The sequence below is a fragment of the Hirundo rustica genome, chromosome 3, assembly GCF_015227805.2.
Source record: "Hirundo rustica isolate bHirRus1 chromosome 3, bHirRus1.pri.v3, whole genome shotgun sequence".
Taxonomy (NCBI): Eukaryota; Metazoa; Chordata; class Aves; order Passeriformes; family Hirundinidae; genus Hirundo; species Hirundo rustica.
The window spans coordinates 107,303,718-107,375,806 of NC_053452.1; the positions used below are offsets into that span (position 1 = coordinate 107,303,718).

General features: G+C 43.9%; 1 protein-coding gene across 1 annotated transcript; it reads right to left on the reverse strand.

Annotated features, from left to right (window-relative positions):
* Positions 1 to 775: 775 nt before the first annotated feature.
* LOC120750056 (protein LYRIC-like) lies at positions 776 to 32,488 on the reverse strand. The gene is made up of 13 exons (XM_040058181.2): positions 32,389 to 32,488; positions 31,779 to 32,281; positions 31,605 to 31,697; positions 21,443 to 21,502; positions 20,183 to 20,273; positions 17,732 to 17,800; positions 15,757 to 15,972; positions 14,743 to 14,817; positions 12,383 to 12,481; positions 5,845 to 5,948; positions 5,025 to 5,144; positions 3,407 to 3,536; positions 776 to 2,938 (listed from the first exon to the last, which is right to left on the reverse strand). The coding sequence occupies exons 1-13, from the start codon at positions 32,486 to 32,488 to the stop codon at positions 2,883 to 2,885; spliced, it is 1,716 nt and encodes a 571-aa protein (XP_039914115.1). The 3' UTR covers positions 776 to 2,882.
* Between the last annotated feature and the right edge of the window lie 39,601 nt (positions 32,489 to 72,089).

Genomic DNA, 72,089 nt, shown 5'->3' on the forward strand with positions numbered 1-72,089 from the left:
AGTTGCTTAGAGCTTTGTGTTCTGGTTTTGTTTTTGTAAATTCAGTTCCCTCACTGAAGAACACTTGCACATCCCTGGGGGCCTGTGCAGCAGTTCTGCTGGGAGACGTGGTACAGGAAGGCTCCAGGCACTGCCACAGCCATATCAAACAGGCAACAACCAACATACCCTTCCCTAACTGCTGACAAAACAGATGAATCACACAAGCATGCTGTACATTGCCACCCCATTTACCCTTTTCAATTTTTTAGGAAAGCCTATGATCAAGAATATTTAGTTGTAGAAGTATATATTTTTTTTTTTGCCTACCTTATAGTGTGGTATTAAATAATACACTGTAAATAAGATATGAACTGTTGAGCCCATCTGTATTACTGTGATGACTTCCCAGAGGTGAAACAGGGAAACCAGAAGGAAAATGCAGATCCCAGACACCACTGAAGTCAGGAAAAAGGGTACTGAAAAATTTGACAGAAAAACAGTAATATAATTTGCTGCTGCTTGTCAGCAGCACCTCAGTCAGCTTGTCAGCGTTACAAGTCTGGATTGTTCTTTCATCCCAACAACAAAAGGATGTCATGAGGATTTCCTAAATATAGAAGAGTTCAGATGAAGGAAACTCTTAAAAAAAATTATAGTACCCTGAAAAAGCTTGAAAATGGAGTGGTTCTAGCAAAAAACATACACTCTTACTCACACACAAATTAAATAAAACAGCTCATGATTATTGGGCTTTGGACAAAAGTTTTAATTTTTAATTATAAAAACAGTGACATTTGAAATACTGAAAAATGTTGAAATAAAGCATAATTACAAAGACACCAAAAAGTTTACAAGCAAATATAGTGATAAAAGCAGAAGAAATCTGTAGTCCAATACAGATCTTACCAACCTTGTGAGCTTCTCTTTATCTCTTTTTTTTTTTTTTCTTTCTTTTTTGGATGACAGAGGTTATCTTCAATGGTAAGCAAAGGCCATGGGCAACATCCTGGCCATAATGAGGTCAATGAATGTTTTCCATTGGCTTCAGAGATAGCAGAACTTTGTTCATTACCCACATACTCATTAGCACATCTTCTAAATCCTTGAACTTGCTGTACCTGTTCCTCCAGCGAGGCCATGTATTTTCTTGTTATGTGTCTATTCCAAACCAGTTACTTTCCTGATAAAAGCTCTTTAGTCTGTTCAGCCCATTCACAAACTGCCAATATTTCGCCTACACTGAGACACAAACACCAAGATGTGCACATCTTAGGCAGTGGGCTGCTAAATGGCATCAATTAAGATTACCTCTCCCCTGCCTGTCTGAAACAAGCCTACTGTGCTAAATTTTAGGGCACACGGTACAGCTAACTACCCCAAAAATCACAGCACAAGAGAACTGCCCTTGAATATATAGTAGCTAAACTCTAAACACAAATACATTGCTGCAGTTAACTGCTTCTCTGAAGGGTACAGCTGATTAAACAGCTGTGCAAAAGATGAAGGCCATCAGGGAAAAGTGCTGAGCTGCAGGTAAAGCTTAGACAAGCTGGGATCAGGGATCAGGGATGCAATGGCAGAAGCACAGAGCTCTCCTCTGGCTCCGTGATGCAAACAGGAGTACAGCTGTGGCAGTGTAAAGCCACGGACATCCCTGGTTATTCACTGTCCTAGTGGAAAGAGTTTCACAGCATCAGCCCAAAGCCTACGAATGTGCACACATTTAACATGCATTAGTAACTGTGCCCCACCATCTCCAAAGGCATAGAGTCAAATGCAGATGGAGATTTGTGAAACACTATCTCATCCTTCGAGGCAGCATTTCTGAGATTGGTCAGGCACAGTCTCAGGACCACCTGAAGCCCTCCCCCCCCAGCTACCACCAAAGCTGCAGCTTCTCTGGGGATAGAGGGCTTCTGCTTTTAGTGGTGTCAGTTCAGCATTGTTTATAAACCACAGTATTCTATTGTAACACATTTCTCTCCTCCATACTATGAGCCCTCTGACAAGGAGAAATACACACCCTTCAATAAATACTAAACTGACTTAAAAACTTCATTCACAAATTTACTTTATATTAGAATATTCAAGTGACAAAATGGTAAAAAACTTCCAAACATCAGATTAAGAAAAATGATTTTTAAAAGTCAGCCTACTATAAGTACAAATGCAACATGCTTTGGACATACAGACTTTAAACTTTAGCCCACCATGAAATCCAGGGAGAAAAATGCATTTAGACCATCATTCCAAACATGTTAAAAACCTCCTTTAGAAATGTTCTTTGAGGGGCAAACTACTCTGATGCAGGGTAAAAAGTATAAAAATGGCAAGGTAAGAGTCAAAAGTCTGACAATAGCAGCCACCAAGGATTTAAAAGAGTTAGGAGGTTGGAGAATGATCCATGTTATTCTCCTTTTGCTTCTGAACATCTGTACATTACTAGCCTGTCAATGAGCACCTCTGCAAAAATTCCAGAGGAGACCAGACTAGCTGGTGGATCCTCCATGGGACCAAAGCATAGTCACAGTCAGGTACAGCCCGACTACTTCTACAATGGCATAGAACACTACAAGTTGACGAACAACATGACAGCAAAAAAACTGAAAGGACTTAACGCAACCAGTCAAACCCCATTCAACAGCTTTTGATCTAGGGCAGCAGCTTGCAATGAACAGCCACTCTGTTTCAAAACCTCCTTCTGTGCACAGCCTGCTCCCTCTGCTCTCTCACACACTCACGCTCTCTGGCTCACTGCTCCTCTTCTCTTCCTCTCGCTGGGAGGTCTCCTGGAGCCTCTCTTTGCCTGGGGCTCAGCGGCATCGCAGAAAGCAGAATCCTTGCAGCTCGTTGGCATGTCTGCCCCATCGGGTTGGCACTCTGGCAGCTACACAGCTCCCTCAAGTCTCTTTCTTCATTTTCTTCCTCTTCCTCTTCTCCTTTTTTCCAGGTACGCCTACCATACAAACAACAGGGACAGTGCACAAACCTTCCACATGTAATTGCATCCCTGAGAACTGTTGGCTTTTTGCCTGATGAAGAGGATTTAAGGGTTCTTAGATGTGTTTTACAAGGGCCACCTACTTTCAAGGGTAATTCAAAGTCATGGGGAGGACTCAATGTTTTTAGTGGGCTCTGACTCACTTATATTTGCATCTGTTTCATGTTGAAAAGAGCTGTGCAAAAATCACTGTCACTAAATGCAATAGTAGCTTTAATTTTTTTTGCTCAGTAACTCTGAAAGAAGCAGGAACAGGTATTTGTCACAGAAAAGCCTCTGAGTAATACAGAGCCTCTCAAAGAATTAAAATATGCAGCTAAAGGAGAAACATTTCACATATTCACTTAAAAATGCATTTGTGAACACTTCTTAGATTACACGTTACTCTGAAAATTAATCAGGTGTGCAAATATAATCACTTACTGTTATTGGGTGAATTATTAACAATGTCCAAGGATTTTTCGAAGGAAGCACCAACTGCATCACTGCTATGTTTTGTAGATATCAAGTCCCTGGGGCCTTCTTCCATTCTTGTCTGCAAACCTTGCTGGGGCTTAATTGAAACAAGATGCTTCACTAAGCATATGAGTTAAACGAAGCATATGCAAGTACAAAATATGAGAGAAAATGCCATTATTGTGGGGTATTTAAAGAAACTGCAGGACAAACTAATTCATTTTTACATGATTAGAATAGTTTGCCATGCTATCTACCTACCTCTTATTTATTTGTTTTAGAGGGGATTAAAGTGTTGAAATTGCCTTTCAGTGTTATTTTTCCCCTTGCTTCCCCCAGTGAAGAGAAGAGCAGCAAGAAATAGTGATATGTAAGTACTGGCATTGTGTAGTGACACTGAAGAGTAAGATGTGCCCAGTGACTGCTAGATGACTTGAGTCCACAGAAACACTGGAGGTAGCACAAGGAGTGTGATGAGCAACTTTGTGGATCTGGCTTCATATGTAATTTCACTTTTTATGTCCACCTGAAGGCTGAGCTTTCACAGCAGCATTTGAGGCACCAGACACTAACAATTGGGGCTGACATGCAACACCAGCCTCTTCTGGCCCATCATACACATGTCAGAAGAAGCAAGGCTGTCCTGAGGAGTGTGAACAGCACTGTCAAGATTATTCATGAAGGTACATACAAAGCTAAGCCAATTAATTGGATGTGCAAGAGAGAGAGTGGTACGGCAGCACTCTGAGAACTGAAAGGATATCCTAATGATTATGTGGATTGTAGTCAGTGAGCTAGTTAAAACTTTTCCCTTAAAATGGGAGCAGCAGGAGATCTGGGAGCAAAATCATCTCAAGGATCGTGAGGGACCACAGTGGGTGTGAGGGGAAGACAAATGATTAAAAAAAAAAAAAAATCAAAAACAGTTGTACATGTCCAGAAAAACATATTCTGTGACAAGTGAATGAAATCCAATTTGGACATTTTGGGCATTCCCCCCCGCAATTTCTCATTTCACTGAGCACCAATCATAGGCAAGGATTGGTCCAAAAGCCAGTCAACAGTCTGTTCCTTTGCACTTCCCATTCCAAATGAACTGACATTCTCCACAGCCTTTCTCTGTTGCACTCTGAGACATTTTTCTCTCAATAAGCTTTTTAGTGATATAACAGTGGCCTTGTTTTATCTTCCCTGACTTTTGGGAACCACCTTTTCATTATTGTTGATATCTCTGGATGACCTTCAGCTACAGATGAAACCCAGGCCAATTGTACACTAAATTTGGAGTGCATCTGGTTTTAATCATAGATGGAAAAATGTTTAGGCAGATGCATTCCAAGTTTAGTGCACAACATTCTGTACTGCAAAATCAAAGTGTTTTGAAAATATGTTAGAGAATACTATGTTGCAAAACTCCACTATCCACTGTGCTCATAACTTCTTTTATGGGGAGACAGGGAGAAAAGAGAAGAGAAAGCCAGAAGACAGAGAGGAAGAAAAGTTTCCCTTAGGTCATCCTAACAGCAAAGAATCCCCCTCTGCTCATAGAAAACCAAACACTACTCTTGGAATACAAAATACTCACATGCCTCAGTCCAGCTCCACCCCTTGCTTCCTTCACTTCCATTTTCTTCTTCTTCCGTTGCGTTTTGCTTTCGGGTCCAGAAAGACAGAAACTAATGCCTGCTTTGCCTTTTGGCAAATCCTGAAAGTGTCAGAGATTTTGTAAGAGGATCTGTGGGACAGCTAATTTTGGGTTTTTTTCAGGAAAACTGATTACCTCTAGGAGTGTGTGCTGACAGTGTACAAGCAGGGCTGTCTCTCTGAACAGGGTGCTCACATCAGCTTAACACATCTCTTTGTAGAAAGCTCAGCGCGCTCTTCCCACTGCTGCCCAAAGGGAACATTTCCCTGGGCTTCTAGAAATCATTTAAATAGCAAGACTTCTGCTTCTACATCTCCACCCAAGATACCACTGTATCACTGTCACCAAACCCTCTTATCAGCTAATTTAAATAAATATGTTTTGTGTGCGCGAGATGCTGAGAAGGCTGTGTCAGCTCTGGACTCCACACCTCTTTTAAGGCCTGGGCATTTGAGAAGGTCAGCAGCAGCAGGGTGCAAACACCCAGGGTTTGCTGCTTAGGACAGCAATATGGAGGATGATGAACTCCCAGAACCAGCCAACTCCCCACAGACCATCTCATGCCTCCTGCAAGTGTGTTCCCCAGCTCCAGCTATCTCAGACAGATCAGGCAGGGACCATGCTGAGCACTTCCTCCCAGCATGAGAAATCCCTCACAACCAAAGGAGCCTGGCTCCAGGGCTGGACTGGAGACCCCAGCATGGATGAGACTGACCCCAGAGGACCAGGTCTCCCTTGGCCATCCACAGCACTGCCTCACCTTCTTCTCATCCCTTGTCTGATGCTCCTCATCTCCAGTCCAGTTTCCCCACTCCTCTGTGGGAGCCTTCCAGTCAGAGTCCAGGTCAATCACTGAAGGGTCACCTATTAGGGCAAGCATACCAAAGAGTTATGTTCAAATCCGTACCCCTGCCCAGCCTCCCATGAGCCGCACAACTGCTGCAAAAATACCTGATGTCTTCTTGCTTGCCCTTGTGGTATTTGGATGTGCATGTATGCATGTCTTGGATGTGTTAAAACATTTGCAAATTTATTTTAAAAATGTATTAAGACATATACATTGGCTGCCAATTCACAATTAGTGATAGCACTCTTCAGGACGGAGAAGGGCAGAAAAGCACATACAAAAACAAAAGCCCTTCCAGCCTGCACTTCAAGAAAACAAGCTTTACAAAACTAATAGCGTGGCTTGTCAAATATTTCTTTTTAATTTTATGAAGAAGGATTGAGGCATATCTAGAAACTCTGGCAGACACAACAGGCTCTTCCATTCACTGCAACACACCATCCTCTGGGCAATTATTCATGTAGAAGAGTAATATTAACAAAGGATTTATGCATTCATTATTGCTCTCATTGCTATTTTCTTTCTTACAAAAAATAGAACAAAGTGCATTCTCAACTTCTTCTTCCTTTTCATTTTCTTTTCTTGAATGTAAACCAGAGAAGCACCATCCCAGCACTGATTTCCAAACCTCCTTAAGATACAACTCTAAATAGGCACAAAATAGATAACATCTACGCTGCAACAATTCTGATCATTTCATGGGAACTGGGCAAAAAAACTTTTCAAAATCTTTTCTCTATCTTTCAGCATCTGGTACCTTTGAAAATCTGGCTGCAAGCCCTCAGCTGCCTCTCCACAAAGCACTGGCAAACTATCCTCAGTCAAGAAGGCAAACCAAACCAGTTTAATTCCTTCACCCAAACTGAATGAGGTGCAAAAAACCAGATAAATCAGAAAATATGTTGAAAGGACTACTTGATTATTTTTTAACAATTTGAATGTAACAATCTAAGTCTTATCCTAACAGGAAGAACAACTTAATAACACAACATACAACGATAACTCTTAGCTGATTACTTCTCTTAAAAAAAAAAAAAAAAAAAAATCCCAAGCTGGATGGAAAAACTTCTACTTGAAGCAGGGCCAAAACCAAAAGCATGCTGGGAATGATAAAAGAAAACTGTTTCCAAAAAGTTGTTCTGACCAGTTTGCTGCCAAATGTTACAAACATGATTATAAACATTGTTCAGGTTTCTTTAGTTTAAAACCCATGCCCTCTATATAGACAATATGTCTTTCCTTCTTCAAAAGGGAAGGGAACAGCTAATTTTGAATGCATTCCCCAATAAAATTCCAGTCCAAAGTAGAATTTAGTCTCCTGAGCTGCAAGGCAGAGGCTCTGCTGATGGATGCTCTCATGGGTGTGCAAGCAAAACATAACACATGGAAAGCCACAACTGTTGTATTCACCTTTTTAGCTTCTGATATCTCAAAAAGTGTATGTATACTTCTAAACATGAAAATAGTTTTGATGGCAAAGTGCCTGCAATGGAGTTACGTTTATGCTTTGCCCTTGTCACATGTGGGCATGAAACTTGGCCAGACAGTGGGAACTCTGCCTCGTCTCAGAATTGCTCTTCCCAAAGTATTGTGTCCCTGGGGTGTTTAAAATCAACTCAGACTAAAATTAAGGGCAATATAAGATTCTTTACAATTTGCTGGATTTGATGGGGAAATCGGATTAAATGTACTTATCCCAAAGCTCTGATTAAGCGTACTTATCCCAAAGCTCTGACTTAAAATCTCTTCTGTTGTGTAGCATATTTTCCTTCTACAGTGACATCTCCCACAGTGTCTTTAAACTTCAAATACTCTTCAGTATTTTTAAATCTGATTCTCCTTGGGCCATCAATTCTCTTGCAGGCTAAAACTGATCAGTAATTCCTGGGAACATAAACACTAAAAGGAATGTGCCATGCAGCAGGATGTCCTCCTGCTCCCCATGTGGGTTTAGCCCTGACAGAGGTGATATCTCTCTCAGCACCAACACAGATCAACATCTTGACAATTCCTGCTGTTTATTTTTAAAAAGCAATGCTGTTAAATGTCATTTTCCAACTAAGTTCTTGCTTGCAATCCACCCCAGTCCTCCAGCAAACTCTACCAAGACAAAGCTGTACTTCTCTGTTGGCAGCAAATGTTTGCAGAGTGCATCTCAAGGCCAAGGTGGTTTCCATGTACCCCATGCAATGAAAACACTTTAGATCCTGAAAGACACAACATTGAAGGTGTCTTCAGAAATCAGGGAGGTTGAAATTTTTTTTCTCAGCACCTCTGCAGGCAGAAAGTCCATCCCAGCACCAACTACCTGAATGCCCTTGGTCTCCAGTCTCTCTCCTGTATAAGGAGGAGCAGACAGGGAGCAGATGGCTGCGCCCTGAGGGGTGTTGGGGGGCAAACAGCAGCAGGATCTGGTCAAAGGAAACAGTCAGCAGGTTCTCTGTGCCTGCTGATAGATAGGGTGGAGTACAGTACTGTACAGGCTGAACCTAATTATCTGGCCTGGAAAATGAAACTGGAAAGTACTGCAGCAAAACTCAGTCTGTGTCACCAAGAAGGGAATTTAAAAATTTCTGATCTGGAGTTGTACATTTGGATTCTAATCTACCATCATCTCTCCTGGCATGCTGTCCCAAAATATGGGCAGCAGAAACTTAAGGGAGGTTCATCTGGCAGGGCAAACCCCTCGGTAGGCTGCATATTGTCCATGGCACTGAGCTTTACTGTGGCTGCTGTAGAAAGCCCATCCCTTTGCAAAGGGCAGTTTACTGTGTCATGAACGCAGTCCTAACCCAAATCCTTGCCAAGGCATCGCTTGTAGACTAAGTGCAATGCATTCAGTTGAAATGGGTAGATAATTTCCAGTCTAAAGCTTGAATTTCTGTTTTACACGTCAATAGCTGGGTGGAGGAATCCCTTATTTGGCACCTTCCTTCAGCATAATTCATCAAGGCAAAATATCAAATAAACCTCAGACTGAAGATTTCTTTTAGTGGAAAAAAGCTACTGATTCCCATAAAACAAAGGAATTAAAGTTGATTTTAACTCTGGAACAGAAGGAAGGTTGGAAGTCAGGAGACATAGGGTCAGGAGATGAGGGAGTTTTCTTAAGGTTATGGGGAAAATTAGCTTTGGCAATCAAGAAAGATTCATTGGGAGGGTGCCAAGACACAGATAAAAAGTGACTCTCATGGTCATGAGACATTGCATTTGCAAAGCAGAATGTGAATTTTCTGAGATTGCACTGCTCTGTTGGCAAAGCACAGGTCCGCTGCACTTGGAAGCAGATGCATGGATAAAATTAGTATTCCCTTGCCTTGGAACCAGACACAAGTGCTCTAAAACAGCCCAGCAGGCCACACTGTGTGGGTTACATGTTTTATAACAGCAAAACCAGCCACAGCTTGTGATGCGTTCTGTGGGACAGCAAAATTGGAGTACATAAATGCCACCAAAGGGGCAGTGGCGGATGCGTGACATCGGTACACAAAGGGAGTATTAGGAGACACATGCAAGTAAAGCTTCCAAGGCAGAGGCAGGAGGATCAAGAACAATGCTGCAGAAGAAGCAAGAAAGGCACCTGGCTAAAGCAGAGCACTTCCCGGGCTCAAAAATGAAGTGAATTATGTCAGGACCTGAAGTGGTTCAGCCCCCTTTCTTTCTTTGTGACAGGAATGGAAACTATGCAAACACTAATGATGAGCAGGGAAAAATGATGAACAAAGCTTCCCACTTTGGGGCCCCTCTTCCCTCATGGCAGAGTCCTGGCCGCCTCAGCCTGCTGGTGGGACTGCAGCCATCAGTGCTGACCATGTGGCTTCAAGCCCAAGACACTGAATCTCCCCAGCTACCAAAGGCTTAGATTGCTAAGGACTAATTTTTTGAATATGCGGAGACAATGACTGATGACAGAATGAGAATTTCAGAATCAATGAGGTTGGAATTGGCCTCTAGAGATTGTCTAGTCATGGCTCACAGAGGCCTCGCCTACAGCAGGTTTCTCAGGAATACAGAAGAGTTTTGAATATTTTGAGGGGTGGAAAGTCTGCAACCTCTCTGAGCAAACTTTTGTTGCCTGACCACTCTTACCATAAAAAAAAGGTTTTGCTTATGAATAAGAGGAAGTTCACTTCTTACCCAGGCCAGCCATAGGCTATGACCCCATCAGGTGCTCATACACAGGCATGGCTGGACCTTCTCCCATATATCCCTGACTGTCTTGTACTGGGGAGCCCAGAAATGGACACTGGGCTCCAGATATGACAATAATTAAGAATTAACCACCAGCAGCGTGTATCATTAATGAATGTCAACACAGGTGTGTGTTGTTTGGAAACCAGCCTGATTGAGATCCTTAAATATTCCAAAAATGACTGCTCAGTTCCCTTTTCCACTAACTCCCTCTCTCCCTCTATGTATATATACTTTCAATTGTGCCAACACTTAGACCTCAAGCCTTTTGTAAGTGAGGGTGCTATTATTGCTGGTACTTCACAAAAAGACAACCCGATGTGGAGCAGGGAGCAGGCCAAGGCAGCTCCACCAGCCGGGCCAGAGGCAGGAGTCCAGCATCCAGCTCCTTTGGCTGTACCAGCCCGGCACAGAACAAAGAGACTCATTACATGTACTGCTTTGGATTTGATAAAATGACCCCAGCTCATATTTAGGCTATGAATGGCATTTTTTTTAGTTCCTAAGCCTGCAAGAGCTAACAGGCCATGTTTAACCGTCTAAGAGCTCATTTTGCCTGCAGCGCCGACCTTAATGCCAACCATTACCTCATCTAAATTCAGGGAATACATATTCTTGATGCACCCCTCCCCTGCATCAATATCAAGGCTGATGAGTCAAAGGAAAAAAAGAGTACCAGGACAAAAAAGCAAGCTGTAAGACAGACAGAATCCTTCAAACACTTCTGCTCTGATGTTTGCAGAAGTGAGCTGCTGAATTTGTTCCTATCGTTCTACTCTCAGGCAGATATGGATCTCCAAAAGCAGAGCTCTGCTTGGCTTTGCAAGTGCAGATCAAGCCCAGAGTGTGCCAAATCTGACTTGTGCTAAATGTAGTGCCAGGGAACGCTGCTGAAGAGCTGCCCACACTGCCTCCCTCCATCCCGCGTGGGTGTGACGGGCTCCAAAGTTGGAAAGGGCCAGGCACGCTTTGCAGCAATGCAGGGGTAAAGAAACACAGCACCAAAGGAAGGGAAGGCTCAGGGTTGGGGATTTTGTTTTTATTATTTTTAAAGCAAACTGTGCTATTTATAAAATCACGACCAAAATGATGCATCTGCTGCAGATCTTCAGTTACCACTGGGCAGAGAAGCAAGACAACCACAGTCTTTTCTCCTTAATGCATTCCACCCCTCTGGGTTCTCCTGCAGTTAAGCACTCAGAGCAGCTAGAGCACAAAGTGGTTTGCTCAGCTCATCAGCCATCATTCCTGCAAGAGCAGGGAAAAGCCTCCCAACAACAGGGGTATGTATAAATACTTCACTCGATCCTGACCAAAAGGTCAAGAGAAAGGGCCATCTAATGCCCACACTGTTCATGCCAAATTATTCCAGCCAACCAGGACACATGCTTGTCCTTCTTTCAAAACTAAAAAAACCACCCATTACCAGTCATAAAAAGACTGCAATCCTGATTGCTACAGTGCACTGGAGTTGTATTCTGCATCTGGGTTCAGGGCATTTCCAAGGAAATTTAAAATTCTGGCAAAGGTACACGGAGCTTGAAAAGCACCCTGTCCTCCCACGGCTCTCCCTCAGCCACCCCACTGAGCCTGGGCCGCAGCCGCCTGGAAAAGGCTCACTCAGCTCCACCTTCCCGCACAACGATGGGAGGGAGGGAAACACAATGCTTCAGTTATGAGAACCAAACACAGCTTTGAACTCGTTTCACAAATTCACTAATCTGAGTTGACTGGTAACACGTGGGGCTTTTTGAAACACAGAGCCCATCCTGCTGCCCCTGGCTCAGGAAGTCCCTGACCCCCTCTCTGCAGGGTGTGGGGAGGGATCGCCCTGTGCTTGCCCTGTTCCTGTGCTTATCTGCCCGCAGCTGATAGCAGTGCAACTGCTGGAGAGAGGACACGGGAGCCTGCAGACAGCCCCCTACAGCTGGTGCTGCTGCCCAGGAGCTCTAATCACATTTGCACCGGTGTGTACGCACAAAAGTAGACTGTATCTACTGCATTGTTTGTTTTTCTTCTGAGGGAAAATAAAATGCACTTTCTTGCCCTTCTCAAGGGTTCCATGTGGACAACTGCTGCTCTGAGCTCACAGCAGCTCTGGGCACCTGCTCAAAACCAGACCCACAAGGGATTTCTCCCTGACCAGCAAATGAGCCACATGGGAAGTGGACTCTGATGGCTGAGACTTGGGGAATGGACTGAAGAGAGTTCCTGCATTGGTGCACTTGTTTGTCTACAGAAGAAGGGCATAGAGACGTACCCTGCCCCTGCCACGCGTCGTCTGCTGGGAGGAAAGTCGAGCTGCCATGCCAACAGCATCTGGAAGGACTGTCCTCAGATGATTTACCCTTCACGTTATCTGCACATAGGAAAGCATCTTCATTAAAAAATTAAACCAAAAAAAGCCCAAATCTCAAGCCTAAAAGATAATCACATAGGTATATTCACATTATTAAAATCAATTAATCATGCCTCTGTCTGCTCGCTATGTCACGATGCCTGGGTGTTATGTAATTTAAGCCACATGTTAATCTATGCTTCTCATCACAGTGGATTTATTAACAAAGGCTGGACGAGGACACTACAAGCATAAGATATTAAAAACAACTCACTCAGGAGTGGCTACACTAGCAACATTCAGAAATGTAAACTTCTGGCATATCTCTCTTGGGGACCTAAGGAGGGAGCTGTAGTTCCTGCAGAACAAAAGCTGCATCCAGAGTATCCAGCTCCAACTCCCACCACCTTCAGTGAGAAGGCTTCTGCTCAAGCTAACAGAAATCCATAATCACCAAATTGCTCCATAAAAGAGCACAGGTGAGAGAGCTGGAGGAAAAAGAAAGTTGTTTTGAGGATTACTTTCAGTAACTAAAGCAACCAGTAGGATTCACATGCCTCCCTGAATGACCTCCCTTAGCCCCTTTCTAAGGCCTGTATATAACAGACTGGGGTAGTCTTCACAACTTTCATAAATCAGGGGTTTTTTTTCACATCTCTGACTTTTCCTTTCTTCCTTTCACCTAATGAACTCTGAGGTTTTTGCAGTTGTGTATGCTTGATTTTTTGCTGCATAAATGTGTCTGGTTCTGTCCCGCACCAGGCGGGAGCTGACCTCTGGCTAGCTCGAGTCAGCACAGCCACAGAAGGTCCCGGTTCATTTCGGCTTCTCAGCAGCAGCTGGACCTGATAGTGTCGTGACAGCAACAGCAGCAGAAGAGAAAAGGCTGGCTCTCAGCTTAGCAGGTTAAAAGATGTTTATTAGCTCCAGAGCTGAGGAGCAGAGAGGCTCAGAGCTCCGAGCGGAGTGGCTGAGAGGCTGAGAGAGTTTTTTCCTCCCTCCTACCCCTTATAAGCGGGGGAGGGGTTCCAGGGAGGATACAACAAACCAACAAATCACGGGATTCAGGGGGTAACAAGGTGTGCCCACCCCCAAGCCTTGGACCACTAAAATCCAAAGCTAAAGGAATTCCCCCCAGTGGGCCCATCACCTGAAGCCCTCTCCCTGAGATTTCACAACCTTGGAGGGCTCCTCAAAGTGATAGACAAGCTGCCCCAGAGAGGGGGGTTGGGGCAGAGGGGATGTTACAAGTCAGGTGAGGGGTGGGAGGACTGACACAAAACACCTTGTTATACAGAAAACACAGAAAGGGTTACAACATTGGGGATACAGTGAAATGAACCATAACATAAACTTCTTATAAAAACCTAATAAAACAGTTCTGCACCACCACACATAAATGCAGAGGTTAAAAAATACTTCTCCTTGTTGAGTACTTATACATTAGGAACTGCTAGAATCCACTGACAGTGTTGGAAAAGAGGTGGTTAAATATGGCATGTGTTATATTAATTGCCTTATCTGGCTTTAGAAGCTGATTTCAGCTATCTAGCTAGCATCATATACACTGCTTTGTGCATGGGTATCTATATGTATCTATGCTTGTCTTTAGCAACTCTAACAGATTCAGGACCAGACTTTGCATTCGTCATCCAGCTAAACTTTCAGTCAAATGTGAATTTCTGGTAGGCAGGGCATGTATGAACCAGGGGTGCTTGCAATCAGTCAGTGAAGACTGACAGCTGCAAAGATGCAAAGTGAAAGCCAAAAACGAGGCTTAGCTCAATGCAAAATGAGGAGATGCTCCATCCTTCTCAGCCACGCATGGAGAGGCTCAAGCAGAAAATCCCTCACTGTGCCGAATGAGAAGCTGCTGGCTAGGCAGCCTCTAACACAGCCTTTCCAAGCTGCACATTCACTCCCTCCCTTGGTCTGAAACTCTCTGAATTTCTTGGTTATCAGAGCACAACAGAAACCTTCAGTTTGAGTCAACCTAACAGACAGAATCTGCAGGGGAGGAAATATTTTTTTATTATTATTATTATTTATTGCAAGATGAATACATGAGTTTGGAAAGCACTCAATAAAAGGTTCTGATGTTGCTCCCTAAAACACTGGTGTGCTGGATTGCAGAAGCAAGCAAGCTCCGCAAGGGAGAGTGACTAATGAGCTGTGACTCCAGGGGAGAAGACCCATGTGGGATCTGTGGGAGCCCTTTTCAGCCAAGCAGCTGAGAAAGTGATAGAAGAATTCAGACAGAAGTACAACAAGAGGCCACTCACCTAAATCCCTGGAGAGATCTGACAATGTCCCAAAGGTCACAGGACAGGATTTTACATCTGCAATATCCCATGTTCCTGCATTTAAAATGCAAACAAACAGTAACCCAAAATCTGATGTCACGTTCAGCTTCTACCTCATGCTCCCAAGCTCATTACAACCCTTCCATGCTCTCTTCATTCCAAGCCTGCATCCATGCTGTTGCTGGACAAGCATCAAGCAAGGAGAAATCACCTTTATGGACAGAGAGAGTCCTGCCCCATCACCACGTACACCTTCTCAGCCTTTCAACGTGCATGTCACACCAGCATGGCACTTCTCTGGACCTGAATTCCTCACTCATCTGAACTGAGGCCCCCTTTATGCACTGCTGGCAGAAGTTGTCATGCATTGGAATTTGTCGTGTATTGGAATTTGGCCTTTTGAAAGCATTAGAATAAAAATGGTCCCAGTATCCTCCCCCATTAACCCTGTACTTTGCAAGAAAAGGACTCTAGTAGAGAAAGCAACTCACATGAGGGCAACCTAAGAGCATTTTCTGAATCATAAGAGTACTGGATTACTGCTGCTGAAGGTGAGTCATCGTGTGGCCTTACATACCATTCAATTCAGCCACCATGCTCAGTTAATCACTGAGAATTAAGTCAAAGTCAAATGTTTTTGATTTAGGAATACTCTGCCTTTCCCTGCTTCGAAATACACCCTGGGTATACCCTGCAGCCTAACTCTTACCGGATGTGAGCATCCTCACAAGGCAAGGCTTTGGTTGTAAAGGACACAAATAATACCTGTGGGTAGAAAACAACTTGCACCCAGCAGGTAGTCTACAACACAAGGAATTCCTGCCATAAGGACCCCTTTTGTCACACTGCTGGAAAATAAATGACACCTAGCAGGGTCCAAGGGGGGTGGACAACGCTGTGTGTGCAGGCTGAATGTCAGTGGGGCTACACTCTGGTGAGGACAGAGCAATTTGTGAAGCTTCCCCTCAGCAATATTTGAATGTCAACACTCACCTACATTGGAGAAAACATCGTCTTCTGACCTGGAGGGTGCTGATTCTTCCCGTAGGGCTCCTGAGCCCTTCAGCACGGTCCCACACTCTGCCTTGGCAAAGAAAGCACCTTTTCCACCTCCACCAGTGTCCTCTGTGAGTGGCCACACTGCTCCCTTCTCATCCCAGTCAAAGGCTGGCTCAACCGCCGAGCTACCCAGGGATGCTCTGCTGGGGTCTTCTCGGGAATAAACATTACCACAGGATCATCATTATTTTTAATTACAAGGAAGAGTTTGTACAGGAGAGACAACAGAACAAAGCCTGATCTAAACTCATCAGACTATTTCCAAATGAAATTATTTACCGATATGATGACAGTGAAGCAGAGCTCCTGGAATGGGACACTGAAGTGGAAAATAGGAAGGCCAGTGTAAGAAGGACAGAGCGGCCTTGGGCATCCCTCCCTGGAGAGGAGGCTCAAGGCCTCCAGAGTCCTGCTGGGGGCCCAGAGCAGTAAAAGGAGAGAAAGAAAAGAGCTGAGCCTCCAAGAAAAAAGAAAGCAAACCTCTTGGATCTTGGTAGTTCAAGGCTGCTAGAGCAATCAGTGCAGGCATATGAATATTTTTTAAAAAGAATGTTTTATGACCACAGCCTTCAGAATAAGCAAAGCATTTTCTGGAGCTCTGGTGGAGACCACTGCTGACATCAACTCCACCTTCACATACCGTAATGGTGATGCTGCTGTTTCTCCCCTGCCAGAGAACAGCAGCCAGCTCTGGTCAGGGTTAGGGCTTCTTCCCAGAAGATCAGATCTCCCTACTCTGTAAATGCCCATGCTAACATGACCACAGGGTCCAGCATGCTGCACAGCCTAGGCTGCAGGACTGCACCAAAGATTTCAGGTGCTTCAAATGAGACTTGGTGAACTGAGCTCCCTTTCCTGAGTCAGCCAAGCCCTTAACACCTGCATGACCTTAGGGTTAAACCCTGTGGGGTTCTGCATGTGGAGCTGGCACCACTGATGACAACAGGTCAATTTACATGAAGAAAGAAATGTGGACTCATTCACTTTGCTGGAGAGAAAATGGAGACCTCTAGCTTTTAAAGACCCATGATAAACCAAGAATTAAAAATCTAAACTCTTGATATTTAACCCTATATAATCCAAATGATAAAGTGGTCCCGAGGTGTCTGTATATTTTTCTGTTGAAATTTCCTGTTCCCTTACCCTTCAATTTTAATAGAGCATCTGAGAACAAGTTAAGAGCCTTATTGCAGATAGTGCACTAGCCCACACATATATCCAGCTACATCTCCCAATCCACCTATTCTCCAATATCCAAACTCCTATCTTAGCTTCTAAATTACTCTAAGATTTTAAACCTAAAGGTTATTTTGATCATTTTATCACAGATAATGAAAATACTTCCAAATGTCTTAATTCCATGACCTGCTTTCATACATTGGTTATTACACATAACATGATTAGCAGAAATGTATGTAGGCATAAGTGCACGGCAGACACCTTGAAATCCCCAGAGGAAAAATGCAGAGTGAGTAAGAAGTGTTGTTTCATTTTATCTCATTAGGATAAGAGTATATTCCTGTTACAGTTCTTTAGTCTGGGCAATCCTGGACTAAAGAACCTGTTTGGAACTGAGCAAATGATGTGTGTTTTTATACCTCCATTATCAGAAAACTTCTGTCAAGCCACGCAAAAGGAACAAGCCCACATGACACCAAGCCTTTAGCAGATCTACGGTCTAACAGACATCTGCTTTCAAAGTCCTGTGGGTAATGCTGTGTGCTCTGCTGTGTGTTATAATGAGAGCACGGAGTAAGAGGCAAGCTCCCAAGTAAAAGCTCCCAAAGCTGTTTTTTCTTAAGTAAATAGCCTCAGTAAGTGCATGGATTTTGCTGCCAAATGATAAATAGAGCAAACAGAAAGATGTTGGGGTGCCAATCAGGTGTGTGGATTGAGCCTGTGCATTTACCTTTTTGTTTCAGCCTTTCCTTCCTTAAGTGTCTCTTTTCACGGCTGCTGATCTTGGTCTGCCAAACTCCTACAACACAGAGCAAAGTTCATTTTTAAGCTATCAAAGAACTTTCTTCATTGCCCTAACTGCTTAGCACCAAGGTAAACAGCCATCTGAAAGTTTCTGACGCTGGCTGTAAAAGAGGCATCAGATCTCATGCAGCATGTCCCTTGTGTGCAGCCTTTGCTTCCTCTGCAGAGATGTGTTACATGAGAAATCCCCTTCACAAACCTGTCTGTTGTGTCCTGGCTCACGTAACTGCACATATTTTTCTGTCCTGACTGTAGCCTGATGTGACACCCATTCCCTTGGGGGAGATGTCACAGCAGGGCATCAACCACCTTATATGTCTGACAGTGGGGAGAAGTTAATGAAAATCTTAACCATTAAATAAGGGCTCAGTTTACTGGGTTCCTCTAGCCCTGAACATACCCTAAGACTTGTTCTGCCATGTGGACAGACTCTCCCGCTCAGCTGGTTTACACACACATTCATTTACACCCATGGGGCCTGTCTCCATCCATGCCCCAAGAAGTCAGAGGATGTGCTGGCAAAAATGGTTAATGAAGGAAAAAACACAGCCCCGGGAGGTGACCAAGCCACTTCCTTTCTCTGCAGCATCCCTGAAGAACACACGAAGCATCCCCCAAAAAACCACATGAAACAGTTCAGCTGGCTCATCCATTCAAAAAATTATGGATCCATTTGAAGAAAGCCTCTGCTGTGTCCTCTTCTCCTCCAGCAGCCCCATGGGCCCCAGGAAGGACTCTGGTCCAACAGCAGGAAGGGCTTCTCTTGCTCTCACCACCACACTAATCACATTGTAATCTTTTAAGCCCAGAAAAGCTTAGAATTTGCTGTTTTCAATGTAACCCTTGGGTGAGGGGAGGCAGAGAGGTGCTCATGGGATGCAATGTATTTTCCAGTGAAATTCCAGCTGCCCGAGATTTCTCTGCCAGATTTCTCTGCAGATCTGCTTGCAAACAAAGGTCTTGGCTCTGCTCACAGGCGTGCTACGAGTTGGCTGTGAATTGCCCCAGCACCTTTCCAGCCTCAGTCATGGGCACAATAACGTGCTGCTCCATCTGTGTATCAGCATGGCAGAGGGCCACAGCATTAGGGGAAGAGTATGAAGAAGGACCCCACTGAGCACTGGGCCTCTGAGCACTTCAGAGATCCTTCCTCACCTACAGATTTGCCCTCCCTGTGTACACAGTCAGGAGCTGGGGAGTGTGGCAGGAAAGAACATGGCCTCTGTCAGAGACTGAAATGTTATGGTTTATGGCTTAAACATCTTTAGGAAGGACTTTTACCCATTATAGAAAAAGTCATAATGAAGCTGCACCACCGAAGCCCACCCTGGTTGGGCCTCCTGACTGAAACCTTGAACTGTGAGTTAAACCACCTAAGGCAACTTGAGATAAGGGGAGTGACCCTATTGTTCAAACCATCTGGAAGAGCACCCACGGCCCAGCCCAGCACCTTCTTTGAGGTGGAGGCCACAGCCCCAGGTTTGTCTGCTGCCAGGCTGGCACAGACCCTGCCGCAAAAGGGGGAGGAGGAAAGGACTCGGGGGCATGGCACAGCCTCTGGCCAGAGGCAGCGAGCGCCCGTCCTCTGCTGTGCAGAGCCACTCAGCTGTGGGGCCCCTTCACCCCTGGAAAGCCACATCCAAGGGACATCCATGTCATCCATGTGAGGGACTGCAGAGGGCTGTCATGGCTCACCAAAGGCCCCTCCCAAAGGAGTCCCCAGACCGTGCAGCAGAGCACTGCCCGTGATGCAAGAGATCCACAGCGTTGTAAGGGACAGTGTCAAACCTGCCCCCCTCAGGGGAGGCTCGTGGGCATTCCCACCTGCCAAATGTATACTAATCCATGGCATTCTACATTTTTAGCCAGAGGACCCTCACCATCAAGAGGACCACATGGAGGGAAGCAGTGAAGTGTCACTGGAACCCATGCAGGGGTGATAGGTTTCTAATCATTGTCACTCTCCCTGTCCCCCCCCACACCTCTTTTTCTATTTTTCTTTCTTTCTTTTCTCTTTCTTTCTCATAGCCTCTTTTACTGTTAAATAAAATATGTTGATTTTTTGATATCAACATCTAAGCTCATTTGGTTTGAATCATGTTTTTTGGATATATTCAAATCTTTCAGAATTCGATCCATTTTTTTCACAGTGAGTTAGTTCTCTTTACTCTGTAATTAAAGCAGATCACAACAGCACCTGTCCACGTAGTTACACGTAGGAAGGAACAGATGATAGAAATAACTCTCAAACTGTCAGCTTTCCCCACTAATACAGAACTCTAGAATAGTAGAGAAGGCCTCCCTTTTGCAATATTTCATCCCATGTTATTATTTAGTAATATGCATCAGATAACAGAAGAATCAAATCTTTTGTTACCTTCTTCCTCTTGCAGTTTGTCTTTTTCCACAGAAAGCAGACCTTTTGGCACTTCCTTGTCTGTGCATGGATTTTTCCTCTTTTTCTTAGGCTACAATATAGAGCAGAAAGATAAAACAAGTATTTGTTATGTTTCATCCAGAAGAAAAAAGAGTCAGGGCAGTAGTTGTGAAATGGAGACAAACCTTGATACTCAGAGAGAGTAGGGGATTTCTGGAGTCTTTTAAGTGTGTGCAAAAGTCTTTCTGAGAACATTTTATTGCAAATTCCAAACCAATAAACACAATTACCTTGGACCTACAAATCTTACCTGCTAGATTAGAAGGTTCACATTTTAAGCTCTGTAGTAAGATTTGCATTCATTGTTCCTAAGTTCTAACATTCTTCTGAAGGAGAAAAGTCTAATCTTTAAAATCAGGAATGCTAAAATCGAGAGTTAGGACCCTGCCAGTGTTTAACCAAAAAGCTCCCAGCCCCTCCCCGCCCTTCAAACCATGGAAGAGCCTATTTTTAATGAAGGTATCTGTAGTTTACACTAGTCTGAAAGGGCACAGGAGTAGCTGAGGCAATTTTCATACCGCTTGATGAAACAGTAGCAACAACCTTAAACCGTAAATTTTGAATGTTCTAGATTAAACAGTGGTTCTTGACTTTTCCAAGGTGGGAAACTCCTGCCAGAAATATAGTTCCCTGCTCAGGCTCAGGGGCAGCTCCTCACTTAGAATCACAAAATCACAGAATGGTTTGGAAAGGACCTTAAAGGCCATCCAGTTCCAACCCCCCTGCCATGGGCATGGACACCTTCCACTGGACCAGGCTGCCTAAAGCCCTATCCAGCCTGGCCTAGAACACTTCCAGGGATGGGGCAGACACAGCTTCTCTGGGCAGCTTGGAACTTTCTGTAAAGACTTGGAAGCTCTTTAAAGCATTAGCCTCTTCCTCCACACCAGTACACGTGCTCAATACCCAAGGCAAAGCCCTTAAACAGACCCAAGGATGTGTCCCTTTCAGAGCTGGAATGGAAATGCAGGAGATTCCAGCACCCACTTCTGGCTTGGATGATGAGACTGTCTCCCTTGTGGTGGCAGTGATAAACACTACAGCGTGGCTGTGCCAGAAAATGACACGGTCTTATAGTCCTGCATCATCTCTTAAGTGCAGCAAAACAAGGAAGAACAAAACTACCTTAAAAATGGGAACATTTTTTAAACAACTGTCTCTTGAAAGATAATACATAAACTCTAAAACTCTTGCTGGTACCTTGAGGAGCTTCTTCTCTCTGATGTTGACTGATGTGATAAGATGGCCATTCGCTGGAACCTAGGAGATGGACAATAAAAAAATGCATTATAGTGCATATACATGCACGTGTGTATATGTGTAAATATATATAAAATATATTTATTTCAGTAGCTTCCTATAATAAATATAAGAGTCTGAAAGATACAGCTTAGTAACCCCCTGTACAAATCTGGGCTAGAATTTGTGGCCTTGTTCCAACTAGAGTAATTAATTCCAAATTAATTAGTGTATGCTAAGCCTTTATGAATATAAATCCAGAAACTCCACAAAGATTTATTCCAAAGCAGACAAATTTGTAGTTTAACATAAGACTTGTCTAGGATCAAAGTTGTTTTTCAGATAGGGTAAGCCTGTCTTAAAAAAACAGCAAAGACATTTAGAAGGCTTATTTTAATTCTTGTTTACCATTTGGGGTGGACCTTATGTTCCCTCTCAAGTCTGTCTGACCAACTAAAAGAATAGATTTTATCCTATCTAGATCCAGTAAAGTAAACAATAAATGTTTGAAAACTTTTCAAATTATAGTTTAATTGATGTCTCAGCTGTCTCAAAATTCCCTGGCAATTGCCAGCCACCAGCTACAGGGACAGGAGAGCGTATATCTGCAGCTGAGACTACAAGGGCTGTGCAGCAAGGGCCACTGTACACTCTGCAGAGCCAGCAGCGTCCAAGACAAGGCTGAAGCTCCCTCCACAGGTGCCTCTGTTTCCCCCTGACACACACAGCAGCTCCTTGCTGGATGTATGGCACTTCTCTGACCTATCCAGGTTGCTCTTTGTGCAGTGCAGCTGCTGTTCAGCACTGTGCAGGCTTTCTTCAGCCCATCAGACCTGTTGGGCTGCCCAGCTGAACCCACATCTCCCAGAAAGGAGCCTGACTCAGGCTGTCACCCTGATCCACCCTCCTCCTCCTGTGCCTGTGGCAAGGGGATCCCTGGCAGGTGAAGGCAGCCCTGCCTGGAGCAAAACCCACCTGATCCTTGTTGAAATCAGGCGCCCGGGCCTCTTGGGGAAGGGAAGCCAGCTAATGTTTCCTCCTGCCTCCTCTCTCTCCCCACTCTCACAGGTCATCTCCGTCGCTGAGACACTGTGGCAGTGATTAGTTACCAGCAGATAAAATCCTGTGGGTGACTGCCCGTGTCTCTCCCCGGCACACCCAATGGGGCTGCAGTCCTTACTCTTAATGGTCGTTTCTTTGATATTTTGGGGACTTTAGAGCTATTTTTCATAAATCTCAGAAAGGTCTGAAGTGCATGACAGGAGCCTGTATGCTGGCAAATGCTTCATCCCTGGAGGTGTTTGCTTGGAATTCCAGACCTGTTGCAAGCCGATGGTGGACATGGACCCATCAGGCTGGTGTTCATCCCAAGTTCCACAATTATTAGGAGAGGAAGCCCCAAAATTCTGGACTTTGCACACAGACAATACTGATTCTGGGTCTTCCAGTAAAACACCACAGTAGCAGGAGGCAAAACCCTTGCCTGTCATATCAGTAATTCCACTAGCTTCACATTAGAAGTTTAAGCCAAAATATCCTCCGTCTCCCTCAGCTGTCAAATGCAAAGAATATAATTGTTTACAATTATGTTATTCTGAACATTAGTAAAATAATTACTTTTCTGTTAAAACCCAGCAACATTTGTTAGTAGCTAGCAAAGCTGTTTTGTTTTTTCCCATGGGCACTCTCTTCTAAGACTCTCAAGGTTCATTTACTAGAGGCACTCCATAAACCCCACCACAAAGCAAACCATTTTCCACCTCCTGCTTTGCTCAAAGGAAAAATTCCACTCTACCTGCAGCAGGTAGCGAAGCAGCCTGTCACATAAAATGTGGGATATAAAATACAAAACCAGGGACATTTTGGTGAAAATTTGAACCATGTAGATATGGAAAATCTTGAGCTTATTCTTTCTTTCTCAGCATATGTTTCTGTCCATTTAGATGTGTGAAAATACAGACAGATCTTGTCTAAGTGGTCAGTGGACAGATCTTGTATCTTCTGGACAACAATTCCTATGCAATATAGAATCTTGGGGAGTGACTTTCCTTTATATGACAGAGAATGTCAGGAAAACTGAATTTTATCAGATGAATGCAAGAAGAGATGACTGGGAAAGCCAAAAAACATGTAAGTGGAATATTCCTTTCTGATGTTATCAAACCCTGGTGATTTCCCAGTTTTCATAATGAAATCTTCACTGTTTTCTAAGGGCTTTCCAAATGGACCTCCCAAGTGAAGGCACTTTGAGCAAGACTGCCACCATGGGCTCAGAAACAGCAACACCAGCTTAGGAGGCAAAGAGGGGGATGCTTTTTTGCCTTCTTTCAGACACACACAGATTGGAGGATAGGAGACATCCCATCTCCTGCTAGCCTCTCTTTATATCAAGATGCTTCTGCAAGCATGAGGGACTACAGGCAGAGCCAAGGAAATGTCAGGATTAAGGATATGAAACTGCCTTTCTCCCGCAGGCTGCTGTAAGCGAGCTCAGCCTGAGGCTGTACAGAGCCCTCACACAGGCAAGGAGAACTCCAGAAGGAAAATGTTGAGTGCAATAGAGGATTAGGGAAGATGTAAACTATATTGGCTCTGACAGACCTGTCTCAGCTGGGGCAGGATCACATTCCTGGACCTTCTCTCCGTATAGATGGCAGTAAGCAAGGAGCTGGAAAAATTGCAGCACTTTGTTTTAGTGCTTTGCCAGCCTGACTGCTGCATGCTTGTACCAGACAAGCACAACACTTGCTACTTAAATGGTATTTCATCTGCTAGACAAACATCCCACTCTCTCTCCATCAGTGACTAGGAAGTTAAATATATACTGCTGACAATCATTTACTATGTCCCAAGGCTCTTCATGATGGCTGAGTGGCTATTCAGCCCTAAGCGCCCACCTGGGACTCCTGAACCTGGTTGCATCCTTCCTAATGAGCAGCTGAGTGCAAAAAAGTACCAAAATACTGACCAGTGACTGATGCTCAGCAAACGTCCCATCACTGTGGTGATGCTCTTCTTTCCAACCTGAAATATCTCTTGCTTCTCTGCCATCCTTCAGTAATACCAGCAACTCCCTTCCTTTCATCACCAAGAATTTTACTGAGTTCTACTTCCTTTCAGTGGAAATGTATTATGTTAGCCTGACCTTTTGTATTAAATCCTGCCCTTATCCAACCCTTTTTCAGGCGGTAAGCTGGCTGTGTGGCTGAGGAACCCCACCCTACCCTATTCTTCCCTTTTGAAGCCCTTAGGGTAGGGGATTAGTCATGCCTCTTTATCGTGCCATTTGGCCACTATGAAAAGGAAAAAGGATTTTTCATTATTTTATTTCATTTAACTAATGGAATCATTAAAGAGAAATTAATATTGTCAGGGGAATTTTTTTTCTTAATGAAAAATGTAGTTTTGTACAGGGAAAACACATCTAAATCCACCACATTATATGACTATATTAAGTCTTAAGTGCAATTCCAAATACATCAAATATATGCAGAGAAACAGAATCAGGACTTTTAGCGGAATCAGACTTAGCATATTAATTTCTACTCACATTCTGTGGAACAATAGAAAGATTATTTTTAGTTCATGGCCATTTGGTTCGTGACCCAGTGGAACAGGATTTCCCCCCCACCCCCTGCCTTTTTTTTCCCTTTTTAATGTAACTTAAGGTTATATTTCTCATGATTGTTCCGAAACTAGCAATTTCTGATTCTCTTGAGCTAGTATTTATTTTATGCTGTTAATATAGTTCTACATAAAGTGACAAAGAAAGGAGGCAAAGTGGTACATCTCCAAGTGCTAAAAAATACTGGGTTTAGTATATAAACCTTGTATTCAAAGCCATAAAGCTGTATGCCTAGACACTTACCTTTATGCATTTCAATAGTTTTGTTAGACTAGTCATTTTTATAAAACCCAACACCTTTGTAAGTGTCTATCAGATCAGGCAGCCTGGTTTCACATCTCGGTGCCACCAACTGGTTAGAGGATAAATTAAAAATTATGTGAATATCAGCTTTACATTCACTAACTGCCCTTTGTCCCTCTTGGGGAAGGTGCTTAAAATTGCCTTCCTTAGGAGGGCATGGAAAGGTTTGCCCAGTAGAGGGACAGTAGGACAAAATAAACTCAGCCTATGAAACCCAAAGGGAGCTATTATATGCTTCACACATTGGAAATCAGGGAATTGACTTAAGAACATTCATAAAGATTCAGAAAATTGTTCTCAGCTACCACTTTCAGAAAACTCAAATTAAATGTGTTGGACACTGGAAATGAAAGGAAGCAAAACTACCCCATTCTGGCAGGGGGTCTGTGATCACAAAACCATTTCCAGATTTAAGAAATACTTCAATTAAATTGTTTCTTAGTGTTCATTTCCAGTGGGGGGAAAAAAAAAAAAAAAAAAAAAAAAAAAGAGTTTTTTCTCTTTATGTTACAACACAAGAAAAATGTGGTGGATTTAGGCCAAAAGGCAATACTGGTATGACAAAAGTAACGCTAACATGCACTAAATTAAAATAATAAGGGAAGGGGTGGGAGAAAAGAACAAAAAGAAAAGGACTTTCTAAGCAGGGCAATAAATAACCTCCCTTAAACATGCTCTGTTACAACTGAACAAGGTATGACTGCACTTTCAGCTTTCTCAGTAGATCTTTAACAAGCTGAAAAGTGAGCAGGAAATCTTCATTCCTCTCAGCATCCTCTGGAAGATCAGGTCCTTGCCCCCTACACTCCATGCTCTGAGTCGGATTATTTGCAGCATCACTTGCAGTTCAGTGTTGGCTCTCTGCAGGTGTGTTCTTGTCTCCTGTGCACAGAAGCAGGGGCTGGGTCACAGGGTGAGCAAACCCAAGTGCTGCTGCTGTGGCCAGACTCGCATTTCCCAATCCACAGAAAGCGAGCAAATCGGCAAGACAAACGAGCTGGGAAATAAAGCAGTGCTGAGCTTCATTAATTCTGATTCAGAGTTTCATAAAGGGAGGCAGACATCCTGGCCAGTCTGGCTTTGCCACCTGATGTTGGACTTTGTTCTGGGAGGCCTATTCCCTAAACCAATGGGAACCATGTGAATGGGAAAAGACAAGCCTGCATTTGTCAGAGGAGAAAGGATGGGGTTTAGGTAGAGGCCATCAGAGAAACAGTATCAGCTTCCGAGAAAATTACTCATTCCGTTCTAACAGCTGGAGAAAGGATAGCACAATGGCAATTTCTGCTCAGGTGACAATGGAAAGCCAAAAAATTGTTGGGTTAGCAAAGGAAACTGAGTGGCTGTCCCTGCATGGCAGAAGGACATAAAGGAACTCCTTTGGGACATGGCTGCTCACAACACTACAGAGACACATCTGCAAAGAAAGCAGAATCCTGGGTTTTGATCAATACTGTAAGTACTAATAATCTTATTGTTAATAGCTATCATTGATATGTGGCAATGCAAAGTTTTCCCTGGCAAAATCACTTCAGACAAATGTGTTCCCTGCAGGAAAGAAGAGTCTGTTGGAAAGGGAAATTACATGGGAAACATATGCAATGAACAGACAGAATTATATGAGAAAAACACATGAGGAATATATGAAATTTCCCCTTCCCCTCAAAGTACCTAACATAGAAAAGAAAGGGGCAGTTCTCCCATCAAATGGATGCTCCAAGAACCTTGTGGGAAAGGATCTGGGCCATCAGCACAGAAAACCCCTTCGTCTGCACATATTCCCAGGGATGAAGTTGCTCACAGGGACCCCTTGAGTACAAACACAGGCTGATGTCAAGGAGTGGGAGCCAGGACTGCATATGTAGCCATTTATATCCAAAAGCAATTGCATGAGAAAATTTAGGGAAACATCCTTAAGATGATGCTGTCTATATTACACGTCCTCCTGCTGGCCAGCCTTCCCTGGACAAGCCACACAGCAGCCATAAACACAAGGACCTGACATGTACCTGCCTCAGTTCAGCTGCTGTCATCATCAGGGGAAAAAAAACATATCTGGGAAAAGAGTTTCTGCAGTGTGAGTAGATTAAAACTACTGTTGTGAAGAGGGATGAAGAAATCCGTTTCCTGGGATCTTATATTCTGATTAATTAGAGCACCATCTCAACAAGGGATAAAGGCTCCATTTTAAGAAGGTAATTACCAAACTCCAACACCTTCCAGGATACTTTAAAAATCAATTCTTATCCAAGATAGCTGTATAAAAATAACTGTGCAACTGTGTTGCAATGGCATGAAAAATACTGTGTAACCTGAAAAGGTAAAAGAAAAAGTCTACTTGCAAAACTCTGGAGCTGAAGGGATGGATCTGTAGTTCTGGTACTGTTAAGCAATCCTGCACTTCAGAAAAGCATAAAGCTTCCTTTTGGAATGTATCAGCACATATTTTTAGAAGCTGCTTAAGGAAGATGATGTCCCTGCTTTTGTAAAAAATGCTCTTCTTTACAACTGGCCAATTTGCAGAACAGCCCAAAAACTTTGAATAAACATAAACCCCCAACTCAACAGCTGTCCCATTCAGATCAGTTGGCTTCCAGCAAGTCTCATTAGCAATTTCCCAAAATTAGGGAAAAGGCAATCCTGAAAAAGATTAAACACTCTCAGCATAATTTCTAGACAGTTGTTTTGGGTTTTTGTTTTTATGGGGTTTTTTTGGGGGGGGGGTGATTTTTTTTGGTTTGGTTTGGTCTGGTTTGATTGGTGTTTTTTTGTTTGGGGTTTTTTGGTTTGTTGGTTTGTTTTGTGGTTTTGGGGTTTTTTTGGGGGGGGGGGTGGTTTTTTGTTTGTTTGTTTGTTTGATTGTTTTTGGGGTTTTTTATTTTTTGTTTGTTTTTGTATGTGTGGCTGTGTGACAACAGCCAGAATGTAACTTGTTTTGTTCTATGCATAATGAAATCACATTCAAAATGTGCTTGTATGATTGCGTGGAGGCCATGTATCCATTGGAACAAAGTGGTGGGTGAGAGGCTGGACATGACCCAGCCATGTGCTCTCACAGCCCAGAAAGGCAAACGTGTCCTGGGGTGCACCCAAAGCACCAGGTGAGGGGGGCTTCTGCCGCTCTGCTCTGCTCTGCTCTGCTCTGCTCTGGTGAGACCCCACCTGCAGGGCTGCATCCAGCCCTGGGGTCCCAGCACAGGAAGGACATGGACCTGTTGGAGCCTGGAGGAAGCCACCAAGTTGATCAGAGGGATGGAGCACCACTGCTATGAGAAAGTCTGAGAGAATTGGGGTTGTTCGGCCTGCAAATGAGAAGACTTCAGGGTGACTGTCCTGGTTCTGGACAGGATAGGATTAATTTTTTGCAGAAACTGTGAGGAGGCATGGCCAGGACCTGGAGCTTATTCTATCCCACCCTACAGTCATTGCCAAGGGTGCCAGGGGAAGTGACTCTCTTTCGGGGAGAAGGGTTTCGTTCCAGTCTCGTATTGTCTATTCTCAAGGGGTTTCTGTGTGAATCATTTCTTTTCTTGTACCCTCTGTCATTTGTATTATTCCTGCTCCTGTTTGTTTTCTTATCTTGTTGCTGTTTCCAGTAAATTGATCTTATCTCAGTTTTTGACCTTTACCCTTTGTGCCTCCAAGTCTCAACTCCATCCCACTGTAGGTGGGAGGAGAAAAGCTGGGCAACAGGAGGGAGGAGCATGTGGTTTTGGAGAATCTTGGTGAGCACAATAAATTGGGGACTACCATTCCTAACCAAGACAGTGATCCAACAGAGGCCTTCCAGTACCTGAAGAGAACTTCAAGGAAAAATAGGGCAAAACTATTTACAAAAGCATGTAGTAAGAGGATAAGGGAGAATGAGTTCAAGTTGAAAGAGAGGAGGTTTAGATTAGCTATTAGGAAGAAGTTTTTTATAATGAGGGTGGTGAGGCACTGGAACAGGTTGCCCTGGAACATGGTGGGTACCACATCCCTGGAAGTATTCAAGAACAGATTGCATGGAGCTCTAAGCAGCCTGATCTAGTGGAAGATGTCCCTGCCCACAGCAAGGGAGTTGGAACTGGATGATCTTCAAGGTCCCCTTCCAACCCAATCCAATTTCTGATTCTATGAAAGTTTGTTCACCAGACTTATCTCACATGGGCTGTTGAAGCCACTCAGTCTGGGTCTAACAGGGCACTGTGGCTCCTGGACAGTTTCTGGCTGCCTATTGCTATGGGGAGTAGGGGCACACAAAAGGAAGAAGATCAGTCCTACATCATCTTGCATCCAAGTAAGAGCAGACTTCATGGGAAGGCAACATGACAGCCCACCCATGGGGCAGCAACTGGGAATCACTGGAAAACATGCATTCCCAAACTGAAAAAATAATTAACCACCTAGGTTTTTTAATTAAGATCTTGACTTATCCACCACTCCAGGATATGCAGATGTTTGGCTGCTGGGATGTATCAACACACCTGTGCACTGGAGGCAATTTGTGTCTTGTTTTTTTCATACCTCAACAGCCAACAGAGAGGGGCTCCCATCCTGTAATACCTGCACACCCCATCTTATCACATTGGCCATGTCTATGAATAGGAGACTGTTATTAATGACACCTCTGCTGCTGCTTCGGTGGAGATTTTCATATACAAATTTCAGCATGTCAAAGGTGTTTGTCTGTTCTGGCATCCTACCATCAGCTAAGTGCCAAAGCAGTGCGGCATCTTACATTTAAGTAAGGAGATAAAGTTTTTGCCTCAAGGATATGGTGTTCCAAGACAGAGAGAACCTGATGGGCAGTGACAAGGAGCAGGGGCGAAGGCAGGGTGGGGAAAAGAAAACAAAAGAGGCAAATAGAGAAAGGAAAGGGCACAGGATGGCCGTGGGAAGACAAGCCTTCATTTTTCATTTCGGTATGCAAGATGTTTTCTCTGGGCTATCTATCTTTAGGATCTTTTACGTTATTTTTCTTGATCATCCTTTTCTCATCCTCCACCTCCTCAGGACCACGTTTTCCATACTCTGCACGATAATCAGTGGGTCTCATATAGAGGATGATGCTACTGTGTAAACACAACTGCTAGAGGCCAGTCCCTAAAGAGCAGGAATTGCTCAGCACTGGAAAAGATGAGATTAACGGCAGAAACTGCACATGACTGTAAACAAATTTATCCCTCCAGTTTATCCCTCCTCTACTTTGGTTTCTGTTACTTAGGCCTGTGAGATGCAGCGTATCAGACTAGAAGATATCTATTAAAATCAATGCCTTCAGCTTGAACTAATAACCCTGCCACCATCACAGCACCTGGACTGTCTTTGACACGTTTCTGTTCATGAAGAGCAAAACAACTTATTTTATAGTAGACATTAAAAAAATCCCTCCAAATTAATTTCATTTGTCTTTCTCAGAAATGAGACCTAGGAGATAATCGTAACATATTAAAATGTTTTAAAAAGCTAGCTGTATTAATTTTAAGTACATACTTATGTTCAGTGAGTTATTCTGAGAGCTTTACTTTCCATATTGCTATGCCTCGGTGAAATTGTTAATTTACACTGAGATTTTCTGCTACTGACAGCTTACAGCGTGTCAAAGCAACAGAGTCATGACAGTGTCATGCAGAAACTTCAGCACTGCATCAAATCAAACTCACAGCATATATTCAACAGGGTGGCCATGGTCACCAGCTCACAGCCAGGTATTAATGCAATAACAACAGAGCTTTGATTTGGAGTAAATATGCATAATTAACACACTGTACTATTCTTGTATATCCCTTCTTAATATGATGGACATTAACGGGAGTTTTCTTAATTCCATACAAAGAGGCTCAGTCTCATATGGAGTTACGCTGTCAGACAAAACGGCGGATGAAAGGCCAGTGCCAGCAACCCCCAGCCAGGTGCTCGGGCAACCTGCTGCCTTGCACTGTCATCTTCATGTCATCACCACTGGGTTCTGCGAGGAAAAGCTGAGCCCCCTCACCCCTAAATCACGGCGAGAGGCTCGGGACGGTGCGTCTGTGGGCGGGACGGGATGAGATGGGATGAGGCAGGGTGAGATGAGAGGGCAGCAGCCCGGGGAGGCAGACGCGGAGGGTGCCGGGCCGTTCTCTGCCCTGAAAAGGTGCCGGGGAGGAAAGAGGGAAGGATGCTCGTCCCGTCCCGGGGAGCGGGCCAGGCTCGATCCCCCACTAACCTTACCTGCGCCGTGCGCCTTTGTTCCTCCGGCTGCCGCGCCGGCAGCGCCCCGGCCGCCCGGCCGCCGGCCCCCGCGGGGCCATCCTCCTCCTCCTCCTCCTCCTCCTCCTCCTCCTCCTCCTCCTTCTCTTCCTCCCGCGCCTCCCCGGCGCCGCGGCGGCGGGGGGGTCCCGGGACGGCCCCTCGGTCCCGCAGCCCCCGCAGGACGAGCAGCGCGGCCGCGGCGGCCGCCAGCACCAGCGCCGGCCAGAGCAGCGCCAGCAGCCGCCCCGGCAGCTCCCCCGCGCCCAGCGCCATCCGCGCCGCCGCCCCCCGGAGGGGATGCTCCGCTCGCTCCGCTCCCAAAGTTGGTGCCGGAGCCGCGCTCGCCGCCGCCTCCCCGAGCGGCACCAGCGCGGCTGCGGAGCGGCGCGGGCGGGGGACCGGCCGGCCGGGGCGGGGGATGCGGGGGATGCGGGGGGGCCCGGGGGGCGCGGACACGTCGGTGCTTACGGGAGCCTCGTGGCGAAGGGCGGGTGCGCCGGGCGGGGGGGAGGAGTGGGACCCCGGGCGCGGCCGATCGCTGGTGCGGGGGGAGGAAGGGGTTAATGCGCGGAATGGGTCTTCCCTAGGGGAAGGATGAGAGCGGTAGGCGATGAAAGGTGAAGGCGATGCGATTCGAAGCGGCGGAGCCGCGTTGGCTTGAGAGCAGACGTTTGGCCGACGATTCGCGAACGCAGAGATGCTCACAAGTGACGCTTTCCTGCAAAATTCCCCGGTCTAGACAGAAGGGTATTTAGGGATGTACTTCTGTTGTCAGGCAGCGCTGCAAACATGTCGTTATCGAGCAGCATCGCTGTGATGATGACAAGCGCTGCCATGTAACGCCGCGCGAGATGCGCTCTCATCTCGGGCTGATCCTCGGGGAAGCAGCGTTTTACAGCAGAACGCGGAGCAGAGCGCCTCGAACCACAGACCTCTGCCGTGCGGGATGGAAAATTTCTCCAGCCACCTGATGAATAAGTGTGCAGATGATGCTCTCAGGAAGCCTTTTTTTCAAAGTCACCGAGTTTTCTTTTAAAGCTGAGTTTTGCCCTGGTCAGTCTAGAGGGACAACCTTTGAGCAGTAAATAAATATTGAATAGCAGTGAAGGGAAGGAGTGAGCTGCTCGTTCTCTCAGCAAGGTTGTGTCTTCCACGTGGCACAAACACAGTGGGACATACCAGGGGCCATAACTACAGAGAGGGAAAAAAAAAAAAAAAAAAAAAAAAAAAAAAAAAAAAAAAAAAAAAAAAAAAAAAAAAAAAGAGCTTATTTAACTAAGACGTCATAAAAAGTCATTTGTAGTAAAGCCAGCACAGAGAAAAGGCTGGTAAGGGAATTACTTTTATCTGTCATGGTATGTTCAGGGCTAGAGGAACCCAGTAAACTGAACCCTTATTTAATGGTTAAGATTTTCATTAACTTCTCCCCACTGTCAGACATATAAGGTGGTTGATGCCCTGCTGTGACATCTCCCCCAAGGGAATGGGTGTCACATCAGGCTGACAGCAGGGACTGCTCTCTCTTGAGAGTGGATGCAAGTGCTGGACATCAAACTCAAACCCTCTGAAAAGATAGCGATGAGGAAGGCTCATTATCCATCCCTCCACTGGATTACCAACTCTTCAGGGATGAAAGATTTATTATTGCCACATCCTGGGCCTAATTACAATTAATCCTAAACAAGTCTAGATTATGAAAGCACAATAAGGTGCTTACAGCACCCTAGAAATTTCCAGACAAAATACAGAATTGTGGATACAATGATGTGTTGAATGGCCTTATGGGGAGAAGAAAGTTTTGGGAGGGAGGGAGGGAGGGAGGGAGGGAGGGAGAAATGCTTAATGCATAAAAGAGAACTGTGGGGGTATGGTGGTGCTTCCAATACTGTTGTTGGGATAGGAAGCTTCTGCTTAAACAGAAGCTAAAATTCAGCACTGAATAATCTTGTGGTCTAAAACGTCAGGAATTTGAGTGTTTCTGTTCCTAGGTCTGATACTAATGTCTTGTGAAAATATGTCTTGCACTCATCTGGAGCCCAGATATCTGAGCTGATAACTGAGGAGTCATGTGCAAATGTCAGAGACCAGAGGACTTCCTCTATAGTAAAAAATGGCAGTTATATGGTTAGTTTAGATACTTGTCTTTTTTTTTTCCCCTTATCTTGATTTTTATTTTTTACCCTTCTTTATTTCTGTTTGCAAAACAAAGATACATCTCTTCAGGTCTGAGCTGTTAAAATGCATGCAATCTAGCTCATACATAAATTCACTACTTTCAGCTCATCTAAATGAGTTTGTTTTTCTTTTCCTGGAGAAACATAAGCTGAAAGACATTTCAGGAGTCAGCATTGCTTAATTGAGTATGAGATTACTGCTTTGCACCATTCCTTTCCTTTTCTTTTTTTCTTCAATAGAGGCAATTACTGTGGCTGGCCTCTAATGGCATTTATTTAAAAAGATAAGCATCATCATATTAGACCTTTTCTAGTATTATTATAGGCTCATTTGGCAGCATGTCTCTTACACCATTGCTCTATGAAAATAGCACAAATTATTATCATGTCTTGTTATATGGAAAGACTGAAATTTTGTTGCAAACGTGAGGAGATATTTTTTCATATATGTGTGACATGAGCTAATTGTAAATGTCAGATGGAGAGTTGTTCTCCCAATAACTAGGAGCTGGAACCACTATCTGTTGTAGATCAAAATGTGGTGGATTTTCACTGACAAAATAATGCAGACACTAATGCCTGATGGGTTCTGGTCAAACCTGCCTGCTTCTGTGCAGAGTTTGTCATTCAGGGTGCTGAAATTATGAAGGCAGGCTTTGGGAAGTTTTCTGGAGAAAAATCCAGTCTTACTAATATTTAAATTAAGAAAGCTGTTTGATTTTGACAAAAGCATACGGCAACAACAACGACAACAACAAAAAGGGCAAAAATCTTGGTTTGGGCAGTTTTCATGGTAAAGGCAAAGTTTTCTAAAAAATGAAATTTCCTAAGAAAAGAAGGAATGACATTATTGTTTTAGTAACATTTCACAGAAATGATGAGGTTCTGACCTGATGTATTAACAGTAGACTTAAGGTTTCTCCCACAAAACTAAGAGAAATGCCCAACCTGACACTGCTCCTGTTTAATCAACAGCAACAGACATGGTAGAAAAATTAGTGATTTCAAACAAGTCAGAGATACAGAGAGGAAGCCCCAGCAAAACCATCTTTTGAGATCCCATCAAAACCACATTTTGAAGAGACCTCGTTAATCAGACTCCCTTAACCTCAAGGGGTTCAGAAACATTCATCTGAAAGAAGGCAGGTGAGTTTTGTTTCTAAGCAGCTGCTCAGAATTTCCTGAGTGAGGGCAGAGATGGAGCTGTGCCTTCCTTTGGAGGAGCCATTGGTTCTGACCAGGTTGTTCAGAACAGACCCTTCTCATAGGATCGCAAGTCTTTGCTTTCCCCTCTCTGAGCCTTGGGGATTTGGGGTAACTGGATGGAAAACAGAGGGGTTTGCACCCATTTAAGTGACATGGAGCAGTCTCTGTGTTTCTGAGCCCACAGCTGGGAAAGGTTTCAGGGGAGCACTGTGCAGACATGGGCAAGAGGATGTTTGGACGTGGCTGAGATCAAAGCACAGGTCTCTGTTTCAGGCATTTGTGGGTAATGAAACACTGTGCAAGGATGTGTCCCCCAGCAAGGCTCCTGCTGCAGGGCCCTGCCGTGGGCTGGGACCCTGCTGCTCTGCTGTAATGAAGCTCATTTACAGGCTGAGATGGTCTCACAACCTGCTTGTTTACAGGCTTGAACAGGACATTTGCACCAAGACCTGAGGTTCATCTGCTGATAGGCAGGACACGTATTCATCACATATTTGTGTAATTTGCAAACTTCTCCCATTTACTCCTGTCTGTAGCCCTGATGCAGCAGTGACTTTCCCCAGAAATGCCTGAAGCTGATGAAGTAGTGAGCTTGCTTAGCCTGTGGATGAGGAAACTGAGGAAGGTGGAAGCTGCACGCCTGGCAGCAGCGTGACAATAACCGGTAATGAGAGAGGAGTGCTCCATCTGTTCAGACTATTCAGCTCTTTTGCACGGCTGCCCACGTGGCCAGGTATTGGCCATTAAATAAGATGATTAATTCCTTGACAAGTTGGTATCTGGCCTAGCAGTCCTGCATTTCCTTTCGGCATCTGTGGCTGCTTTGAGGAATGCAGCTTTATGGAATTTTACTAATTATCTAATAGCTTTTCAATCTCTCGTTTCAGTACAGGGAACTGCTGTTAATTAACTGCAGATCTTCGGCATACCATTCTTAACTGATTCCCCTAGTAAATATGTTTAACACTTGCCTTGGTTTCCTGTACATGATTCATTCAGTTGGTAAGTGATCCATCTTTGTTTGCTGTCAAAGTCTTTGAGTTGGAAGAAGACTTTAATCATGTTGCTTGGCTTTCCTGAATAGAGGGAAGAAATGGAGTCAAAAAAAGCACGCAATGGTAACACAGTCAAAGAAAGACCACGGCCTGGGTTCCTTTCACCAATAAAAAAAGTATTGTAAGCTTCAATTTCCCTTTCATTTTCATAAAGAACATACTGGAAACATCTATTCAGCCAAAGACATGAAACTAAAACAAAGAAACAAAAAGCATCTTGAAAGGAGAAAAGAAGGCACTTTCCCAGCTTATGCATTAATTAAGACCAGTCAAAGAAAACTGGCTTCAAAGGAAGGAGGAAGCCAGTGGTAAGCACGGCTGCAACTGCTTTTAATGGGCTATAGCAATGACATGCATGGCAGGCAGAGCCATAGCAGGCATCAATGCAGCAGTGGCAGTTCAAAGGCGACAGAGAAAAAGTTGGAGGCAGAACTGAAGTTGCTGAATAGTAAACTTGTTTCACTAGCAGATTTGTCAGCCACGCTGTGGGACAAAGGAACTTGTTTAGCAGAACACGATCATCTTGAGAATCTTGAGAACAGTAAACACTGCTGGTTTAAAGATAAAATCAAAGGCCTTGAGAGCAAAGCAGGAGACATAAAAGTATGCATAACTGTCTTTCCTGGAGGTGAAGAGGTTTGCATCCCTGTCAAACAATTCAGAGAGAAGCTGTTAAGTGCCCCAGGTCACTCGTACCCTTAGCACCCACTCTTCCCCTGGGTGGAAGCCTGTGCAGAACTGCAAGAATATACCGCAGGACTGGTAGGTTTTCTGCACATCTCCTCAGTAGTGGTTTGGGAGTCTGACAGGAAAATTTATTCCCTTCCCCTCTACAAACAAAAAACAAAAAACGACAACAACAAAAAGGCAACCAATAACATACTATTATAAATATTTTATACAAGTAATAAATGCATTTGTTTGGCAGCAAAAGACAGGACTTTATTATGTTCTTTCCATTCATGTTTATTCTCAGTGCTTTTCAGCCTGCGCCCCACATCCAGCTGTCTGGGAAACCAGCTGGTAATTTGCTGTTTCTTTTGACAAACACTTCAAGCTCATGCTTTAAAGACTTCCTAGGTCCCTTCATCAGCAACAAGCAGCACGTGTGCAATTTTACAGGATGATGATGATGATGAGACTTCTTCTACAGAGAAGTCTCCTAAAATTAAGGTGTCTCTCCTTGCTTTATTCCAAACTGGCACACGACACAGTGAGCATGGAGTAAATGAGTGATGAGACAGAGTTTATTGCTATCAAAAGCAGCATTCAGGGAGATGCAGCTGACACACTGGAGGGAAGGCATCACTACCCTCAGGGAAGCTTTAGTGTCAAAAATGTCTGAATACACATCCACTGGTAAAAGTGTGGCTAGCTGCAGTGTTCAGGCAGTTTCACATCTCTTGCCATCTGGGTATCAAAGGCATTGCTGTCCCTAGCTGTGCTCAGATAAGCTTCACATCTGAAGAGGATCTTCCACTTTGATCTGGAGATGTGGAGGTCGGAAAAATGTACCATATCCACCACATCCTCCATGGTTTCTTCTCATTTTTAGTCATCCTCCATGTGAAAAAAAAACCCCTACATCTTGTTGCTAATTTAATGTTATCTAGCTCTCTTTTCCCACCACTGATTTCTGTGACTTGCTCTGACAGTGATATCATTCTCATGTTCCTCCTGAGAAAGTGCTTCAGTGTCACATGTTACTACCCCTTAGAGTTACTTCTGATAAATAAAAGCTATTAAAACTCTATTTCTCACCAAAAGGCATTTCCAACAGGCCTCATACTAGTTCTGGAGTCTCTTATTTTGCACATTCCCTCAACATCCTTTTTCTGCATTGTCTTATGGATAGGTAACATTCAGCCTTTGTAACCTATTAACTTGATCCTAGACACATGGTGTGGGATCATTTTAGCTCTCTTTTCCTCATCAATATATGAGTGGCACCAGTGGAGCTAGCTGCTCATGTTTTTACTGCTTCCTAGCCAGTTTACTCATTTCAATTATATAAAATGTGACCCTGGGTCCTCCAAAGGAGGTGTCACAGCAAAGGGCTGTCTCCTCCATGGCTAGCACAGAGGATTTGAGTTTCCTGGGGATTGATTGCACATAGGTTTATCCTAATAAGGGCTCTGTCCCGTGAGCAGCCAGGCCAAAGGACTACAGTAATCACAAAGAAGATTCTGGATCTGGCTTTTCAGCAAAAAGCTCTATTAGCAACTAAGTCTGAAGGTTTTGCAAAATACCGTTTTGTCTGGATCCCAAGACTGTGTCCCTGACTTGTGCCCCAAAGATCCAGACATTCAGGATTTGTTTGGGTCGTTGCTCTTCTGCTCAGCCTACACAAAAACCCCTCAGCCACTTGGGATAAACCCCACATTTATTGTTTCCTTCCACAACCCAGGGTGCCAAGATTTCACCATAAGGCATGTGACAATGAAATAAATGACACCGATGGTTTCCCATTTTATAATTGCCATGGCAACTATATTGTAACTTTTAGACTGATAACATTTCATTTCTGGGGCTGTATCTCTCAAAACATGGCATAATTTATCACTCAGAGCCATCCCACCAGCCTGCCAGCCACACCATACAGCAACATGTTGCGGCAGCGCCGCTGGAGACTCCCATGCACAGGGTTATTTGTTCTTCTGCATTTCTTCCCAAATAATGCAGCATTTCAGAAAGGAAGGCTGAATATTTGGTAGCTGTTTTTCAGAAGGGAGTACCGTGCAATTTTCTGAGTGTCTGTAGGAGTGTGTGTTTAAGCCAAGTTCAAGTCCTTTAGCAGTTCCCTACACTTCCGGTTCCTTTCATGTAAAGTTGTTCTAAATTTATTGAGCTTAAATTCACTGTATGAGGCATCTCCAGAGATGAGATATGTCTTTTCTCAGTCTCCAAAAACTGTGCTGCCTGCAGCTTACCATGGTCATTAGATGCCATGCAACATGTGCTACTCAAACACGCAAACCTGGAAAATAAGATCTGTTTACCTGGCATGGATCAGAGGCAGTACTATTTTTAAATCTACCTCGGGGATGTGGGAAGCAAAGTGTATCAGGAGGCAATCCAGGCTGGAAAATGTAGGCAGTCATACCAAGGCTCAGTTTCTTCATCTGAGCTCTGCTGCTGGGCAGAGCTGTGCTGGCCTTGGGACAGGCAGGAGATGGCAGCTGAGGGAGGAGCAGGTGGCTCCATGCCCAGCTCCATCTGCCAGCTCTGTCCAGTGATGCCTGGATCCCAAGGCCTCCCTCCAGGAGGAGCTCACTTCCCTTCACGTCTTGCTCTCACTGAAGCCCTCTTAGTCAAAAACTCACAGCTACTTTTGCCTCCTGCTTTCAGCCCTCCTGTTTCATTTGTAGCCCTGCTTCTGGCCCAAGGCTCACTCTAAACCTCCTGAAGCCAGGCAAACTGGGAAAGGTCTTTAGCATCTTGACCTCTTTACAGCTCTCCTCTAATTAGCCTCAGGCTGCAGGCAGTATTGGGGGAAGGCAGCTCCCATTGAAAAAGGCTTGGTGGGGATGCTATGTCCTATGGGAAAAACTCAGATCCTGGAAGGAAATGCTGGCCATCATTATGTCAAGGGTCTCTGCTGACACTTCATCATGTTTCTATCTGAAATTGAATCATTTGCTGTTATAAACAAATTCTAAGATGATTAAATGAAGCAGAGGAGGGACATCAATACTAGCCACATTCTCAGCCTGAAAAAGGGAGGGGTTTTTTTGTTGTTGTTGTTTTTTGTTGTTGTTTGTTTGTTTGTTTAACTTGTGTTTCTGATATTTTCCATTTTATTTCTTCACTAGATAACAAACTATGGCTTACATGACCTTTGGGGGCCCTGTTCACTACCCAGCTCTGCTGGGTGACATTGGCCAAGTCATTTCAGGTGAGGAGTTAATGGCTTTGCTTTCACATCTTTTACCTGCTTGTATTCTCAAATCAGCATTCCCTAAACTCCACTAGCCCCTGCTTTACACAAAGCAGCATCACCCCTTGCTGTCCCTGTGAGCCTCAGTTTTAACGTCGGAATATCCTGTGCCTGTGAGCAGCACTGGGGCAGGTTCCATGAGCCATGGGTTAGTGTGGCCAGCAGTCTCAGCAGGTGTGGCCAGTAGGGTCAGCAGGTGTGGCCAGCAGGGTCAGCAGGTGTGGCCAGCGGGGTCAGCAGGTGTGGCCAGTGGGGTCAGCAGGTGTGGCCAGCAGTCTCAGCAGGTGTGGCCAGTGGGGTCAGCAGGTGTGGCCAGCAGGGTCAGCAGGTGTGGCCAGTGGGGTCAGCAGGTGTGGCCAGCGGGGTCAGCAGGTGTGGCCAGCAGTCTCAGCAGGTGTGGCCAGTGGGGTCAGCAGGTGTGGCCAGCAGGGTCAGCAGGTGTGGCCAGTGGGGTCAGCAGGTGTGGCCAGCGGGGTCAGCAGGTGTGGCCAGCAGTCTCAGCAGCTGTGGCCAGTGGGGTGGGCTGGCACCCAGGGGATGACGTTTTGGTGCAGGAGCTGTTGATGGTAGGATGGACACCTAAGGCCTTGGGGACAGGTACTTGGAGAAGGAGCACTGGTGTCATGCCAGCTGTGAGTATTAATGATGCTTGTTGATCTGGGAGTTCTTCGCTGTTGAGAGGGAAAAAAAAAAGCCTTTAAAACTGCCAAAATCCTGAAGCAGAGCAGGGTTTAAGGTGCATGCCTCAGTATTTCTAATGAGCTTGTTTAAACACCTTGTTGTGTGGTGTGCTGGCCATTCTCAGTTTGATCCCTAGGCATATACATCCCCCTCATTAGACATGTGCCAAAGGTGCCAGGTCCTGTGGCTCTCAGTAACAAAATCCTATTAACTAACTGCTCATGTAATTCTGTGTTTAAAAATGTAAGACATTTCCTTTTCTAATTGTGTCAGTAGGTAGGCATGTTGGTGATGTGAGGCAGTCAGGTGTAGTTATAACAGGAAGCAGGAGTGGGATTAAGAAGTTCCAGGTCAGTTGTGTCTCTCAAAATATGGTATTGTTCCCTTGCAGAGCTCATTCATATACCAGCTGCCTCATTTTTTGAGCTGCCATAGACAGGCATGGAGCACAGCATGCCTGTTCTGCAGTGACTGCCAGGAAGATGCCCCATGTTGAAATGTTAAAACTGAAAATACATTTGGGTAAATTTCCCAGCCAGTCTTTCCTGGTAGACCTTTGAGCTTAGAAATGCTTCTGCAGAGGATGTGGGTTACCATTAGAAGGAATCTGAGTACCCAGTGCACAATCATTTTCATTTTTCCCAAAGAGGTATTGCTTTCATGTTGGCAGGTAGGGGATGCTTGTGGTTAAGAGTGTAATCCAGTTTCAGTAGCAGAATAATATCTCTGTTGTTCAGTCCAGTTTTTAATAGCTCTGTGATCCCACAAGCATATAAACAATGGGAACTAAAGTGTAAGACTGGGAAATCGAAATTGCCCATTCCGTAGTTGTCTGTGCACCCTCTCTGTTCATGGAACTGAAGAACAGAAGGAGGCTCTATTTTCTGCAAAAATTTAATATTGCAGAATATGACTCTGCATCCCAGGTGTGTCATACCACCTTTGATACTTCTGAGCAGGAGGGAAAAATGGAAGCCCTTACATGTCTGTGTCAAAGCAGAGCCCTTCAAAGCACTGAAATAGATGATCCTGGGAAGGCTGAAGCCTCTGACAGGGATGGCAGTCACTCTACAACATTCCCTCACCTGGGACAAATCACAGTCATGTGTGACCAGGCTGTCAGAGCTGACTACTGCAGACTTTGCAGAGCCAGGGAAATCTGCAATTCCAACAGCAGATGGCACACTCCTAAAACTAAAATCAGTCTGCAAGGAAAATACTGCCTGGGCTGTCAATCTGAGCGTTCCTTCAAGGGGATCCTGGGGATTTGTCAGCCTAAGCACGGTGGTTTTGAAAATAGTGTGTTTTCTCTTTAGGGAAAATAATTATAAAATAAACTTCATATAAGAGACAACCTGATAGCAGTGGAATTTTGTTTAAGATTCTCAAGTACAGTTGACAGCTTAAGTGTAAGTATAAGCTTTTTGCATCCATGCCTTATTAATCACTCTTTTGATCACCCTTGTATGATCTAGAAACCATTTACAGTGGTCATGGATACAAAGAAATTATATTTACTGGAAAGAAAGAATTATTTAATTGAACACTAATGTCTTAAATTTGCTTTTATGTGGACATAATCATTTTGTGTTTCTTAACCATTATCCAGAACCTTACTCAATTAGGCACAAAAAATATCTTCTGTTATGTTTGGAATTTCATGAACTGAAATATCAGTAAATCAACCCCACAGTCCCCATCACTACACATATGAGGAAAGCAGTACAGCAGACCTGGCACTTTGGTTCCATCAGCAATTAGTCTTTGGACAGGCAAATACTCTTAGTTTGGCACTTTTTCTACAAACTTACAGAATCAAACCTAGAGATCTTCCTCCAGCAGGCAATATGGTAAGCCTGGATGTATAATACTGGAAAACCATTTCATGACGTTTAAGGAATTAAGAAATTAATCCATCCTTTTGATGCACTAAGGAATTGCTAGAGGAATTGTCTAGTGGTTAGAGCAGGAAACTGTGAGTCAAGGCATCTGTTCCCCTCTTTGTCAGTGAATCATTTCCTCTTCTTTGGGTCCCACAAAGCACCCAGACAGAATCTGTCCCCAAGTAAAATACACTCCTTACTAGATCTGGCCCCCGCATAGCTCCCAAGCTTGTGGTAGAAGCTTTCACATTAGAATCAGAAAGTTCTGGATGTCAAATTAGAAAGATGTCTTGTAGTCCTGTACATGAATTTCCCTCTGTGGGCTTCACAGAGCCCAGAGCTCTGTTATCAGCTGCCCTGTGAGACCACATGGAAGCAGCAATCTCAGCATAGTCCTCGTTTTAGTAGATGCTAAAGTGCAGAAAAAAAGAATTTTCCAGTGGTAAGAGTCTATATTAGTAGCACTTGTATTAAGAATGTTTAAAGAGTGAACTATCCACCTCTCTTAAGTATCTTGTGAGTTTCCTGCAGTTAGAAAGAGACTGTTGTATTCAGAGAGAGGTTCAATCGACAAATTTTAATTTTTTTCCTTGGGATAGGATGAATTATTTTCTGGAGCTGCCTGTCCCCACTGTTTGCAGAAGGAAATGTCAAGTAATTTTACTCCTAATTTACTGCCTCAATTCAGTGCTTAAATGGGCATCCCAAACTCCTGCCATATAAGTCTGACCACATTAATTAGATATTCTTCCTAATTAGATATTACAAAGAAATTATTTACTGTAGGGGTGGTGAGACGGTGGAACAGGTTGCTCAAAGAAGCTGTGGGTGCCCCATCCCTGGAAGTGTTCAAGGCCAGGTTGGATGGGTGTTGAGCCACGTGCTCTAGTGGAAGGTGGCCCTGATCATGGCTGAGGGTTGGAACTCCAGTCCAAGCCATTCTGTGATTCTGTGATTTTGTGATTCTGTGATTAAGCACCAACGAAGTCTAACAGAACTGGTCACTGTGTTGTACTTTCAACAGCTGCAGTTGTTGCTGCTGTTTTTGTATTTGCCACACATTCCCTGCCTCCCACCATGTCACACCAAGCACAGCTGCTGCTCTTCGGCTCAGGGGTGTTTGCCCAGGAACCAGCATCTTCCCCAAGGCAGCCTGAGGCAGCAGCAGAGAAACAGCACAAAGCTTTACTGCCCAACCCACCAATCGCTCATCCTCTCCCACTGCTAATCAAGCAAACAAAAATATGTGCTCTCAGAGATAACAGGGATTAAAGGTTTTGCAGTTATTTCCCAGAGGGATTCCAGGCATTCCCATGTTTGCAGTGACTCCCAGAAGTTTACATCCCAGTTGCTTGTGCAGGGAAAGCAGTGGTTTTCAATGTTCAGAGAAACGTGAGTTCTAAATCAAGTTTGCAAAAATATCTCAAATATTTGAGATTCCTCCTTCTAAAATATCTGTCTGACACAAGAGGAGATTAGCCTCACCTAACTACAGCTTTCTAAAAGTTAGGCGGGTGAGCAGGAACCCCCAGTAACCAATGGAGGCAGGGAAGCAGTCTCAGACAATACAAGTATGAAAGAAATAAGGCCTTAAACAAGGGAATAACAATGGCCTATTCTGTTCTTCCTCTGTTTGTCTTAAAAACAATTCCAACTGTAACTTTCTCAGGGAGAAAATAATTTTCAGTTTCCGTTCTCTGTTAAAATTCAGTTTGCACTTTCCTGATTTCTCCCGGTTGGTATGTTTTCTTCCTACTCATCTGTCATCAGAGGCTGTTGTGGTTCAGGTGCATGAATGTTGGTACACATTGTATTGTTTACATCTGATTTAGCTATTTTGAGCTCTGATTGCAAATACTTCTATGAGTGCTATTTCTTGTTCTAGGGTAGAGTAGGCCTAATGAACAGCGCCCCAGAGACGCTTATTTGTCCTCATTCATAGTGAGGAGAGCCTGGGGCCACTAGCTCTGGTGCAGATATCTGCACTGCAAATGTCTAAAATTAGGTGGGATAAATCTCATGCAAAGAGCTTGATACTTTAAGCCCCTGTTCAGCAAAGCACTTACTGACAGCCTAAAATGAAGCCTTAATGCTTTGCTGAGCTGAAGCCTCAATTACTTAAGGAATGAGAAGACAGTTGTGGGGATCAGAGCAGTCAGGCTCGTGCAAGGTTTATGTTGGATTTCCACCGGGCAGTACTACATACCACTCTACTCCCCTACAGAAAATACTCTTCTTCCTTCAATTTTCTCCTCCAAGCACATTTATTTCCAACCTCTCCCTGGCTGAGTCACCCACACTGTGTAACCCAAATCAGGGGCAGACGAGCCAGGGGCACCGCAGGCGGCCGGGATCCTCAGCTCTGTGCTACTGCCTCTCACTGCTTCTTGGCCTTTGGGGTTTTTGGCTTCAGTGTTTAGCATCAAGTTCTTCACCACCCGGCTGAAAACTCTGCCTGAGAGTGGCAAGGCTAAATAAATATCTGTTGGTGGGCTGTGTGAGCTTCATGTAACTTGGGGCTTGTTCTGTATCTGCCCCAGGTGGGTGGCTGGAGCTGGAAGTCTGACCTTGTGGGTGTGTTGGCACCAGCAAACTTCAGGCTTGCAGGGCTCAGGTCCAGGCACAGGCACCAGTACCTGTCGGGATGTTGGCCTGGGTCACTGGGCTGTCCTGGGCAGCACTTGGGCACATCCAACCCCCAAACACCCTTCACATCCTGCCATCTCCTTCTGGCTACCAGGAAAACCTGGCTGTGGGAATAAACCTTGAAATTATGCTAATTCACAGAATCCTAGAACCCTTTAGTGTGGAGAAGATCTCTAAGATCATAGAGTCCACCCATTAACCAGCACTGCTGTCACCCACTAAGCCACGTCCCTAAGCATCACGTCTGCATGTCTTTCTTTTAAATACCTCCATGGGTAGTGACTCAATTATTTTTATAGCCACCTTGAACCTTTAGGGCAAAAATCTAATCATCACTTTTGTGCAGAAATAAGTTACATTCATCTCCTGGGCTTGGCCAGGGATTTTGGGTGCAAAAAATAAATAGTGACAAAGATTTATTATTGTTATGCTTATGCTGTAAAGATGTCAGAGGAGAAGTCAAAATACTCAAATCAAATTGACATGTTTTGTTTATATGTGCCATCACTCTGCTACATGAGAAACAAAAAAAAATTAAATTACTTAACTGAGATCAGCCACCAGAATGAATTGCTGCAATCCTGAGGATGTGCAGAGCACTGAATAAGTGGAAAGTGGTAACTATAAAAATACATGGACACCAATGTGATACTTTTCCCCCTCTGTTACCACAATTTAGGCTCTGTACTTCTTGCTGGTTAATAAAATCAATGAAGACTCAGTCCTGAGTATTGAGCAATACTGGCATTGATAGTCACACACACTTGGAATCACACAAGTCATTAACTACATAATAAACCAAATAAGTAAATTAAACCCAGTAGTGGCAACAGAAATGTAACTGAGAATTCAGTTAAGTCCAGTGACTGTCACTGCCATGGGCATGGGGGCTGTGCTAAGGGACAAGGGAGACTGAGGTCAGCACTATTTGAAATAATCGTATTTTTTCTGGCCTAGTGTATATTATGTTTCTTTCCGTGACTCCACAGAACCGACGTCCATTTCCTTGTGTGCTTATGCCACGTTTACAAGTGCAAGTATGAATCATTATCAAATACATTTTTGCTTGTTTTTCTTCTGATATGTTCTATAAGAATGGTTGCAGATGTCCATGTAAAAAATAAAAATTCAAAGCATCTGGTTTTCACTCCATTAGCACTCAAAAGATTTGGAAGATAATGAGGCATACTTAAGTTTCTGTTTTTCTTTCCTGATGATACATTTACAATTTTTAAATGAGGAATAAATAGGTTTTTTTCTTCCAACTAATTGTGTCAAGTTTTTATTATTAGATTTTTATACATTTAGCAATAAATATTGTATTTTTACCCTTTTTACACCTTTTGTTTGCAATAAACTATGTCAATATGCCCAGTAAACTGCAGGCCAGAAAAATAGATGTATGTGTGTCATAACTTCCAGAAATGCTTTTTGGTAACATAAAGAAATGCTTTTGTAGACTTTCAAGGTGGGAAAACCTTTCTAGTAGAAGTTAAAGCATTGTTAATGAGAAATGTTTAATCTCTTTGACAAGTTCTCAGGGAGAAATGAGAGGATAAGATTTTTATTAGCTTTTCTTTTTCATTATATCATGTATGAATTAAAATATCTCTGTAAAATAAGCTGTATGGATAGGTTTAACCTTCCATTACTCTAAAAGCAGTATCAAGGACAAATTCGCCTTCAGTTCTTATTTCTAATTGTCAAGTGCTCAAAATGTAATGAGTAATTAAAAGCTACTAGCAGTGCAAAAAACGTACAAATTCAATAATAGTAATTAAACTCTCTGCTTGCATAACTCATAAGGTTTCACAATTCTGTAGCATTTCTCTTTTATATAAGACAACGACTGAGTCAGAAACAACAGCCCATTTTTACCAGCTCGGCTGGTGCACGGCCCCTGTTTGCTTCCCAACCATGGTCATGAGATGATCTACATCCAATTAAGGCTCGCAGGCTGCAGGTTGGATATTCATTACACAACCCTGATGACTGCGTGCTGCAAAATTGCATAATGTCTTTGTAAATCTTATTTGAATGAACGAGCCATTGAATTACAAAGTGATGTAAAGCTCAGTCCTGCCCTTTCAGATGTTGTATTTCACTACGCACTTTGGAGAATGAGCAGGTGGCAAGATGAGCCCTTGCTTTCCCCGGGACAGCCTGGAGGCAATGGTTGGGCACTCGGGGTCGTGCTCTGACTTGGTGGTTCTTATAAAAGCAAGGTATCCACTGGGGAGTCAGAGTTTAGGCAGTTTATATTGCAGCCCTTATTCCCTTGGCATTTATTTTGGTTTAATGATATTAATCTGGGGGGCTCTAAGGTTTCTGCCCACAGCAGGAAACTGTCATAAAATCTAAGGATATAATCACATGCATGGCAGCATCTTGGTTGTACAAATATAGAGGAAGCTGAAACTTTTTGGTATTAATTTGTGGCACGTTTCTTGGCTGGAAACTGGAGTTCCTATGTGCATCAGTGCACTCCACCGCCATTGAAAACCAGCAAGCCTGAAGCTGAGGTCATGTAAAAGTTTTTGTTTTGATGATACCATAGAGGCAGGAGTGAGCATTTATTGAAGTAACCTTGCCTCTTCATGCTGGTCTAGATCACAAGGCCCCTAAATTGCCTGCAGAATGTCGTACCACACCACTGCCTTACATAAAATTGCATCTCTGGCGTTGCTCAGTATATTTCCGAGGGAAGAAAAAATAATGCTCACTGACCTGCCTTTGGGTGTGAGCTGTGCTGAAAGCACTTACAGCTGTTGACAATGAGCCCTCAAAAACCTGTCCCACTTGAAAACCGGTCCCTAGCCTTTTAACAAGAGCAAACAGGCAGAGCAGATCAAGGCACTGATTTCAGTTTGCCATCCTCTGACTCTGCAGGAGTGGCAAAATCACCGTAATCCTGCTGATATTACTCATAATAGTGTAACTGATATCCAGCTCAAGAAATTAAACATGTTTTTACCTACAGGTAGCTCACTGAAAGTAATGCATTAGTGTTTTGTTCTCTTCCTTGAACAGTAAGAGCCTCAAACCTGGAGGACAATTTTTTCTTGCTTCCCTCAGGAATTAGTTGCTGAGAGACTGTGGCACTGCCTGAGATAATTCCTCTGCCACCTTCTTCTCGGTCTGCAGCCTGGTGAGATGCCAGAGGATTGGAAAGTGCACAGGGGTTTGCTGACAGTCTTCCTGTTCAAAACGGATCCTATGCCTTGGCCAGGCATTAAATGAGAAAGAAGGTTTGCATTGGAGTTCATCCCTCTGGGACACTGGTCACAGCCTGGCAAGAAATCTGACTAGAAAACTGATTACTTGTTTCACCACAGGAGGAAACCACTATTTTTAGAGATGAAAAAAATAATAGGAATAAGGGAGAAGCCTCTTACCTACTTCAGCATAACTAAATGGTCACAATCCTTATTCCAGATGTGGTGAGAGGACATGGAAGCTTTCTAAATTTAGTTTTACAAACAGTGTGTTTTTTCCTGAAAAAAAAAACAAAAAAAAAACAACCAAAAAAACACCCGCCCCCCCCAAAAAAACACAAAAAAACCCCCACCCCCCCCAAAAAAAAAACAACCCACCAAAAAACCAACCAAACAAAAACCCACCAAAATCAAAACACCTTTAGAAAGAATAAATCTACTTATAAATCTGCGTTAAGTTGTGCCAAAAATATTGACCCTCAAAATGGAGGTATATTTTTTGGAAAAAAAATACTTTGGTATCCCTTTCTGGCTTTTGATAAACAAAAGCTTTTCATTTTCACTGCAGAAAGCCATTTTGAACTTTAAAATTACCCTAAATTTACTAAAAAACCCTTCAAAGGTTTAATTGCTATCTTCCCCAAGAGACATGTTGGTTTAGATCAAAAATATCTTAGATGTTAGCAAAAATTGTTTCTCATCTCCAGAAACCCCAAACTTCTGTTTCTTGGTTCAACCCAAGGCAAAATTTCTCCTGTTTATTCACTCTCTGCCTAAACAGGAAATGTTGCTTTCATACTCAGATATAGACTGTAGAGGAAAAGTCGAATACTATTCTCATGTCCAGCTATTTGTAGAGAGAACATTTGAATTCTGGTCTAGGCAAAGGTCTAGGCAAAGATCTTTTAGTAACCTTTTTGTAATAATTTTCTCCTGTGTTAAGGAGAAAATTATTGCAAAGAAAATTGTTAAGGAAAATCACTCCCCTTTCCTCAACCCCTCCAAAGCAGATATACATAGTCTAAAAAATAATTTTGTTTCATATTAACCAAAATTTTCAGATAGAGAAGGTTTCTGTAGGAAACGTTTAACCCTCTCTAGTTGATGGGGTATTTGTGGGTGATTTCCTTTCACATTTCAACAATGGAAACAGCTGTTGCCGTTATATAATAACACGGATATATGAAGAAATTTGTCTAAAAAAGAAGCCTTGCTGAGGGAGGCAGGGATTCAAACCATCCTGACCCCATGGGAAGGGGGCAGAGGGGCAGCCTCAGCCCTGTCTGTCCTCAGCAATGCAATGAGGACTGACCGAGAGAAGGATTGCTTAAAGTCCCTTTCATTTTTAAAAAGTTTGACTTAATAGGTATTCCTATGGGAGCATATTCCAGCACAATGTGGGAGTCAATGAGCCCATGAAGCAATAATGCATTATATATTTCAAAGGCTTTGAGAAGTAGTGGGAGAAGAAGACGACAACCTGGGTAGAAGCTAAACCACATTTATGGCAAAACACCCTCAGAATTAAAAAGAGGAATTAATTGTCTCAAGGGCAGAAAGGCTTTCACTTTCTTTTCTCCTATGTAGGTAAGAAAGAGAAATCAGGAAATGAGAATCTGAGAAAGAAATTGTGAAAATGCTAATTTTATTTCTCTACATTCTCTAACTTTAAGCTATGCAGGTCCAGCTCAATTGAGTGAGATCATCACAGCCATTTACAGAAGGGAGAGAGGTGGGATTTATCCAGGGTGAGTTCTTCTGGTGATGGAGAAGCACATTTCAGTAAGATTTATTTCATGAAGACACTCCATTGAAACAGGAGCCCAAACTGCCAGACTGATACTGCAAGGTCCCAAAATCGCCACCTGGGAGAGGGAAGGAGGAACAGAGGCAGAGTGTGGGTTTGTGGTTTTGTTGTTTGGGGTTCTTAAAAACATTCTCTTCGATGCAAACAAGTGAATTCTTGGGTGTTTCGCCTTTTCCTGTAAAGTAAGGATGTATAAAGATCAGCTGTATGAGGTACAGAGAGGACAGACGATAGGAAAACAAAGACATCCTTTAATTTGCACTTAAGCACAAAATGGCTGATGCCTGTCCCAGACACTGGGAGGGCTGCTCAAAAATCGCATACGAATTGTAACAGGCCCAAGCCAGGCATGTGGCAGCAGACTGGGGTTTTTGGGGGGTTTGTTTGTTTGTTTGTTTCCCCCTCCAATGTGAATCGGGGCTCTTCCACATGGAAAGCCTCCATTTCATCTCAGAACACTTTATTGTTGGCTACGAGAAACTTGGCCCTGTCGCTCCGTGCTGATGCCCGTGGGGCTGCCGGGACGACCCCGGCGCAAGCACGGCCCGGCCCAGCCCCGGGTGCTGAGGGCTGTTTGCTCTTCTCCTCCCCGTCCCACACCGTCCTTGGCACGGCTCAGGTATTTCCCTTCTCCCGTGAAACACCACGGGTCGTTTCCGTGCTCCGAGGAACGCGGACGTTCGGGAGCGAGGTGCCTGTGACAGGGTGCGGAGAATGTCAAATATTTCACATTTCCCTTGATTACTGTGGGGTTTTTTGTTTTGTTTTGTTTTTCTGTGAGAGGGTGCGAGGAATGTCAAATATTTCACGTTTCCCTTGGTTAGCGTCTCTCCATGAGTCAGCTCCCCGGGAGCGAGGCAGCCTGGCTCGGGGGCACTGGGAGAGGGGTGTTCTCCCTGCCGGCCCTTAGCGAACCAAACAGCCCCGTGTCTCCGCGCCCGCGCTGGGCCGGCAGCGCTGCCCACAGCCCAGCTGCAGCTCCCAGGGAGTCAGAGCAGCCTGAACTTTGCACCGTGTCCCCCACGCCGTGTCCCCCACACCGTGTCCCTCACCCCATGTCCCTCACGCCGTGTCCCTCACACCATGTCTCCTCACGCCATGTCCCCCCACACTGTGTCTCTCACTCCATGTCCCCTCACACCTTGCCACCCACGGCACACTCCATCTCTGTGCACCTGCAGGAACGGGGGCACGCTGAGACAAATAATGCCCACGGCCCATTTTTCAAAAATATGAGTGCTGTGAAGAACTCAGTTAACCCTGTACTCTGCTGTGTGTGCAGGGAGAGAGACAGCATGAAGGGAGAGTTTCTGTAACACGTAACAAGAGAGAGAATATATCCTGGGACCCGGTAGGAAGGTTTTGGAGAAATACAAATATGGATTGTAATAGCACTTGGCAAACCTGGACCAAATGCATTTCATTTTCGATATAAGAACCTTCAAGGCTGAACGTGCTGAAGGTGGAAACAAGTATTTCCAGGCTCTTTTCGATGTCACTAGCACTGAGGCCATCGTGGCTGTCCAGGCAGGAGGTGTCCTGGCCTGCTGCCCCTGGGTCACAGAGTGTGCCAGTAGTGAGCACTTGCAGAGGAAGAAGGAAAAGCGCTGTAGTATCCTCGGGAAAATGAAACACGGGTAGGAAATGGCTGCACCATGTCTCAGATGGGCTGTTTCTCTACCTCATCGTGCTCTTTTGACCTGTTTCATATCATGTACTTTGCCCACTCTTTTTTTTCCCCTTGTTGTTCTGTGTGTTTTCTTTCCTTACCTCCTTTTGTGTCATTCTTCCTGTCCGGTACCTGAGCACATCTTCTTGGGTATCAGGGGGTTGAGAGATATTATCCCTCCTTGCACTCCCATCACCTCTGGCCATTAGGTAGAGTTACAATTCCCTCACAGACCATGCATTATTGTATCATGGAAACCATCATTGTCACTTGCAATAGTAAAAACTAGAAACTTTACATTTTTTGGCCTTGGTACAGTGAAAACACATGGTAGGAGACAACCACTGCTCCCAGAAGGCTTGTAAACATGACCCTGGGTGTCTTAAAAGGTGTAGAGTTCACCAGCTCCATTGGGGAGCCTGGAGAAGAGGCATCCCCAGCTTCTCAAGGGAGCTGTGGGTGGGTGGCCCAGAGATGACCTAAGCAAGTGATGACTGCAGAGGACAGCAGAGAGAGGGCTGTAAGCAAGTGCTGGTAGTGCACGAGCTGCAGCATCCCATGGCAAAACCTGTGGCTTTTAGGCTACTGGGCACCAGTCTGGGGAAACTGGGAGCACCTGCCTGGCCTGATGATTCCATGGGGACACCAGCAGCCAGGCTGGGAACATTGTCCATGGGATACTCAGAGCCCTGGAAATGGCCTGAGCAGTCACCCCACTTAAACATGCTGAGCACAGGCATATTTCAAGGTGAGTGGGACCAGGCAGGAGGGCACTGCCACAGCTGCAAGCAGAAAGATGAGTCCAGGCTAATTCCTTTATAACTCTGCTGAGGGGCAAGCCTGGGGCTGGCTGGATATTAATTCAGATTTCCCTGACTGTTTCTTCCTTCTGTTTCCTTCTCTCCCTTCCCTCTAATAAAGTTCTATTCATTTAAAATACTAACAAAGTGCTGCTGTTGTGACTGGTGAAACTGCCTAATCCAAGGTGCATGGAGTCATTCAGTATCCCAAGTTTCTGAATGTATGGTTGAGATGTGGTTGCTCCAGTTTCCAAGGATACGTGGTTCGAAATTGGACCCAGCTTAGCAGCCCATGCTGAAAGTGTTACAGAAGTAAGAAGACAAAACCCAAAAAATGGGATGACAACTATGAGGTGAGGGATGCTCCCAGGATCTCCTATCAACCTCAAGACATTCTATACCCCAGCTATGGGCCCCTCCCAACTTGGGATACTCTGTGATCCTGTCATTCAGTAGACCAGCAACAGCAGAGTGGAAATCTCTGAGCCAGGCTTTGCCTGCCTGGCAGCATGTCCCTCACAAGACTGGACATGGACACAGACGTCCTGACAGATGCCAGGTCATGTGTTCAGGCTCAGTTTGGCAACTCTGAATGTGCCCAATAAAATTTCTTACTCATTTATTTGCCAAACCACTCTATTCTTGCTATTGTCCCTTTGTTTTCTTGGAAGTTTTCACACTCCAGAGCCTCAGGCTGAGAAACTCGCTGTCACTGCCATAGAGGGGGCAGTAGCAACGTAGATATATCCTGGGATTCCATCTCCATATTTGCTTCCTATGCTCTATAAAAATACTAAAAAGCACTAGAGACCAGTGCTGCATCCAGAGACATGATCCCCCCATGACCTCTGAAAACACAATGCCATTGCATACAGGCAAAATTTCAGTACCTAGAATTGCAGAATGAAGAGGTAATACAAAGTATGGAAATCCACACTGGTAACCCTTGATATATATGATACCTCTCTATGCTTTGAATAAAACAACTATCTCATGTGATAAAAACAACGTTTCCTTTATCTCATGTGCTGACACTTGGATGTAGATACCTAAACTTAATGTAATTAATTTGATAATTACCTTTTTCTGCTAAGTCCTGATGTATGAATTGCTTCAGAGTTTCATTTGCTCCTTTTGTCTCATGTCCTGGCAAGATAAATCCTGACTGCAGCACTGTGAATGCTTCTGCCCCATGGCCTAGAGTTGTGGCATTCCTCATAGCCACACAGGTAAGCAACCTTCGTAAAACTGAGTGGCCCCATCCTAAATACCTATTGGCAGGGGTTTGGCTCCTGAACCATGCCTAGGCTGTGACTGCAGGAGCTCAAGCTGGTCTGGGATGAGTGATGGCCAAACCATGGGCCTCTCTACACCTCACTTATGCATTTGTATCATCTTTTCAGAGGGCAGATCGTCAGTGTTATATCCACCTTTTATGACAACTTAATATTTTAAGGCCAGCATGAAATGTGAATGAAATTTTCTAAAATAAGTGTGTTCCATATAATGAAGTGAAAATCACAACCACAGCATTGCTTCACTTAATCCAGAAAGTTTTCATGGATATCCTGCAAATGGCCACTTTACTCAGCTAAGGCAAGCTTGCAAAGCCCAGGAGTACCAGATTTTGTGAGAATTGACTGGGTTTTGCCCTTTCATCCCACCCTGGCTTCACATTGTAAAAGTGCAGATGCTTAGGAAATTGCCTCCAGGTGTTGAGTGATCTGAGTTTAACAAAAGTAATAAACCTTGATCTGAGATAGATGACCTTGTTGTCAGCATAGGATCTTCAGACTTGCAGAAGAGAACTGAAAGGGGTCTTTTTGCATTCCCTTGCTGCAGCTGTGGAGCTCTTTTGGAGAGTCTCAGAGAGACTCAGAATTGCTCTGTTTTCTTGGGCAGGAGTTTTTTGATACACATCAAGCAAAAGGTTGATTTGAGGAGATATGGGAACTAATGCTAAAGTCCCTCATTCAGGTACTGTCTGTTAAGTTAGACGTGCTACTTCAGTACTCAGCATGGAGCAAGACATCTGTTTTGGAGGCATCCAGGACCATAAAGCCATGTGATGTCTCTGCACAGAGGCCTGCAGTGGAGACCTGCCCTTCAGTTCTCTTTGCACATCTCATGGACCAAAAGCACCTGGCCTTTCTGCCTTCATTTCTTACACTAGAAAGAAGTGTCGGTACTATTTTCTTTTCCCTTGGGGGTTCTGTGTTGGTTGATTTATAAACAGGGATGAAATCTGGAAGTCTTTACATAGGGGCTTGCTGTAATTCGAGTCCTTTGTTCCACATCTCCCAGCAGACAAACTGATGCATAGGAGGGGCCTCTGACATGCACAGTGGTAACCCAACAACTACTGCCCAACTGTCTTTATGGCCCATGCAATATTTACTGCTCTGCCAGGTTCAACAGTGCTGGAAAAAAATTAATTGTAGATGGAATTTCACTGTAGAAATTGTTTAGAACCTGCTAAAGCTTTAGCCAGAGTAGATGGGACTTTTTCTTCTATAAAAGCCTAAGGGTTAGTGTCTCTTTAATATTCAGGAGACAAGAAATGCTTCTAGCACTCAGAAACAGTGAAGAACATCCTTGTGGGATCCCTGAGATGAGATACTAAATCTTGAACTTGCACTCCTTGTTCTCCTATTACAGCAGACATCGAGGGGTAGCACTTGTGTTCCTGCACATCATCACCAGCAGCAACAAACACATTAACTCGATGCTGCTAATGAGTGCCGGGTGAGCACAGGAGTAGGAAGCTGTGTTGACATTTAAAAGATCCCAGTCATCAGGCTCCATGTTGCCTAATTGCCAGGGCTGTGTGGGAAGCGCTGCTTCAATGTCTCCATCTAGTATGGACATGATGGGCAGGAATACACTACTCCTATGGAATGTCAGTTACTTCAGGAAACAATTAGCCTTTCTGAATATTCAAAATATGTCAAAACATTCTTCCTTTTTCCCTTTTAGAGCTCTCCAAAGTGGTGAGTGTGTCAACATCATTCCGCCTACTCGGAGGCGGTCCTGGAATACTTGATTCACAGATGTTTCTCTTGGTTGATGTCGAACCTCGAGCTGCTGTAGCCGAATCAAATCATTGCAAGTAATACAGGTAAAAATGGATTTTGCCAAAGGTTGGTCTGGTCAGAATGTACCACTTTTATGTTCCTTTGCTCTCCAAAATACCGTGCCCATGTCCAAATTTCCTGTAACCTTGGGCTATGCTTGTTCCCAAACTGTGCTGTGTCTGAGAGAGGGCCAGTTGACCCTCGTCAACAACATGTGAAGGGCTGTCCAACAATTTAATAGCATAGGTGATCGTGTTCTGGAGTCTGGGCCTGGGTCCTGACACTTTAATTTACAAGCAGAGATAGAGTCAGTGGGCAGTAAGAACAGGATCATCTACTTAACCAGTCTGATGGTGTATCATGGACTATTATGTCTCACCTTGCTTCCCTTTCATAAGGGTTTGCCTAGGGCATCTCTGCTAGGAAGACATCCAATCTTGATCTGAAAACATCAAGAGACAGAGAATCCAGCCTTACTTTTGGTAAGTAGTTCCCAGGATTAATTGCTCTTACTATTAATAATGCATGCCTGGGTTTCTTTGTATGAATTTGTTTGGCTTCAGCTTCCAGCCGTTGATTCTTGCTATGCTCTCTCCACTAGATGAAGAAGATCTTTTGCATATGGTATTATCTTCTTGTGGTGTTACTTGTATGCTTTAATCAAGTCATGTCTCCATCTTTTTGATAAGGTAAGCAGAGAGATCCCTTCCAGGCTTTCACTAGAGAGAGACATTTTTCTCTCATCCTCTTTCTGACCTGTCTCCAGCTTTTACAATTAAAATACAAGGCACCAGAACTTTATGCACTTCGCCAGTATTAGTCTTACCAGAGCAGTGGGGAGAGATAAGATCAGCTCCCCACTCCTACTCACTACTTCCTCGTTCATACATCCATGAATCACATTGTCCTCTCCTGTTTTACAGTAGGAACTCACCTAAATTCAGTCTGCGGTCCTTGATTTCCATGGCTGCCTGCTGTCTACACAATAGGCTCATTCCCTGGTCCTAGAGCAGTGTCTATACTAAGACATATCTTTAAAATCAGGTTTTCTGCACTGTCTGTGTTACAATGTCCCACGAGCATGGTATGAAGTTAAATCCCTGTGCTGCTCAGTTAGCATTCTTGTGCATGGAATAAAGAGAATAACCAAAAGTTGTTCCTTAGAAAATTAATGACACAATTCCTTTAATGTCAATAGCAATGGGAAAAACTCATGGCATTTGTTCATCAATATGAATCTGTCACTAAATTTTCCACCCCAGAAATGTAAAAGCCATGCTGTTTTAATCCTTTTTCATATACAAGAGCTTATAACTGCTGTAACCAGTGAGCACACGTTGACTCCTTCCTACTGCTACTGACAATATTTTCTCTTCTTAAGAAAAGAAAATCAAGTCTAACCTGTCTTTCCAACAAAGATTTTCTGTTCATTAAAATCTGAGCACTGCTGCATGAATTTCAGCTCAATAGGCAGAACGTATCCCATTCATCCCAAAGGCAAGTGTCGTCTGTGTGGCAAAGCCAGCATTATGAAGCTTTTTTTTAAGTCAAATCAGAGCTATTCTTTGAAGGACTGTGATTGTGAAATCATCAAGGCATTTTTCAAGTTGGCAAGAAAAGACACAAAGCAAACTGATCTGACGCATTTTACCGGGTATTATTTTAGATATGTAGATTGAAAGAACAGCCCTGAAACTTTTACATGAGCAATTCTTACATCTTTGGCCCTACTGGTTTTGGGGGTTCTTGTTGGGAAAGGATTTCAGGATTTGACTTGCACCAATACTTTCAGCCACTGATTTTTCTATGTAAATATGAGGTCACATTGATGTCATAACACCAAGAAATCAGTCCTATGGGCTCATTAACACGGGACAAGCATCTGGAAGTCTACAGAGTTTTGTGGCTAGCCAAGGATTACAGTGTAAAACCAACATATTAATGCATGAAAGAAGAAAGTACATTTAAGTTCATGCAAAACTCCCAGTTCCTGTGCACGATATACTTTATATTAAAGCTCAAGAGCTCACAAAGTCTGTTGTTAAAACAAGAGTTGGTAATTCTGAGGAACAATACAATTTGTGTCTGAAGCTATTTTTAGATGCTACCTGTGATTAATGTTCATGGATCTGTCATTGTCAGATGGTCACACAAAATTAAATGGTTATTATTCCTGAAGAGCTGGGATGCTCACTGCAGCACTCAGGAGGGGGGACACTTCCCTACGAGGCCATGGCTCCCATTGAGGGATGAGCATGAGGTTGGGATGTTTGTGGGGACTTTTACCGCTGCAGTATGCATCTCACTGTGGTCTGTTTGTGCCCCCCCCCGGTCCCTGTAGCACACCCCATCTGTGAATGCCTCTCAGTGATGCATGAAACTAATCACCTACCCCTCGCATCCATTTCAGATGCAGGTTTGCAGTCAGGTAAGAGAACTCACCCACCTTTGGGCCAGTCCAGCATGTTCCACGTTCAGTCCAGCTTTGGGCCAGTTCCAGCATAATGTGTTCGTTGCTGCTGGTGATGATGTGCAGGAACACAAGTGCTACCCCTCGATGTCTGCTGTAATAGGAGAACAAGAAGTGCAAGTTCAAGATTTAGTATCTCATCTCAGGGATCCCACAAGGATGTTCTTCACTGTTTCTGAGTGCTAGAAGCATTTCTTGTCTCCTGAATATTAAAGAGACACTAACCCTTAGGCTTTTATAGAAGAAAAAGTCCCATCTACTCTGGCAGGCTCTAAACAATTTCTACAGTGAAATTGCATCTACAGTTAATGTTCCCATGCAGTCACATTCTCTCTGCACTTCCTAAAACTTTAAAACGAGCAAGGAAAATCAATTACATTTTATATAAACACAGCAAGATCATGAGCATGAAAATCCGTGTTAATAACAGTCTGACCACAAAGCATTCTATGAGCAAGGGGTGGGATATTTGTGTCAGCAGAGTCGTAGCTGTCCCGATGTCTGGGTGGCAGTAAAGGTGTGTTGGCCCGTGGGAAACCTGACCCGGGGAGTTCCCAGGCAGGCGAGCGAAACGAGGCCACGCTGCCGGGCATCTGTCGGGAGAGCGGCCACACACCTCACCCCGCCGAATGCGATCTGCCAAAACACTGCTGTCTGCCCAGCCTTTGGAAACAGAAACAGTGGTCGGATTCCCCAGCTGCCCAAAAACTCTGCTGAGAGAAGAATCAAAATAGCCGTATGCAAACATCGCTTCCCAGCCTCAGCCATTCCTGGGAAGACGACATGTGCTCTGTAAAGCATCGTGGAGAAACCTGGCCAGCAGAGGTCAGATATTGATTTGAACAGTTAGGAAGAAAAAACTTCTCTGAGATATTTATTTGGCTTGGTATTCTCTCTTGATATTTGAGGATGGAGAGGTGTTTGGTGCTAGTGTGCAGAGCTGGTATGCCTTGAGTCATTTTAGTTTATTTTGGTGGTTGTATTTCCATCCTTGTGGTATTTGCTGTGTTACTTTCCTTAAGTACATTTTTAATGATAAATTTCATGTATTGGCTCGGTAATGAAAATTAGATTATGACAAAAGTTATAATTTTTATACAAGATGTATTAATTTCTCTCCCTTCCTCTATTCTTATTTCTTTTTTCCTATTTTCAGCCTTCCTTCCTTCTCTCTCTATCCCTTTTCACTCTCTCCCCTCTGTCTTCTATTCCCTCTTTCTCTCTGTCTCTCTAATTCTATGCCTTTTTTTCTCAGGCTCACAGGCCTGTTTTGTGAACCTAGGTGCACTGGATGATGGAATTACACCCACAGATTCACCCTCCCTAAAAACATTCAGAGTCAGACTTGCCACTGCATGTTTCCCTCCTTTCTGAAGCGGAACAAATTGCACAGAAAGAATTGAAACAACTTAGATTTCCTTTCTAGCTTCTTTAGATGTCACAATAACTGAGATTGAGTTATTCTTGATTTACATACTCTGCAGATACAGAGAGCAGCACTCATTGCACAGAGGAGAAAACTGGGGTGGGTTAGTCACAAGTGATAAACAGCCTGTGGCTGTTCCAGAGCGGCTGGACTCCAAACTGAGTGATGTTGGGCATCCTGGCCAGGGCTGGGGCCTGGACATCCACCAGCAGTGCCCAGCCATGGCTGCTCAGCCTCTGGGCTCATGGTGCTGACGGTGCTTCTCAAAGGTTTGCTTTAAGGAAGCCTTCAAGAAATTGAAGACAAAGTGCTAGAATAAACATCCACTTTTATATATGTAAGTGTCAGGTATTGGTAAGCATCATAGCTGGAAGCCAAAGCCATTACTATTTGTACCCTGATGACAGAAATTGAAATGCTTCTGGTCCACAGGTGGTTTCCTTTACATTAACTTTAACCATATCTCCAGGTCTTTTTACAAATATCTACTAGCAATACTTTTAAAAGTTACATTTCTACTGCAGCTATTTCATTCTTTCTTCACACTTGGCATCTGTTGTAAGATGGCAGGTAAGCTCTTTTTTAGGAGAAAAGTACTCGGGCCAGGAAAGAAAGCACAATCCTGGCTGAAGGGCAGCCCTTGGCAGACATTTGCAGTTTACATCATGAGCATCCTAACAGGAAAGATATTTGTTTGATCTAATTTTGCCCTTTCCCCTTTAAACCACATTTTGTTTGTATTATATAATTTCCTGATATAATTTCTTTAGCTCAAGAATGAGAAGATTTAAGAGGAATTATTCTGGAAGAGTAGACCTCCTGTGAGGTTTTTTCCTGCTGTGAGTCACTTTCAGAGAGAGAGAACCCAAATTTTTGTCTCTCAGGAGGTGAGGTTCAACAATAGTAGGAATATTGTATCTTGATATATTAGAGCTGTGCCAAGGTTGGGGTTAGAGGGGAAAAAAGGACAACACGAGCTGTTGGCTCCTGGTAGATTGGTAATCATCTCCCATTGCAGGGAGCTCAAAAAGCAAAAGCAAGTAATTCCCACTTCCAAATGTCTCGTTGTTCCTCTGAAAATGTTTTATACATGTATGTTAGAGAAATGCTCACAGACCTTGGTCTGCATTGGTACCACTTGATATGAGTAAGGGCGAGTCCCCCCCCCGGGCAGAGGTTGCAGTCCAGATAGACTAGAGGGATGAAGGCTGAGGGAGGAAAGCAGTCTTCAGCAAAGCACTGTGCAGTCTGCCAGGACAGCCCTGCTCCTCTGCACTTCCAGGCTGGACTTCCGTATACAATACCTGAAAAACATGGGAGGTGAAATGGACCTGGTTCGTAATAAACAGCTTCTGTTTCCATGTAAAGGTCTGAAAATGACATTTCTAACAAATGCTGGAATTTATGGATTTACTAACCCAGCATTAAAAGTAAGTTGAATGTTTCAGTAGGACTTATGATGGTACCTTTTGCCTCTGCTAACAAAGGCTGTAAGCAAGTGCGAAGAACAGGTAATACAATTTACACCAAGAAACATCTCGGTAAATACCTAATTACATCATTTAAACTGTGCTTGCTAAAGCCCTGGGCTATACTGTGCTGCTTGAATTTTTGTAAATCCTTGACATTACAGCTGCTTAAATCCATGCCAGAGCAATATTGGATCTGTCAAGCAGAGATAGAGGCTTCATTGTCCAAAATTAAAGATGCGTGAAGCCTTGGATAGCTTTTCACTTTTAGTTGCTCTGCTCTAGTGTTGGAGAGCCTGTGTAAGAGAGCCAGAGTCCAGCTGAAGGATCAAACCCTTTATCACTAGCACAGTGTGTCTGGATCATGAAGATACAGCAGAGTTACCTTGTTTCTGATTTTCTTTGTGCTTTGAGGGCTCTGGAACCACTCCTGCACCCTGAACAAAGCAGAGAAGCCCTGCCAGCCCAGCCCAGTGTCTGAGTTTTAACTAAATTAACTGCAATCCTTCCCAGTACAATGCTAGATGTGTTAACCTGTGTGATCATGTACATCTCTTTTGTTGTGCACTTGTCAGCATAGTTTTTTAACACAGTTAGAAAAACATGATTAGATAAATATGCCTACAGTATCAGGTTGGGACTGTTTTCCTGAAAATAATCACATGGGAAAAACTCTTCCACCTCTTTTTGGGAGACCAAAATAAAAATTGTTGCAGAGAAGGGGATCAAGAGATGTGTCAACAGGAGAGTCAGAAATGACCATAAGCAAAAGGAGTTTTGCACAGATTTCTACATAAACCCTTTTGCATTCTCTGCATTTTCAGAGAGATTGGGAAGAATATAATTCAGAGCATGTGAATTTCAGTATTCCCATTAAATGAGGCTTTCTCAGTCAATAACACTCGCTTCTTCTCAATTTATCAAAATTGAGCTGAAAATGAGATATTGCTTCTTCTGTTAGGCATTCAGTGGTGGGTCCTTTCTTTGGTGGGCACAAAACAAAGAAGTCAAATGTACTGGGACACTAGAGATACCTTGGCATACTTTTATCAGAAGAGACATGATATACTTGGGGATGAGAAGTAATTTCCACCATCTTCCAAGAATTCCTTGGAGATGAAGAGTAATGATAAATCTTTCCACTTCCTTGCATGGTTTAGGGTTGCTGCATGGTGTTTGAACAGCTGTTCTTGTCCCATCCCTGAAGGTGGCTGCAAGTCAGTGGAAGAGGAAGAAATCTGAGTATGTATCATTCTAAAGTGGCAGACAGGATGAGTTATTGGTGTTTTTTTTTCACTGATAAATCCCTTGTTTCTGTTAGTGATACTGAACATGCTATGCTGTCATGACTGGGGAGTTTCAGCAACTCACCACAGTGCTCAGTGTGCCTGTCATGTAACAGAAAGGTTTATCTCAGTGTCCTGGCTCAAATTTCCTAATATACAAATCTCTCTAAACCCCCTTTAAAGCCCCCAAAAGACACATCTCACAGAGCAAATCCACTGTCCTGTGGCTTGTGTGACTTACTAGTTACAGCTGTCCTGCAGTTTCCTAACCAGAGAATTCCTGTAAAATAATGCAGTAAATATTCAATATGTAGCCCCTTCTTAGAGGGCATGCATAAAAACTGCATATATGTAATTTTCTCCGTATTTAGTAGCCTTAAAGGCGTAATGGTTAAAGCCATTATTTATTGCCAAATTCCCCCATTGATCCAAGAAAGCATGATTTCTTACGAAAGAGGGAAATGTCTTCAGTCTACAAGACTGAATTCTGAATAATTCCCACATGGTGAGCACACCTTCACACTGGATACTCCAGCAGAGGAACCTCTAAAACGCACTGCTTCTTTATTCCAGGGGACCTCAGTGAGTGACATCTCTGTGGAGCTGCATTTGGTTCTGTCTGTGACTGGCATCTGACACTGAATTTAAGAAACTTTGGTTGTGTCTGTGGTGGTGCCACTGGCCTGGTCAGCATCTCCGTGGACACTTCCCAGTCTGCTAAGTCCCAGTCTCAACTCACTGCTTGCCAGCTTTCAACTTTGCTGTGTCTCCACAGGCTCCTCCTGGTACACATCAGGCACAGACTCCAGATCCAATCAGCTTCACTTAAATTTCAAAGTGTAAAAGTTGTTTTTAGCTTCCCTCTGCCTTCTGTGGCATCAAAGGAACATGGTGAGGGGGGGCATTTTTCTCATTCAAAGGGAACTGTCAATCTTAGATAAGAAGAAAGTCTTCCTCCAACTTTTTGTTTTGCCTCTAATGAGTTGAAAGAAGTGTCAGTAGAGCTGAGACCTAAGTGACAAAATTTACATGTCTGAATTGAAGTGGTATGAGACCCAGCATCTCTGTCTCCTAGACCTTCATGGAAGCAGAGGCCAACAAGCCCATTGCTGCTGACCCTTAGGACAGTCACACTACCTAGGTAGGACACCTTGATCACTTAAATAGTGAGAGCTGTCCAGGGAAGGGGTGAGTTTGCAGAGCCATGACACAGGAGCAGGTGGCAAGTTAGCACCTACACACAGAAACAGGCTTTGTGTGAGTTTTGTGGCTTTTCTTCTGAAAGACTGAAAAAAAGAGTTTGGATGGTTTAGGAATGCATAAAGGTTATGAATTCTGTGCTATTTTCAGCAGCTCATCTGCTAGAGGCCAGCAGATACAACAGTCCCCAATGAAAGGAGATCCTGTCATTCTCCCTCTGCTTCCCCTTGATCTACTCCAAGAAGAAACCTCAGCCTCTTCCCTCCCAGTTCCTCCACAAAAGTTCACTGAAGAGCTATTTTGCACCAGGCAGTGAACACCTTTTTTCCTGTTGTCCCTTTTATAACTGCAGAAGATCAGTAATTTCCTGTGGCTGGTCCTATGCCATCACATTTTCCCTCTTTGTGGAAATCTAGCTCAAAACTGAGGTTAACATATGGAAAAGCTCCACTGTCCCTTACATTTATAAAGACATTGGTGATGCAGAGAGTTTGCAGACTCCAAGAACATTTCCACCAGCTGCGGGAACAGAGGGAGCTGCACAGACCCCCAGGGGGAAGAGGAGCTGGAGGGATAGACATTGCATCACAGCATCTGCTGTCTTCTGAGGGCAGTACAGACTGTTGAACCCTGGGTTTACCACAGTCATCTGAAAATCTGCAGAAGAGTAATTTTTCTGTAAAGCCCCTTTGGTCAGATAGAATTTGAGTCTTCTATATGTACAGTGATTATTCCTTCAGATTTAGAGAAACAGTGAATGTATAGTTTGCACGGGAAAATGTGCTGAGGCTTGGCCTAAAAATTGTCTGAGGCTCACCAGAAAAAAAAATAAAGAACAGTTATAGTTTTAAGAAAAGAGTTAAAATAACAGCACAACTGTGCAGTCTGTTTTACAGCATGTTTCACATTTTTCCAAAGTCCATATCAACGTAATGAGTCGCCAAATTCTGTGCTATCTATGGAGCACCCTGTTAAGGCCTGGCAGTATAAGTATTAAAATAGCCCACTAATTTGAGTACTGGATCTTAAATGAATGGAAATTCTAAATCCAAACCCTTAATTCATTAACATTTGCATTTCAACAATGTTTAAAAGTGTGAATCTGGATTTGGATCTGAAGTACACCACCATACCACCAAAGGGGACTTGCCTCAACTCCCAGCATAAATGCCCCATACGCTTTGGAACACATTGTGATTTAAGTCAGCAACTAGAAAGCAAAGCAATGAGTATTTCTCAAATGACTACTGTAAAAAAAAAAAATCATGCATTTTATATGTAAAGATAAATTATTTAAGTCTTTTTGGCAATATTTTATTTATTTAACAAGTAAAAAGCTATTTTACATCATAAAAGAAAGCCAAAAAGAAAAAACTGACCAAAGCTGAAAAACAGGAAAGCCATGGGGGAAGGAGAAAAGAGTAATTCTAGTTATTTTACATAACAGATGGCAGCATAACAGAGAACAGCTGATGCTGGTTGCCTAAGGGAATTTTCCTGTGTCAGAAGAAAAATAAAATTTAGGACATACAGGAACCCCCTTTAAATGAGTTTCATAAAAAGTGTCATACTTAATGTATGACCTCTGGTGTCTGTATATCTTGCCTGGGCAATTAATCCACTTTATGGCTCACTCTCAGTGACCTTTCTTCCTCATGAATGGTGAATGAAATATTCTCAGCAGTGACATGCCTCTCCCACTCTGCATCTTCCCAACTGGCCTGTCCCATTACCCCACACACACCCCCATCACACCAGGCTTAAGTTTTATGACAGGGATAAACTGAACCACTAAGGCAAGCAGCTTGGTTTGCCTTACCAGAGGGTTTTGTGGAGCTAAATACCATGGAAGCTGACTAAGATACCCAAATCTGAATACCATATCTAAACAAGGTATACAGTGTGCAAAGGAAAAGAAGCTGCAGTGAGGAAGCCCTGGAAAAGGACAACACAGGAGACCCAAAGGAGAACATAAATGATCTCATGCAACAGATATAATCAGAATAATTTCATGCAACCACATGGACCAGTGCTACTTGAATGGTGATGGGCTCAAGTCATTTTGGGCTACGTGCATATGAATGTCTGTCAGTCACTGTGTGCAAGGGATTAGTGAACTGCCATTTGGAGAACAGAGGACAAATAGATCCAGTGCCACTTGACCTGGCACTAAACATACCTGTTATAGCTGTTACTGTAATGAGTAGCAATCATTTTGCCTGAGTAGACCATTTCACCAAAAGAGAAAATTGATTATTGTTAATTAGAGTCATTATTCACTAAAAGCAGCATGGTGGAATTTTCCATGTACCAACCTAATCCAGGTCCTTTTGAATTAAGGTGTTGATTTTTTCCCATGGATTCAACTCGAAGCAAGCCAAGACCTGAGAACTTTGGAAATACCCATCCAAAGAAGGAACTTTGCCCTGTTTGGTATAATTCTAAGACTTTGAAAAAAGATGGAGTTTTCGCTAGACTTAGAATCATACAGTATCCTGAATTAAAAGTCACCCTCAAAGATCATCAAAGTCCAACTTCCTTAGAAGGCAGTAGATGAGATCAGTATAAAATTCCTAATGGTAGCACTCTTAGAATTGAACTACTTCTTCCATCCATCCATCCATCCATCCATCCATCCATCCATCCATCCATCCACATCCTAAGAAGTGGTCTGATGAGTGATTTGCTCAGCACCATTTTATTCCTAAGACAGGTTCAGCCATGTGACTCTCACCCCAGATATTGCCCATTACTGAGCTAGGGAAGGGCACAAGTTGCTCTTGTAGCTGGCCATTGCCAGTAGAAATGCTCTGTTGTGATGAAGCCTGGCTGCAATTCTTTCCCTTTGCAATTACAAGGCAACACTGGCTCAGAGCTGACTGAAAGCATCTGATCATGACCCATATCTCCCATGTTGTTTAAGTCTGTTTCACAGAATCTTTGGAGATAGAAGGGATCTCTGGAGACCATCTGGTTCAACATCCCTGCTTAGAGCAGGGTCAGGTTTCCTCACTGGAGATGTACATCCAATATTTATTCACTTCAGCTGTTCATGGATGTCTACAAAGGTCCCTGAGATCCTTGAGAAGGAAGTGCTACAGAAATAAAATGTGTGTGACAATTATCTGTATATTTATCTATGCAACTTCAGTACCTACAGGCTCAAGAGTGTGCTTATGTGTGTGTATGTATATATTTATGTATCCTGAGGATGTTGGCATGAATCAACACTTTTGTCCTAGTCACAGCTTTTATTGTGGTTGCTGGGGTTTTTTTGTTTGGTTGGGTTTTTTTAGTGTGTTTTAGTTTTTTGGTGTTTGTTTTTTTGTTTTTTTTTTTTAGCTATAACAGTAGAGCTCTATGCTATTGAGGTAAGCTCTCTTTTTAACTCCTGTCTGAATCCTCAGTTCTTTTCACCTTATATTACCTTTGGGTTTCTCAGGGTCTCTAAGCGAAAGGAGCTCCTACTCCACCAGCATCCTCTCACATTTACTGGGGAAGGATGCCATGAGTCCTTGCTGCAGCCTGAGTGAATTAGGTGTAGCCTGAGTACCCTATTGGTTTGGGCAAACAAATACACGCCGATGACAGACCTTAATGAGACCGAGCTTAGGCAATAGCACAGCACCTGTCATCTCGCAGCAGGGAGTGGCCGAGCAGATGAAGGACCCTTTGCTGAGGTAGCTCAGGGCTATGGGGCTCTAGCACTTTTTTAGGCTTCCTGAACAACTGAATTGCTTAATAATCCACAGGAACCATCCCCTGGAACAGAGATAACTAAAGACTTTCTAAGCTTGGGCCTAGGTTTTGTAGGTTTAGTACCTAGCAAGAATGAGGTCCAGATTTTTATGCATGTCATCTTGTTTGACCCCATGCAGGCAGAGACATGTCCTTAAGCTTGGCCATAGGGTGCCTTTATATGAGACACTGTGATTGGGTCACATTTTTATTTTCTTCCCACTTCTAAAAAGATCATGGGAACCAGACTTAGGTATAGGAAGGGATCAGATGCTGATCATTTCAACAGCAAACATACTTGGAAATGACACCCACAGGCAGATCTGCAGATTTGCACACTCTGGTCTGCCAAAAAAAAAACCTGGTGAAGAGCACAGACCTTTGCAGAATGCAGCAATAAGCTAAGGTGTACTTTTCTTTTTCTACTTACCTTTTTTTTTCCCATGAAAAAAAGTTTGAAACATACCCTTTTGCATATCTGACCAGAGTGCATCAGGCCAGCTGAACAAGTTTAGTATAGCAAACACCATTTGGTATGGGTTCTAAAGAAGATCTGTAAAGTATCTCAGGGAGCTGCAGAAATAAATGTTGTACGGGCTGCCACCTGGCCATAGTGTCCACATGCATGTATTTGAATGGAATGGGAGGCTAATGAATATTATTTTCCTGGGTTACTGCAGAAGCTTTACAGAGAATTTCAGTTCTCACATTGTGTGCTCCAGCTGCCATCACAGCTCCAGTGCAATATCTGTAACACTATCAGTCACAAGAAATCACAAGTAATCCTTGAAATGAGGAGCACTGTAAATAAAACCAGCACTAGAAAACATTCAAAACATCATAATCCAGCCTACTCTCCACAGATATTAGTGAGCCCCCTTGGGACAGCAATCTGTGCAACTGCGGAGGAGCTGCTGTCTGTGATACTGATGGATATATGGGTGAAAACAGAGCAAGAATCCAAGGAAAAGGGCAAACAAGTGAGGAAAACCTTACAATCTGAAAGGTGAGGGTAATGGCTTGCAAATCCAGTCAGCACATTTCTAGCAGTTAACAGAGCTATCACAAGTGGTTTTGATTTAGTTTCTAGTGAGACTTGATGAGAAGGTAGTTGCGAAATAGGATGGCTGACTCTGTCAATGCTCTACAGCTGGAGTCTGTTCTAGGGGTAATGAGCTAAGAAATGGAAAAGACAGAAACCATGTCTGATTCTGAAGGAGCAACAGCTCCTTCTCTTCTGCGGTATCATCTTCCTGACTTCTCGGTTTCCTTTCTCTTTGCTCAGCTTTAGTGGGTGGTGTTGAATTATTTCCACTATGTCACAACTGTCACAGGTGGTGTCTTCCAGTTTGCTTTGCATTTCTGTTATTACACCCAAAATTAACATGCATTAGAATGTCTGCTCGAATAAATCTCTTATGATCTTCTGTATAAATTGGATATGAAAATCCTTGCTTTATTATACATGTTTAGACATATCATAATTTAACATAGTTCCTTAAATATATTTTATCTGCTTCCTGATGAATCATGCTACAACATTTTAATTTCCTAATAGAAGATCTGTTTTATCAGATTAAGCAAATAACACTAAAAACATTGAAAATTTGAAGGAATTAATTTGTCCTGCATAGAAAGATGAGAGGTGAGCTAACTGTCGTACCTAATTTCTGATTCTAATGTAAAATCTGAATTCTCATTTCACATCTCATTTCCAGTGCTCCCCATCTGGGCACTGTTCTCAGAAACAGAAGCTGCACCAGCAGAAAAACGAAGACAGAAACTTCTTGATTTCAAAATTTTATAAACAGCTAAAAAAACCACCCAGCACAGATGAGCAAAAAATAGGCATTGTTCCCCTTGTGACCACAATTTCTGTGCTCTGATATTGCCATAATAGAGCTTCGGCATCGACAGCCACTAGTGATGCCAAAATCCCTCGGGAGCAGCCAACTCCATCTGGCAGCTTTTTCTGCTGTCATTTGGGGTTATCTACTTGGTCATCCCATGCTGGCCCTCCCTGCGGACACTGACTTATTGCCAAAATCCACAAACTGACAGTTTAAATCTCTATTTCAGCCTACACTTCAGTCACTTGAGACATCCTGTGGGGTTTAAGCCAGGATGAGTAACTTGCATGTCTCTGCATCCTGCCTCTGCTCTGGCACAGCGTCTATGAAAACATCCCTCCTCTCAGAAGATGTGGCCCGGGGGCACGTACAGCCCCAGGACAGCAGCTCTGGCATGCTGGCAGATTGACTGGAGCTCCTCCATGCTGAGTCACCTTCCCCCTTCTCCAAACAGCAGGGCATTGGTTTATTCCCAGCCAGGAGCACATGGCAGGCACTTACATCTCTGAACACATCCACTCTGTATTTGGATGCAAACACACCCAGTCCTACTGCTACCAGACAGGTAAACAGTACTGCATTTTAGCTTTCCCCAGAGATCCTGGATTACCACAGCTCCTCTTGTCAAGCATCTCCATTCCTCTCCCCCCTGCTCCTCATTTTTTCTCACTCGCTGCTCCCCTATTCCAAGGCCTCGTGTGCAGGCTTGCTTTTGAGCAGCTGTACTTTGTTACTGGTTTTGTTGTGATAGCACCCAAAGCCCTGGCCACAGACAAGGTCTCTGTGGTCACAAACTGCTTCACTGGGCTTTCATTTCCAGGACTCATCTGGGTACTGGGGGGCCGAGTGATCTGCAGGGTTTTGGAAAGAAACACAGTCATAAACCCCAGGACAACACCAGCCTTTTCTGTGTTTTACACAAGCTTCACAAAAGCTGTGTCAGATGAAATTGTTTATAGTCCTGGGCACTGTTCATTTCTGGTTTGGACCTAGTCCTTCCCATTTTCCTCTGCCCTGATGTTTTGTGGTTTGAGTACAGTTTAAGAACCAGAGCTTTCTGATCTAACTGCACCACTCACCCCTTGTGTGGCCCTGTGTGAAGCCATGAACCTCTCCTGTGTCAGCCTCCTCATCTGCAAAAGGAGTGTAGTCCCTGCTCACATCCATCCTCTGAGAGTGAAAACATCAATAATTTACATTTGTGAGACACTTTTGATGCTTCACAGAGCACGGAGCACGGAGCTTCATAAGCGCTAAATGTGACTAGGATGATTAGGAGCATCTACAGAATTTGTGCATGAGGTTGTTACTTAAAAGTCTTTGGGAAAGAGGAAAAGGTGATAAACACAGAGCAAAAAGCAACCTCTTCTTGGAAAGAAAACAGCAGACTGAGTGAAGGACAACTTCCCCAGGGCAGCAACGAAGCTGGAAGTTGTCCTTTTTGACAATTTTGGGGCCTTTTAGCCAAAAAGCTGCCTGACCCTTAGACCATGGGCATAAACCAGGAGCTTGCACAGGTACAAATTACTCCTGTATTCAGAGGCCTAAGGAGGAACTGAAGAGGTTCTGGGGCTGGCCCAGGAGATTTTGAGTGTACCTGGAATGGGGACAGGGCACACTCCTCACCCACAGCAGAGCAGCAGACTCAGATTTCATGCAGGCTATAATTTTGCCTGCTGCTGCCGCTAGATCCTAATAACCAAACCAAGAGGGGAATTTTTACGCCATCTGAGGCATTCCCGATCGCCCTCTGCATCTAGTGAAAACTTAATAGCGTGAGAAAATGCCTTCCTGTAGCATATTGTAAACCACGTGCAGAACAGGAGCAGATGGAGGGGCCTGTCCTTGCCCAATGGAGGGGCTGTGTCAGGATGCTCTCTGCCAAGGGATGGGAGCAGCAAGGAATGGCACCTTTGCAGGGTGCAGCATTCAGTCAATGAGGATGAAGCCAGCAGAAGCTGCGGAGGCTCTGGGATAATAACTCTTGCTGCTCAGAGGAATGTAAGTAAAAGGAGAGGGAGAGCTGCTTTTCCAAAGTCTTTCCCCCATACAGATGGAAGCAGTTAAGATTCCTGCAGGAGCCAGGAGCGGCAAAGTTAACACATCTGGAAGTTTCCTGATGCCTGAAGTCAGGCCGTGATGAACAATGCTCACTGGGCTGAGCAGGCTCTGCTCGGCTGCTTTTATTGCACTTGGACTCATTTCAACCTCTGCTCCGTGATTAATTGCGCTTTTAAAAATAAAGTTCCAAACACTTCCCAGGAAGTTTGGGGAAGGCAGAGCTCTTCAGTGGCACCAGGAGCTCAGCACTCAGTGCAGTTTCAATACAGCAGCCCCAGATACAGCTTGCATTAGACATGGGAATGGCTTCATTTGACATGGGATCTTGTAACCCCATTCCACCATGGAGAGGGTGTCTGGCCTCCCAAGCCTCTCCAACACCTGCCAGACATGGGAGGGTTGCAGTAGGTGTTAGCCAGGCCCTCCACCCATCTTGTTTTAGCCCCGAGCCTGGGGCCAGGCTAGGACTGTAGATGTCTTCTGCCCCATGAAAATTATGGAAAGGAAGAGCTTTGCCCCTTCCTAGAGTGTTTCTGCCTGTCTGTCCCAGGGCCTCACTCTAACTCACAATATGGAAAAAAAAAAAAAAAAAAAAAAAAGAGAGAGAGGGCGAGTGGGAGGGAAAGATAATGTTTTGGGGACAAGGGGGAAGGGCATAATTAGAAAAGCACATTCTTGGGATGCAAAAGACATTTCAGAGGACTGAAGCTAGGTTCCTATTGCCATATAATGGTGGAGAGGCCAGACGCAAGACTGAGAAGAGGAGAAGAGTGGGTACTTTTCATTTCATACTAGGATGGAAGTAGGCTCAACCTCT

Excerpts from the sequence above, each read along its gene's own strand:
- LOC120750056 (XM_040058181.2), bottom strand. The coding sequence starts at position 32,488 with ATGAGAGCGCATCTCGCGCGGCGTTACATGGCAGCGCTTGTCATCATC. Across the intron at positions 5,949-12,382 it reads CGACGCGTGGCAGGGGCAGG|GTGACCCTTCAGTGATTGAC; the intron begins GTACGTCTCTAT and ends TTGCCCTAATAG. Across the intron at positions 2,939-3,406 it reads TAATAATTCACCCAATAACA|GCGTACCTGGAAAAAAGGAG; the intron begins GTAAGTGATTAT and ends TTTGTATGGTAG.